At 39.6% G+C, this 72,089-nt stretch overlaps 1 protein-coding gene across 1 annotated transcript; it reads right to left on the bottom strand.

Annotated features, from left to right (window-relative positions):
• Positions 1-9,961: 9,961 nt before the first annotated feature.
• Positions 9,962-36,934, bottom strand: LOC127130933 (uncharacterized). Its single transcript, XM_051059885.1, has 3 exons — positions 35,695-36,934; positions 10,603-10,792; positions 9,962-10,124 (listed from the first exon to the last, which is right to left on the bottom strand). Exons 1-3 carry the CDS (start codon positions 36,932-36,934, stop codon positions 9,962-9,964), a joined length of 1,593 nt encoding a protein of 530 aa, XP_050915842.1.
• Positions 36,935-72,089: the final 35,155 nt, after the last annotated feature.

A 72,089-nucleotide genomic window follows, 5' to 3' on the forward strand; every position in this document is an offset into this window, starting at 1 on the left:
TCCAACAAATCATAATCTTCTTCGCCTTCTCCTTCGGCATGATAGATCGAATTGTCGAAGTCATACAAAGGTGTAACCAAATTGTTATCGATGAGATCAGGAGGGTAATCACTTTTGAGGTTGGAACGAGACAAGTTCAAAAGAAAAACGAAAAACATTGCCATTTTTATTTTTTTTAAACTGTAAAAAATGAAAAACAGGGAACACCGCTTTTAATCACAAAACATCCATTTATTACTGATGCAAAACGTTGCAAAATGAAACACATGAGATGACCCTTACAATGGACCAGTACGTTTCGGGCAAAACGTATGGCTTTCATGCAAACAGAATTAAAACAGAAATACTACGCTTCCGGATGAGCGACAGTGATGCTTTTGGAGGCCTTCCAGTTGCCTGGTACGCACGACTTTATCCACAGCTCGAGCTCGCGGTCGCGGTCGATCTCTTCACTCACTGAACAAGCATGATCAGAATCCAGCATTCCCGTACTGACAAAGATGTACGGTGGACGACGTCCTCTGTTTGGTCTAGACGACTCTTGATCTGGATAACCAATCCCGAACATGTCTGCCTTTACCACTATGTCGATGATCCTGCCCCAACCTCGGGCCTCTTGGTTCTTCACCACCTCTAGAGCTTGTTTATAAGAAGAAATGGACAGCTTCTTCTCTTTCTCGACAACAAGAGCGCTCTCCACCTGGACGGTTTCGATTGCTTGACTGGGTATTTCAAGTTTTCCAATGTCCATTTCTACTTCTTTCATCTTCTGGGTCGTGTCTCCCATCAATACACACCCCTCTGTGGCAACGGCTGCACAACAATTATCAACCACAGGGAAGACTCCATCCTGCACCGGAGGTTTTGGAACCACAGTCAGGGGAACCTTTAGCTGATCTTCCTCAGTCATCTCCATTCCTTTCTTGACCTTTTTCACCGTCTTCACTCTTACAGGACCCTGCCTGGGTACCGGGTTGACATCCCCACTCATTATCTGGGCCAAGCTGATGGTCTTGGAGTCCACCATGTCCTGGACGACATGCTTGAAAGCTTTACAACCCTCAACACTGTGCCCGGGTGCCTCAGAATGGAATTCACAACTGGCATTCTCATCATAGTGTGCAGGCCTCTTCTGTTGTGCGATGGGAATCAAAATCCTTGGCCGGACTAACCCCAAATCCCTCAATCTCCTGAACAGAAGGGTGTAGGTCACAGGTGGTTCCTCAAACTGACGATCCTCCCTCTTCCTCTTCACCTGTCTCTTAGCTCTCGGTGCCTTCTATTGAAGTGGTGGTTGTTGCGGGGGTACGGGTGAGTTACCAACAAGAGTGGTTACAACAACATCATAAGGATGATAACGATCCTTACTGCGTTCTTTCTTTGCTGGCACACCACTTGACTCAACCTCCTTTTTGAGCGGACCACTGTCAGAGAGTTTCTTTGCTACCGAGCCAGAGGGATTTGTTACATCGGATGATGGAGCCTTTCCCTGAACTTTCTCCTTGACCATCCAGCTCTCAATCCTTTCCAATCTCTCAGACATGGCTTTCTGCCCCAAGGCAAGCCCTTGCACAATACTGAACAATCCCCTTATCATCTCTTTCAGTTCAAGGATGTCGGCGTTGGGAAGATCCATCAACTTGGATTTGTTGAGTCTGACTGTATGTCTGAATGGAACAGCAAATGGGTTAGTATGACTCACGCATGCAATGTCTATCCGTACCAGGAATATTCCTTGGATTTTGGTTTCACAGAGACAAATAATTTTTCATCAATAACATTCTGACATCTGGATATCTCTCAACCAGAATCTTAATCAAAAAGTGGACCCTGAGTACGGATAGACACGAGTTAAATGCAGATGAATGCGATGCAAATGCATGAATGTAAGTCACTGCGCCACCAAGTCATCTGAAGACCCATTCTCTGAACTAGTCACAGTCATCGGGACTAAGTCACCATAAATCCGACTTGGGGAATTCCGAAATAAACGGAACTGGAGATTACATCACTATCATCACAGGAACATCCACTGAACGGATGACAGTCAGATCCTCTGAATAGGTACTTTCAAATTCAACCCGGGGATCCGAAATAAACGGAACCCATTGATAAACCACGGACAGAACTCCGGCGTCCCAGAAATAAATGTCCATAAATTTGGCTGAACCAAAGTCACCATCACAGCACTACTGGCAGAAACCGTATCTGTAGAGATCAAACCCTCCCCTCACTGGTAGGTTCTAAGAACAGAAGTTTGTCAGCTTCAGCCCTTCAGTCGAGAATAATACGTTTACCACTGAAGGTTTGGCATTATTACGGGATAAAAGACCTCCGCTGACTCCCCTCAACAGAATATCCTAAAGCAAGTTCCCAGTCTCGGGGTCCTCGGATTGAGCAGCGAGAATGCGCCCACCAGAGCTAACATAATCACGTCTCAGAGGAGAGGCCTCGACTGAGTTCTCGGGAAATGGTCACCAGAGTCGACGATTTCTAGAGGAATATCTGTCGTTATGGAGCACCCATAGGACAGAATATATCCAAAAGAAACCTCGTCTGGAATGTGGGTCTCATGAACGACTTAACGTAGCAACATACCACGCAAGCCTCATGACTATCCACTCTAACACCTATGTGTACACTCAAGCCTGGGTAGTGGGCTTATCTCTCATAAAATATCCCATCCCAACAAATAGACAACCCACGGAACCCACAGATACAACAAACATATGTACATGAATGCAATAAGGTAAAGCAGGTAAATGCTGAAAATAAATAACTGTACAAAAGAATAAACACCCAACAAACAAGAAACCTACAAAAGCTAGGAAGGACTCGCTTAGGGAAACATTATCCCCAGCAGAGTCGCCAGCTGTCGCAACCCGAAAAATACGGTGTGCGAAAAAACAACCGGCGAAAGAAAAAAGACAGAAGAGTCGCCACCGTGCGTTATTTATCCCAAAGAAGGGAAAGGAAACGCTCGAAGTAAACCTGAAGAGAAAGGAAAGGAAAAGACAAGGTCTCGCAACCAAATCTTGGGTTCGGGAGTCGATTATGCGAAGGGAAGGTATTAGCACCCCTACGCATCCGTAGTACTCTACGGGATCCACTCTTGTTTGTTTCTTGTCTAAAGGGTGTGTGTTTATCTAATGTACTATTTACTAAAAGAAAGGGTCACAGAAATGACTCGCACAGATATCGCATCCACTGCATACGTATCTCATTTGGAATGAGAATCAGAGTCTTCGTAGCTCGGCTACCTATGGGTAAAAGAGATGTGTGCTCGCCAAGACATCGCGTCTTATGCCTACATATCTCATCTGCAATGAGAATCAGAGCATAATGTAGTTCGGCTAACTACGGGGGTAAGGGTCTCGATTGCAACTAGGGCAAGAGAAAGGGAAGGTCTCGATCGCAACGAGGGCGAGAGAAAGGATCGCAACGAGGGCGAAAGAAAACAAAGATTAGTTGTTAGTCGTTAGTCAAACTCGGCAAGACATCGCATCTTGTGCCTACGTATCTCATCTGAACATGAGAATCAGAGTTGTCGTAGTTCGGCTGACACGCAAACAAAACAGACACAAGCAAAGGCAAACGTGGAGCCTGAATGCTAATCACTGGGCTTACATCAGCATCCGAACCAAAACACACACAAAGAGGCAAACGTGGAGCCCGACTGCCAATCACTGGACTTACATCAGCATCCGAACCAAAACACACACAAGAAGGCAAACGTGGAGCCCGAATGCCAATCACTGGACTTACATCAGCATCCGAACCAAACAAAACTCACACTGGAACCAGAATGCCACTCGATGGACTTACATCAGCTTCCAAGCACACAACAACACACAAAGGTTGAAACACAAAGGTTAAAAAGAAAAAAGGGTGCCCGGAGAGATCTCGCACGATCTCCTGCCTACGTACCTCATCTGGTATGAGAATCAGGGCGACGTAGTTCCCCTGGTGGGGATTGCCATCTGAACATGGACTGAGAAAGGAGGACACCAGTTGTGTCAAAGGAGAGTGGGCAATGTGTTCACGTCCTAGCAGTAGGCGTCGCAGCTCGCTGAATCGAGTCTTAGGCAGTTACCTCTTTGCAATAAGACGGACTACATGCCACAAGATCGGAGACGCTCGGAAAGGTCTAAAAGAAGGGGAAGCTCTGCCCTAGAGTTGTCATGCAATATGTACTTAAGTGTAAGGATTTACAAATGGGAATATCTACCTAATGTTAGCATGCAAAGAATATGGGAATTCTACCTATGTTATCATACAAAGGGTTTTATCTAATGGGTGCTACCTAATCGGAACAAGAGTTGACGAGTGGAGCAAGAAGGAGTGTTAGGGGTGAGGGTAGATGGCGATGCATGAAGCAATCGACTTACAAGGTTGATGGCGATGCATAAAGCAATCGACTTACAAGGTTGATGGCGATGCATAAAGCAATCGACTTACAAGGTTGATGGCGATGCATAAAGCAATCGACTTACAAAAGGGTGGATGAATACGTGTTGGTTCTGTTAGGTTTTGAAAAATGATTACTCGACGTTGGATCGAGGTTTTGGTCTGGTTTTGAAATGGTTATCGAATGTTCATTTTAATTCTTGTATCAACAGATGAATAAAGAATGAAAGAATATTATACATTTCATGGGAGAGGGATACATTTGTTATGAATGGGGGTTGTTCATGGCAAACAAACAATAATAATACATGCCTCATACACCATACAAGTAGGCCACAGTTAACCAAACAAGTAAGATATAAACAAGTATATAATCGAATCAAATAATCAAAGAATGAAATAATGAAACGATAAACAATGTATGAGTGTAAGTGCAAGGGAACCGGCTCATTGTAAGAAAGCCCAAGAGTAAGCTATGTGAGGTCGATGGCGATGCTTAAAAAGCAATCGACTTACAAGGGTGTAAAAAATGGGCTCGATATTAAATCGAGAAAAGTATGATTTTTATAGTTTGAAAAAATGGTTTTTGAACTAAATTCAAATACAATAACTATGCATTGTTAACAAAATGAACACATGAGTGTAATAAAGGCATAAACATAAAAAGAAATGAAAATGCTAAAAGAAAAATAATATAGCTAAAAGAAATAAAATGCCAAAAAATGCCACACATGAGTATTGAACCCACCCCACTCAAGAATATGCACACTACCCTTCTCCACCAGACCACTCAAGATTATATGCTACTGTAATACTACCTTAAATATATGAACCGGAATAAAAAATAAAAAAAATGATTAAGAACAATAACAGAAAATACTAACATATAAAACCCCCTTTTTTTTTTATGTTTTTGTTTATTATTATTTTTTGTCTCTGTTAAAACAAAAAAAAATTTAACTAAAAAGTTAATTAAAAAAAAGAAAAGAAAAGGGAGCGAAGACACAGAAGCTCATCTTCTCCAATCTTCCAAACGCTCCTCTCTCTATTAGAGACATTCCTCTCCTTCCTCACTCAAAAACAGAAACAAACTCACAGAGAAAACCAACACCATTGCTCCTAACCCAAACTAAAATGGACAACACTCGTTTCATCCTATCATCTCCTTCACAACGAAACCGAAACGCACCGACAACAAAAAAACTAGAAAAACGTTGAACCTTCCCTAAAGCAAAAACCAAAAGATGCAAACAAACAGTCACATGTTGCGAGGATGTCGAAAGAAATGTGATGATTACCTCCTTAAAACAAGACTCGGCGCGGTTATGATAGTGGTGCGAAGAACTGGTGCGCCCTCTTCAGGTAACTTCCTTTGCCGTCGAATCCGATCCTAGGGTTTCTCTTGTTTCTGCCTTTTTGCAACCTTGTATTGAAAAGTTTTTTAGGGTTTTGATTCAATTCCGCCTCCCCGTTTTTTTTCTCTCCCTCTGATTTCTCTCTTTCTCCTTTTATGCCCACAGGTTAGGGTTTCAATTGGTACTCAAAAGTTCAAAGAAGAAAAAAATTCAGAAGTGCTTTTTTGGTGCTCAGAATTGGAGTGCCTATTTTGATGATTGGACTTGAAAAAGGTAATCTGAACCACACTTTTTCTTCTTCATTTTTGTCTCTATGCCAAATTGGGATATTTCTGAAATTTAACTGCCTTGCTGTTTTTTTTCTTTTTTTTTTTACCGCAGTGAAAATTGGTTACAAGGAGGTTGTGGATGGTCCCAATCAAATTTGTTCATTTTCAAGCTTTTGAATAACCAGAGCCTGCCATTGGTTTGTTACTGCTGATTCTTTGAGATGGTCTTGTTTGATTATTCTCATGTGATGCAGGTAAGCATGGCTTGTGGATTTTGTGTATGCCTCTGGTTGTTAATCAATATGCAAAGTGGGCTAAGTTTCAAGACTGAGCTTACATATTTAACTTGGTGTAGTATTATGATGATGCGTTTGTGCAGTATGTTTTATAGTACCACATGATGCAATTGTTCATGGTCTGAGTATATGCTGGATGATGCATGGTTGAGTGTTTCTTGGATGCCATTTGTATGCTAGGTGTTTGCGGCATGATGTGCACTTGACCTGTCCGGGTTTGATGGTTGCAGACATGTTTGCTTATCTTCCTTCCTTTGGTCTTTAGAGCTCAGTAAAAACTTTTGAAGTAGCAAGTTCCTGCAATAAGCCTAGGCCAAATATACTCCAACAACATTCACTGACAAGGAGCTGAGTTGGAATATTTGTAAGCACCCTTCAAGAACCATCAATATTCATAAACCGACATCACACGAAGTAACGACCTGTCCAGATTGATTTGTCCTTGAAATTGCTCAGGCAGTGGAGTAAAGTGTTGATTTCCATTTGATTGGTTGTTATGGCTGATAATGGTGTGCATTTAAAATCTCAGTACTATGATAATCTTGCCAACTATTCTGTTTGACCCCCTGCAGTGCAGATGGAACTTGTTTTCCAGGAAAAGGAAAGCAAACTGCCCCACTCGAAATATTGTTATTTACTAGATGGTAATTTGATTGAGTATAAGCAATAGGACCATCGGGGCCTGAACCTTTGGTTGATGCAGGTTAGGCGTTGCAGATTCACCTTGTAGGTTGTTTTGGTCTTGGCATTTAGTGATGATGGCAAGAGTGCAGGCATAGTGTGGCAAGGCGAACAAGGTTGATGGCATATGTTTATGATGGAGAACGGTGCTTATGATTACAGATTTAATACCAGTTGGATGGGTCAAAACCACAGGCCATGTAGTCATGATCAAGGTAAGCTTTATCCATTAGCTCATGCCTTTGGATGATGGAATATGATGGTGCATCATTTCCTTGTTTCTGTTTGAAGTTTATGGCAATGTATCAACTGGTTTAATGACAGGATGTTATCCATGTGCAGTCACGACCAAACTCAAACATCCTTGACCAATGCAAGTGCAATATCTAGTGTGGTTGTAATGCTTGATTGTCCTTTCAGCAATGGTGAGCATTCAACGTATGCCAGAACGTTATGAACCCGATGAGAGCTAGCTGGTTCTACGTGAAGGTGTTCACAATACGGTGAAGTTTCTAGCATCTAAGCTCACGGGCAATAACAACAACAATTTCCTCATCACTTTTGCACTGCTGAACAAAGGTGTCATAAAGCAACAACCTCTTTTGATTTTTTGGTTTTGGGATACTGACTGTCATGTGATTTGGTTTGATCTTTTCAGGGCTACAGTTGTATTCAAATTTTGGTGTAGAAATGATGAGAATCCTTGGACGAAAACAACTTAATGCCACATCCCCGAAGAGATAAGCTTGACTCTCATCCATATGTTCAATCACCTCTAAACAAGTACCAATATTAAACCCATGCAACCTGGAACCAAAATTTGTAATTGAACCTTCATAAAGAATAACTGATTTTATGGGTTTACTTGTCACACCAGCATCTGGATTGGGAGATTGTTTCCTACTATCTATTGCAACTCCTTCAATGGCCATGTCATCAGTTTTATTTTCTGCTTCAACTCCTTACTATCTGCTATAACTTCACTAACATTCCCAGTTGGCTTGATGATCATGTCATCGGGATTATCTAGTGGTGGAGGTAAATCAGGCATGATAACATCTGCTTGAGAATTTGGGATAGTCGGTAATGTATGTGCTCCATCCAACATAACATTTTCAGATGCTGCAGCTTCATTGTCGGGACAGGCTGTTGCATGCTGCCTTACAGTAACTGGTATTGCAGCAGCTGCTCTAGTTTCATTTGCTTGTTGCCTCATATCCTGTCTAATTTTCACATAACTATTTTGCAGTAACTTTGCTGCAGTGACAAGGGTTGAATGTGCTTGCAGGTCGGATGTTACAACTCTAATGTGCAGGCTGATGCAAGTTAGTGTAGGATGCTTACAAGGCAATGTTAAGTGTTGGTTAACATGATGATGATGATATGGTGGTCTTGATGTAAGCCAAACATTACAGTAAGCATATCAAAGGGAGAACAAGGCGAGGTAGACTTCAATCTCTCCATTGTAGCTTGCGTTTGAATTAAGCATTGGATGATGGATTTATTGATGCTGCAGTGTGCTGTATTAGGACCTGGTTCAGGGAAGACTAAGGCCAAGATTTGATGAGCCAACATGTCAAACAAGGCATGCTATGCATGAGGTAGAAACAAGGCCATTTACTTGGAAATGAAGCAACCAAAAGATAACACAACCAAACGTGGACATTGGATGAAGAATCAAAGAAAAAGGCTAGATTAGGTTTTGGATGACCAAAAAAAAAATGGGGAGGTTGACTTTGGTCAAAGTTGACTAAAAAGTCAACTGTTGGCCAAAGTCAACAATTAGTCAAAATTTATTTTTTTTGTTTCTTTTTTTTTTGTAAACAGACAATGGATTGATGATTAGGGTGAAGTTTAGGGTTTTTGGAGTTTGGATTGACTTTGGTCAAAGTTGACCGAAAAGTCAACTATTGACCAAAATCAACATTTGCTCAAAAATGTCAAGACTTGTATTTTCTTGTGTAGAATCAAATGTAATGGTTTACAATGACATGAAATAAATTGAAATGGATTAACAAATGGTTTGAAGCTGGTTTCCAAATTGTTTTTTTTTTGTTGCCTTATGACTTGAATGACTTGACTGACAATGAACAGAACCATGAAAAGAGACCATAAGGTTAGGGTTTTGGCATAGTATCCATGAACCAAAAACATGACTGGCAAGTGGCTAGAAACACAAGAAACTTGGTTGTTCAAATGACCCAGACCATAGATGTATCCACAATCACAACGCCATGACTTTGAATCAAAACCAAACCTCATATAAAACCAAAGCAAGGTTAGGCCAAGCATGCCAAACAAACATGAAAAATTCAGGAGCAAAATCGGGGTATGACACCCATTCGAGTGGCAAGTGGCAAGCTTTACCATAAACCAACTGATAGGTGGACATACCTATAGGTGTTTTGAATGTCGTTCTGTATGCCCATAATGCATCTTCCAGCTTCATTGCCTAGTCTTTTTGAGATGCGCAGACAGTCTTTTCCAAGATTTGCTTTATCTGCCTGTTAGACACTTCAACATGGCCACTCGTTTGAGGGTGATACGGGGTGGCGATCTTGTGTTTAACATTATATTTCTTCAGCATATTTTCCATAACTTTTTTTAAGAAATGAGTACCTTCATCACTGATAAGTGCTCTCGGCACTCCAAATCTCGAGAAAATATTGTTCTTCAGAAAAGTCACTACAACTCTAGAATCATTAGTGGGCAATGCCACCGCTTCCACCCACTTTGACACATAGTCCATTGCTACCAAGATGTAATTCTTTCCAAATGAAGGTGGAAACGGTCCCATGAAGTCTATTCCCTACATATCAAACAATTCTACTTGCAACATGGCGTTCTGTGGCATTTGATTCCTCTTAGAAATATTTCCTGTTCTTTGACATTTGTCGCACTCCTTGACTATGTCTTGGGCATCTTTGAACAGTGCGGGCCAGTATAGACCTGACTAAAGGACTTTAGCTGCTGCTCTATCACCACTAAAATATCCTCCATAATCTGAGTCATGATAAGCTCTAAGCACATCCCCTTGTTCCTCCTCCGAGACGCATCTTCTGGCTAGCCCATATACTCCTCTCTTGTACAGGAATGGGTCATCCCACAAGTAGAACCTGCAATCATGTCAAAACTTTTTTTTCTTGTTAGAATCAATATCATTAGGGATTATGCCACCTACCAGATAATTCGCATAGTCTGCGAACCAAGGGATACCAATGACAGCTAGGATGTGTTCATCTGCAAACTCATCCTTTATTGGTCTCTTGTCTTCCGTTTCTTCAATTGGCGACATTCGAGACAAATGTTTGGCAATAGTATTTTCACATCCCTTTTGTCCCTAATTTCCACATCAAATTCTTGGATGAGCAAGATCCACCTCAGAAGCCTCGACTTAGAATCCTGTTTAGCAAATAAATATTTCAAAGCAGCATGGTCAATATAAACAACAACCTTCGATCCTAACAGTATTGCTGGAATTTGTCAAATGCATAAACCACCGCTAACAACTCCATCTCAGTAGTTGCATAGTTCATCTGTGCAGGGTTCAACACATGACTAGCATAGTAAATAACATGTAACAACTTCTCTCACCGCTGTCCTAGAACTTCCCCTACAGCAATATCACTAGCATCACACATGATCTCAAACGGGAGAGACCAATATGGGGAAATTACAATTGGTGCTGATACTAATTTGTTTTTTAACGTCTCAAAAGTTGTGGCACATTCTTCATCGAACACAAAAGTCTTATCCTTGACTAATAGAGTGGTCAGCGGTTTGGCTATTTTAGAGAAATCTCTTATGAACCTAAGATAAAAACCCGCAAGTCCTAAGAAACTCCTGATACCTTTTTCGTTAATCGGAGGCGGAAGTTTAGATATCACCTCACTTTTGCTTGGTCGACTTCAATTCCCTTGTGGGAAATTTTGTGACCCAAGACTATTCCTTATCGCACCATGAAATGGCACTTCTCCCAGTTCAGAATCAAATTTGTTTTCTGGAACCTGTCTAAATCAAGAGAAAGGTTAGTTAAACAGTTACAAAACAAAGATCCAAAGACCGAAAAGTCATCCATGAACACTCCCATGTGCTTTTCAAGCATATCAACGAAAATGGAAGTCATGCAACGTTGGAAGGTGGAAGGAGCATTACACAGCCCGAATGGCATTCTTCTGTATGCAAATACACCATAAGGGCATGTGAATGATGTCTTCTCTTGGTCTTTAGGGGCAACAACAATCTGATTATACCCGGAATATCCATCTAGGAAACAATAGTAATCATGACCAGCTAGCATTTCCAACATTTGATCAATGAATGGAAAAGGGAAGTGGTCTTTTCTGGTCACGATGTTTAATCTCCTGTAGTCAATACACACTCGCCAACTTGTAACTGTCCTTGTAGGGATTAGCTCATTCTTCTCATTTCTTATGACGGTGGTGAAGGAGAATTGCGATCCAAAACGCAACGGAAATTAAAGTTTTTCTCCTTTAGAGATCCTTACGAATGGTCATGATCAGTGATAGAATATTTACCTCTTGTGACGATTGAAACCTTTGGTGCAGATCTCTTGTGACGATCAAAACCTTTGATGCAGATCCATGGAGCGATCACGAACGTTGAACGATGACAACGTCTCTACTCAGTCCACACGAACAGATTCCTTCAATCTCAGTGCTAGCTGGTACGAATGAAGGCTTTGAGTGTGAGAGAGAGAGAGAGAGAGAGAGAGAGAGAGAGAGAGAGAGAGAGAGAGAGAGAGAGAGAGAGAGAAAACGAAAATAATGCAACCGCAATTAATGCTTCTGCACAAGGGTTCTATTTATAGAACCACTTGTGTGGGCTTCAAGCTAAAAGGCCCACTTAAGTGTATTTTGGCCCATATCTTATAATATGCCCAAAATCACTTAAGTCCATGGTACCTTACCATATTTCGTATTCTACTCAAGTACACCGTACCTTTACGATGTTCTACAATTCACTTAAGGGCACCGTACCTTACGGTATTCCTTAGTTACTCTATCTCTCATCAATCCGTCCTTTGTGTGTGACCCTGTAGGTTTTCGTGACGTTGGCAATTATATTAAATCACACATTTAATATAATAAACAGTGAGCAGTATCTAGCAACACATCACTGCTACCCAAGACACGAAAATGTCATGTGATCTGACAATTCCTTCTGTGATAATACTTATGTGTATAATTACCCTTTTGCCCTTATGTCTATATTGAACACAAGGCATAGACCGTGTCATCCTTGTCCAGTTCAATATTGGGCCCATAGACATTTATCCTGTTATGCAGGATGGGCAAATTCCATCTAGGTCACTCATGTCCCTCAGCATGCTTCGTGGAGTACCCATCAATTGTCTTTATGGTTATCCAGTTATGGATAACGTTGGATCAACAATAAAGCACTCGACTCTACATCTAGGATCCATAGTGGTTTCAGGTCGAAGAGTGGTGTACACTATTATCACCATGAGAATAACTTATGACACTTTGCATAACTTTCTATATAGTATTCTCATAGCGGGTCAATCCAGTATAAATATTACTCCTAATATTCATACCTATGTTTAAGACTTGATAACTCTTTATCCATGATCCATGAGATGTGATCATCAGTCCACAAACATAATAGTCTTAATGCTTTAATGTTATCCCACTTCACACTAAAGCTTGACTATGGATACTTTAAGAATAGTGTCCTTATGTTTAATGTGTTCTCATGATTAAGTCACACTTAATACATTAAACGGACTAGCTATTCTAGGGACTTTATTAATCAACCATAATAAAGAAAAAGCCTTTTATTATTAATAAATAATTCGATACAAGTACCAAAAGTATTGGCCTCTAGGGCTTACACCAACAATCTCCCACTAGCACTAGAGCCAATCAGGCATACCCCTTATGCCCATTGATCTAGTATGGCCATCATGCTTCTGCTGCGCAAGAGGCTTTGTCAGCGGGTCAGCTATATTGTCAAGTGTAGGTACTCTGCATATTTTCACATCTCCTCTATCTATTATCTCTCGAATGAGATGATAACGTCTAAGTATGTGTTTGGATCGTTGGTGAGATCTAGGCTCCTTGGCTTGTGCGATAGCACCATTGTTATCACAGTAGAGACCAATGGGATCCACAATGCTAGGAACTATGCCAAGTTCACTAATGAACTTTTTGATCCAAACAGTTTCCTTTGCTGCACTTGAGGCAGCAATATACTCGGCCTCAGTTGTAGAATCAATAACTGTATCTTGCTTTGAACTTTTCCAGCTCACAGCGCCACCGTTTAAGCAAAACACATAACAAGATTGCGATCTAAAGTCATCCTTATCTGTCTGGAAGCTAGCATCGGTGTATCCAATTACAGCCAACTCTTCCTGACCTCCATATATCAAGAATGAGTCCTTAGTCCTTCTCAAATACTTAAGGATATTCTTGACAGCCACCCAGTGAGCATCACCAGGATCAGATTGGTACCTACTCGTTGCACTTAAAGCATACGAGACATTTGGTCGAGTACATAACATGGCATACATGATAGATCCTATTGCCGATGCATATGGAATCTTATTCATGCGATCCCTTTCTTCCTCAGTTAAAGGGGATTGTGTTTTTGATAGACACAAGCCATGTTGCATAGGTATGAATCCTTTCTTGGAATCATGCATATTAAAGCGTCTCAACACTTTGTCTATGTATGTACTCTGACTTAGGCCAAGCAGTTTTTGTGATCTATCTCTATAGATTCTGATTCCTAATATATAGGCTGCTTCACCTAGGTCCTTCATAGAAAAGCATTTCCCCAACCAAGACTTTACTTGTTGTAGGGTAGGGATATCGTTTCCAATGAGTAATATGTCATCTACATATAATACCAGGAAAACGATCATGCTACCACTAACCTTCATGTAGACACAAGGCTCATCTTCGTTCTTGATGAATCCATATTGTTTTACTGTTTCATCAAAACAAAGATTCCAGCTTCTGGAAGCTTGCTTCAATCCATAGATTGATCTTTGTAACTTACATATCTTTTGGGCTTCCTCTGGTATGTCAAATCCTTCAGGCTGTGTCATGTACACATCCTCAAGAAGATTTCCATTAAGGAAAGCAGTTTTGACATCCATCTGCCATATTTCATAATCATGATATGCAACGATAGCAAGTAAAATCCGAACAGATTTAAGCATTGTAACTGGTGAAAAGGTTTCATCATAGTCAATCCCATGAATTTGTATATATCCTTTTGCAACCAGTCTTGCCTTATAGGTATGTACCTTACCATCCATGTCAGTCTTCTTTTTGAAGACCCACTTGCATCCTATAGGGTTAACTCCTACAGGAGGCTCTACCAAGGTCCAAACTTGGTTTATGTACATGGAATTCATTTCAGATTTCATGGCTTCTAGCCACTTCTCAGACTCGGGACCAGTTATGGCCTCTTGGTAGGTCACAGGCTCATCTTGATCCATGAGTAATACATCACCTTGATCAGTTATGAGATATCCATATCTCTCAGGTAGTTGACGTATCCTGCTTGACCTACGTTGGTTTTGTTCTACTTGATCAGGTTGCTCTTCCACAACTTCTTGTATTTCCTGCTCTAATTCCTCCATAGGTGTATCTATGCTTTGTGATTCTTGAATTTCTTCAAGCTCTACTTTCCTCCCACTGGTTCCTTTGGAAATAAAATCCCTTTCTAGGAAAACTCCAGTTCGAGCGACAAACACTTTGCCCTCAGAAGGATTGTAGAAGTAATACCCTTTTGTTTCTTTAGGATACCCCACAAATAAGCATTTGTCAGATTTGGACTCAAGCTTAGTTGAAATTTGTCGTTTCACATAAACCTCGCAACCCCAAATCTTTATGTAAGACATATGTGGTTTCTTACCACTCCATATCTCATATGGTGTCTTCTCGACCCTTTTGGATGGAACACGGTTAAATGTGTAAGCTGCTGTCAATAGTGCATGTCCCCAAAAGGAGTTTGGAAGATTGGCGTGACTCATCATGGATCGGACCATGTCTAACAGGGTTCGATTTCTTCTCTCAGATACACCATTCCATTGGGGTGTTCCAGGAGGAGTAAGTTGGGATAGGATCCCACACTCTTTCAGATGGTCATCAAACTCTAGGCTTAAATACTCACCACCTCGATCTGATCGAAGAGTTTTAATATTCTTACCTAGTTGGTTTTGTACTTCATTCTTGAATTCCTTGAACTTTTCAAAGGACTCTGATTTGTGTTTCATTAAATACACATAACCATATCTACTGAAATCATCAGTGAATGTGATGAAGTATTGAAAACCTCCTCTGGCTGGTATGCTCAGTGGTCCACATACATCAGTATGTATTAGGCCCAAAAGATCATTCGCTCTTTCACCTTTTCCTGTGAATGGAGACTTTGTCATCTTTCCAATTAAACAAGATTTGCATGTCTCATATGATTCATAATCAAAAGAGTCCAAGAGTCCATCTTTATGGAGTTTGGAAATGTGTTTCTCATTTATGTGGCCTAATCGACAATGCCAAAGGTAAGTTGGATTTAACTCGTTAGGTTTCATCCTTTTAGTATTAATGTTATATATAGGCATTTCGAGATCAAGGACATACAGTCCATTGCTCATTTGTGCAGTAGCATAGAATATATCATTCAAATAAATTGAGCAACAATTGTTCTTTATTATAAATGAAAAACCAAACTTGTCCAAACAAGAAATGGAAATAATATTCCTGCTAATTGCAGGTACATAATAATAGTTCTCTAACTGAATTATTAAACCACTAGGTAAAGTTAATACATAAGTTCCTACGGCTAAAGCAGCAACCTTTGCTCCATTGCCAACTCGTAGGTCAACTTCACCTTTTGCCAAATCTCTACTTCTTTTTAGCCCCTGCACATTTGTACAAATGTGAGAACCACATCCAGTATCTAATACCCATGATGCAGAAGTAGATAAATTTATTTCAATAACAAAAATACCTGAAGTTGAAGTCTCTACTCCATTCTTCGTATCTTCCAGGTACTTTGGGCAGTTTCTCTTCCAGTGTCCGGTCTTACCGCAATGGAAGCAGGTGCCTGCCTTTGCTATGCCTCCTCTAGGCTTCAAAGCAGCAACAGTGGGTCTGGGTTTGGCAACTTCCTTGCCTTTCCCTTTATCACCCTGCTTGGTGGGCCTTTTGTTCTATCTCTTTCCATTTCCGATCATCATAATGGACTTCCCTTTTATCTTCAGATTCTGCTCAGCTGTTCTCAACATGCCTAGTAGTTCAGAAAGAGATTTATCCATATCATTCATATTGAAATTTAGGACAAATTGACTGAATCTGTCTGGCAACGATTGCAAGATCAAATCAGTCGCAAGTTCCTTTCCGAGGGGAAAACCCAACCTTTCAAGGTTTTCCACATACCCAATCATCTTGAGCACATGGGGACTTACAGGGGCTCCCTCAGCTAACTTGCTTTGAAAAAGGGCTTTTGAAACCTCAAACCTCTCATGCCTTGCTTGCTCTTGATAGAGCAACTTCAGGTGTTCGATCATATCAAATGCTGACATGTTCTCATGTTGCTTTTGCAATTCTGAGTTCATGGTAGCTAGCATGAGACAAGCAGTTTCATTGGCATCATCGACATGCTTCTTATAAGCATCTCTTTCTGCCTTAGGTGCAGAACTAGGAGGCTCCTCTTCAGGAACAGGAGTCTCTAAGACATACAACTTTTTATCATGTTTGAGGACAATCCTCAGTGTCATACGGTGAACTGACTTTGTGTGTTTTTGCTTTGGAAAGCAAATGTCGCGGATAGCAAGAGTCGCCACCGACTTTTCTTTTATCCAATAAGGAAAGGCGGAAAAGAACAGGAAAGACCTTGATTAGATTTTGGGTTCGGGAGGTACATTATACAAAGGGAAGGTGTTAGCACCCTTTGTATCCATGGTTATCCATGGGCTCTTAATTGCTTAATCACTTATGTTTTTCTTGTTTGAAAAAGTGTTTGAGAAATGTTTAGAAAATGTTTTGAAAAGAGAGTTTAACTTTGTAATGATTCTCGTACGAATGTATACAAAGTGTTTATCTCGTTTAACTTTGAAAGTTGTTTAGAAAAATATAACTCGGTAATGATTCTAGTACGAATGTATACCAAGTGGTGATTTTCTAAAAGATGTTTTGAAAGGTGTGAGGTGTGAAAAGTATTTTAAGTTGTGAGTAAGCATTTAAGAGTTATACCTACCCGAGGTCTTTATTAGTATTTCCTATCCTTAGGGGGGGTAAAACTGTCCTTATTATTGAGAAGTAAGTAGTCTTATCCTTTGGATGTAAATGGACGTCGTAGGGTCATTGATTGGTCATTGAAGGCAACATTTGTAAGGATACCTTAGCACTCGGAGGGACAATCATCATTTAACCGTAGGCTACAACGACGGGTCATCGAGGGACAAAATCATATATTCGAAGGCAACATCCGAGGGACTATGATTTATCTTATAGGGACATGATGATTTAATCGAAGGGTCTTTGCTAAGTGTATCCCCATATTCGCGGGACATGACCGTAATACCGTAAGGCAACAAAGAGAGGGCCAATATCACATGTATTTAAAGGCCACATTTTACAAGCAATTAGGTAATTAGGATGAATCACATATTCAAAGGCAATATTTTGCAATCTGTTAGGTGATTAGGATGGATCTCCATAAGGGTATCCCATAAATAAAGTGGAATACCTAGCAAGCTACCTTTTCCGGGATTATGTGAACCCTTACAAAATTCAGCAAACAGGTCAGAATACCAAATCAGGGTGCAATCGAGAATTGCACTAAACAAAAGGAATCACAACAATAATAGTGTTAGGTAAACAGTGCATGGTTACAATAAAACATGTCAGATGAGCAAAGATCAAAACATAAAAAATCAGCGACTGTCATGTTCGCTGCTGCCTCGCCTAGCGAGGGTTTAGCGAACACTCGCTACATGTTCGCTTAGCGATGTGCTAGTGAACGGCTGCGGGTTTTGAATTTAAGAACAGTACGATTTCAGCAAGCTCCAAACCCTATGGCATCCATTATAGAAATTACATGGTTAAACATTCAAGATATCCATGCATACTTAAATCCACATGCAAAAGCAAAGACATCTTTATAAATTCAATCATAACATCACATGTAAATTGAGAGCATAGAGCGGGAATGGTAGTGCAAACCTGTTTGCAATCGAATTGCAACTTTGAATTGGCTGATTACTCTTAGGGTTGGTGCCGGATTGAGTTGGGCGGAGGTAACCTTTTGTGCAGATGAGTTTCCTTCAGGGTTTCCTTTAGGGTTGCTCTGAATTCCCTGGGTTAGCCTCTAGGGTTTGCTGTCTATGCTAGGGTTTCTGTCCGTCTCCCTTTTTTCGTTTCCCTTTTCTGAATGAAGCTCCGCTATTTATAATAATTTTTGTGACCTAATGGGCTCAGAATGAAGCCCAAAATTTCTGGTGTTCGCAAGCTTCGCTAGGCGAGTGGTGTAGCGAAGGGTTCGCTAGGCGAAGGATTTGCTCGCCTAGCGAGCATGCCAGTTTGAGTCATTTTCTGGATTTGGCCACCTGTGAGCTAGGTCTTTGTTCCTTTAAGATCACTGTCTTGAACAATGAGTTAGAATGTCTTGAAAGATTAACGGGCAAATTTTGGGGTATGACAACTGCCCCTGTTCAATATTCTTGAACCGAGAGAGTTAGAATGGTATGTAAGCCATTCGTGGTCTGGAGTTGGAAGATTATTGAACACTAGAATGCCCCAAAAATTTGCACTTGTTAATCAAAGGTTAGTCTTGATGGAGATGGGCTTAAAGATGCCATCCAGGAAGTTTGATGATGAAAGATCAGAATGGATCATACGCTGCTGGGGATAAAGGATCAGAATAGACCATACACTAGATCGTATCTGAATTGCAGAATGAACCGTCTATTAGGCTGCCTCTGGAGAGGTAAAGATCAGAATGGATCGTATGTTAGATCGTATCTGAGTAGCAGAATGAGTTATCCATTAGGCGGGTGACTTCACTGGGGATGAAAGATCAGAATGGATCGTACGCTAGATCGTATCTGAGTTGCAGAATGAGCCGTACGTTAGACTGTATCTAACGAAATAAGAATCAGAATGGATCGTACGCTAGATCGTATCTGAGTTGCAGAATGAGCCGTACGTTAGGCCGTATCTGAAGAAAGTAGTCGTACGCTAGACTACACCTCGGAATGTACCGTACGCTAGGTAGTATATGAGGAATGAAGATCCAAATGGGTCGTACGTTAGACCGTATTGGAGTTGCAGAATGAGCCGTACGTTAGGCTGTATCTGACGAAATAAGGATCAGAATGGATCGTACGTTAGATCGTATCTGAGTTGCAGAGTGAGCCGTACGTTAGGCTGTATCTGAAGAAAGTAGTCGTACGCTAGACTACACCTCGGAATGTACCGTACGCTAGGTAGTATCTGAGGAATGAAGATCCAAATGGGTCGTACGTTAGACCGTATTGGAGTTGCAGAATGAGTCGTACGTTAGGCTGTATCTGACGAAATAAGGATCAGAATGGATCGTACGTTAGATCGTATCTGAGTTGCAGAATGAGCCGTATGTTAGGCTGTATCTGAAGAAAGTAGTCGTACGCTAGACTACACCTCTGAATGTACCGTACGCTAGGTAGTATCTGAGGAATGAAGATCCAAATGGGTCGTACGTTAGACCGTATTGGAGTTGTTGAAGAAATCATATGTTGGGTTGAATCAGAATGAACCGTATGTTAGGTTGTATCTGATAATCTTTGTGCACGTTGTATTTGCAATAAATGTCCGGGATGGGCTTAAAGATGCCATCATTAGGAGGATATCAGAATGCTTGTCAGAATGAAAGTTCATATGGAGTATATCTGAAAGATGTATCTGAATCTTGAATGTGATTGATAAAGGTGTCCGCCTGAATGAACCTTTTATTTTGACTATATCAGGAGGATAATTAACTTGAAAAGAAAAGTTAGCTTCATGCCATGTCATGATGCATGAGATGTTTTATGCTTTCGAAAGTAAATGTGAATATTGTATGCATGCGTATGCTGTGAAATGATGTAATGAATGAATTATGCGTCTGAGAAGTTCTGCCAGGGGAAAATAAATCCCGAGATTCCGGTCGGAGACATTTGTGTTGATGACCTTTGCTCAACTAGGGGTATTTGATTTTTGTCTGATGGTAGAAATATTTAACAGAAGCCTGGCTGGGGATGGAAGAGGTGACCAGTCTGTCTAGTAATTCCAATTTCTTCTGGGGAATAACTGGCTTTGCTGGGGAATAGAATTGGCAACGGATTCATTGGAAAGCATGGTTAGACCTTTCCTCGATCCTGAAGTCTTGTAGTAATCGCTATTTCTATTTTATGCATGCATTTTTGGTAAACATCGGTCATATTCAAATGCATATATTAATTCGAATTAAATCAATGGACGTTTACGCAAACAAAACAGAAAAAGTAAAACAAAAGCATCTTTTTGGAAATAAAGTTGTATTGATTTTGAAAGAGGGCCTATAAACAGGCAATTTGAGCACAGGGAGACAGAAATCCTAGTAAGAGGAAATTGTTGAGAAAACAAAGAAAAGCTATGAAGAAAAAGTCCTATTGATTTTAGTTCTGCCACTGTCATTATGTCTTCAAGCATCTCATCTCCTGCTGTCGGATAGAAGTGATTGGCTTGTTCAGTCCCTTTGACTTGGGTGAAGCTGACTGAGAACGGGACATAGTCATACACTTTTAATCCCTAATTTTTGCCTGGACCGCCTTTTCAGGTTTTCAGTCCACCAGGATACCCTTTTTTGCCCAAGTCGCCTTTTCAGGTTTTCGACTTGCCGGGTGTACATTTTTATATGTTTATCCCTAATTTTTGCCCGAACCCTTTTGGTTCGCCGGGATGCCCTTACTTTTGCCTAGATACGTCGATCTAGCGGGTCTCTCTTATGCGTAGTATTTTTTAACTATGTCCGCGTTCACGGGATGTGGGAAGTCTTCGCCATCCATTGTAGCAAGTATCATGGCTCCACCAGAGAATACCTTCTTAACTACAAATGGTCCTTCGTATGTGGGAGTCCATTTGCCTCTGGGATCACCTTGTGGTAGGATGATACGCTTCATTACCAAGTCGCCAATTTGATACACCTGTCTCTTGACCTTTTTGTTAAATGCCTGGGTCATGTGCTTCTGATATATCTGCCCATGACAAACAGCCGCGAGTCTCTTCTTATCAATCAAATTTATCTGATCGAGTCGAGTCTGAATCCATTCATCCTCATCTAAGTCTGCCTCTTTCATGATTCTTCGAGAGGGAATCTGAACTTCCACTGGTAAAACGGCTTCCATTCCGTAGACTAAAGAGAAGGGAGTTGCCCCTGTCGAAGTGCGTACTGAAGTGCGATAACCATGAAGAGCAAACGGTAACATCTCATGCCAGTCTTTGTATGTTACTGTCATCTTTTGTATAATCTTCTTAATATTCTTATTAGCAGCTTCTACGGCGCCATTCATCTTTGGCCGGTACGAAGAAGAGTTATGGTGTTTTATCTTGAACTGCTTGCAGAGTTCAGTAATCATCTTGTTGTTCAAATTAGTGCCATTGTCAGTGATAACTCTTTCAGGGATGCCGTATCGACAGATGAGATTATTCTTGATGAATCGTGCCACCACATTCTTGGTGACAGAAGCAAATGAGGCTGCCTCTACCCACTTTGTAAAGTAATCAATAGCAACAAGGATGAAACGATGTCCATTATAAGCAGTAGGTTTAATCTCTCCAATCATATCAATGCCCCACATTGCAAAGGGCCAAGGTGCTGTCAACACGTTCAATGGGGCAGGAGGTACATGTACTTTGTCCGCATAGATCTGGCACTTGTGACAAATTTTGGAGTGATGGCGGCAATCAGCTTCCATGGTAGACCAATAATACCCTGATCTCAGAATCTTCTTGGCCATCGTATGTCCACTAGAATGAGTCCCAAAAACACCGTCATGTATGTCTTCCATAATCTTTTCTGCTTCCCTTTTATCCACACAGCGCAGCAAAGTCGAATCATGATTACGTTTGTATAATACTCCATTACTCAAAAAGAATTTAGCGGAGAACCTCCTCAGAAACTTTCTGTCATTGATGGATGCCCCTTCAGGGTATTCCTGAGTCTCTAAATATCTTTTTACTTCGTGGAACCAAGGTTTCTCTTCTACTTCATCCGCGTTAAGTTCATAACAGTATGCTGGTTCATCTAATCGTTCAATGGTAATCATGGGAGCTTCATTGTCCCATCTGATTCTGAACATAGATGACATGGTAGCTAATGCATCTGCCAACTGATTCTCTTCTCGTGGAATATGTTCGAATGTAATCTCTTCAAAGTATGGGATTAATGTCAACACCCGCTCTCGATAAGGGATGAGATTCGGATGTTTAGTGTCCCATTCTCCTTTGATTTGACTGATTACCAAGGCTGAGTCTCCATACACACTCAAAAACTTGATTCTCAGGCCTATAGCAGCTTTGAGTCCCAAAATACATGCCTCATACTCGGCCATATTGTTGGTACAATCAAAACATAGTCTAGAAGTGAAAGGCGTGTGGCAACCCTTGGGGGAAATGATTACAACACCAACACCATTGCCCAATGCATTAGAAGATCCATCAAAAACCATAGTCCATCGGGATCCCAGTTCGGGTCCTTCATCCGGTCCAGGTTCTTCATAATCAATAACAAGCATGACATCCTCATCTGGGAACTCAAAATTCATAGATTGGTAATCATCAACTACTTGATGAGCCAAATGATCGGCTAACACGCTTCCTTTGATTGCTTTCTGAGTAGTGTATTGGATATCATACTCTGTTAAAATCATCTGCCACCTTGCTATTCTTCCGGAGAGGGCAGGTTTCTCAAATATATATTTGATAGGATCCATCTTAGAAATCAATAAAGTGGTATGATTCAACATATACTGTCTTAGTCGGCGAGCAGCCCAAGCCAAAGCACAACAAGTTTTCTCGAGCAATGAGTATCTTGTTTCACAGTCGGTAAACTTTTTGCTAAGGTAGTATATGGCATGCTCTTTTCGACCAGACTCGTCATGTTGCCCCAACACACACCCCATCGAATTTTCTAACACGGTCAAATACATGATTAGAGGTCTTCCTTCAACTGGGGGCATCAAAATCGGAGGTTCTTGGAGATACTTCTTGATTTTGTCAAAAGCTTCTTGACATTTATCATTCCATATCATCTCTTGATTCTTTCTCAGTAATTTGAAGATGGGTTTGCAGGTAGCAGTCAAATGGGAGATAAATCGGGCAATGTAATTCAAACGTCCCAAGAAACCTCTGACTTCTTTATCTGTACGAGGAACTGGAATTTCTTGAATAGCTCTCACCTTAGCCGGGTCAACCTCAATTCCTTTACTACTGACAACAAAGCCCAAGAGTTTACCGGATCTTACTCCAAAGGTGCATTTGTTCGGGTTCAATCTCAACTTGTATTTCTTCAACCTCTCAAACAGTTTGTATAAATGATCGAGATGTTCTTCTTCAGTATGAGATCTGGCTATCATGTCATCCACATATACTTCTATTTCATGATGGATCATGTCATGGAACAAAACCACCATAGCACGCTGGTATGTTGCCCCTGCATTCTTTAAACCGAATGGCATTACTTTGTAACAGAAAGTGCCCCATTGCGTCACAAACGTAGTTTTCTCCATGTCTTCAGGCACCATCTTGATCTGGTTATAACCCGAGAATCCATCCATGAAGGAGAATACCTTATGTTGAGCGGTGTTATCTACCAGAACATCAATGTGCGGAAGTGGAAAGTCGTCTTTGGGACTCGCTTTATTCAAATCTCTGTAATCTACACACATTCGCACCTTACCATCCTTCTTCGGCACCGACACCACATTAGCAACCCATTAAGGATAAGAAGTAACAGCTAGAAAACTGGCATTGAACTGTTTCATAACTTCGGCTTTGATTTTCTCGGAAATTTCAGGACGCATGCGACGAACCTTTTGCTTAACAGGGTGATAATCTTCCTTCATCAGCAAACGATGTACTACTATGTCAGTATCCAGTCCTGGCATGTCTTCATAAGACCAAGCAAAAATCTCAATATAATCATGTAACATCTGAATCAATCTTTCCTTGATACTGTCTCCCAGGCCTGCTCCTATTTTGACTTCTTTCTTGTCTACTTCAGTACCCAGATTTACAATTTCGATTGATTCCTCATGCGGCTGTATAGTCTTTTCTTCTTGCAGTATCAGTCTGGCAAGCTCTTCAGGTACTTCACAATCTTCCTCACTTCCATCCTCGGCTTGGTAGATCGGATTTTCAAAGTCATAATTAACAGTAGCAGAACTATTATCAACAGGATCCAGAGTGGATATGGATCTGCAATTCGTTACGTGAGTGTGTGTAAGAAAACATAGCTCGTTTGAAAGATGACAGGAAAGATAAAGAGTGCAATATTTGAATGCAAAACGTCCATTGATTTATTGAATGTGAATATGCTTATGAAGATGACAAAACCCTTAACAAATTAGCTATTGTGCCCCGAGCATAGACACAATGCTTTTAAAAAGTTCAATTGTAAAATTAAAAATTTGCAACACTAAAATAGACAATAACAATTACTCCTGACTAAAGGAAATCGAGATAGTGTCTTCAGCCTTACAATTATTGAGTCCGTCACCAATTGTTGGGAAAATCCAGATATCCAGGTCGCAATTGCTATCAGCATATTCTACAGCATTAATATGATCTTTGACTATGTCTTCAGAGCTAAACCCCAGGCCAAATCTATCAGACTTGTACGGTACCTTGATCATTTGACCCCAGCCAGTACGACCACCATCTTCAACCACGGCTTGAGCATCTTTCAGAGAAATCATAGCAGGAGGAGCACGAATAACCTTGGGCACAAGGGGAGTTGGCTTAAGGACAGGATTGGGCGGAGGAACCACTTCAAATGACTGAGAAGGAGTCTCGAAGAATTCTCCATCCATCTCGACGTATCTGAAGGCCTGCACACTACTGACAATATACTCTTCTTCTCCATGCACAGTGACAATCTTGCCTTCTATTGGATACCTCAACTTTTGATGGAGAGACGAAGCTACCGCACCGACCTCATGGATCCAAGGGCATCCCAGCAAGCAGGAGTAGGCAGGACGAATGTTCATTACGTGAAAGGTAGTGTTGAAGACTTGAGGTCCTATCTTGATAGGGAGAACTACTTCACCATGGACAACACTTTTCGCACCATCGTAAGCACGTACCACAACGTTACTAGGTTTCAGCTCAATGCTTTTACAGTCCAGTTTATCGAACACAGCTGTCGGTAGCACATTCAAAGAAGAGCCATTGTCGATCAATACGTGAGACAAGGTGATCCCCTTACACTCAATGGAGATATGCAGAGCTTTATTGTGATTCTTTCCTGCCGGTGTCAGGTCAGCATCGGAAAAGCCTAGGCCATTGTCCACAGCCAAGTGAGCAACATAATTTTCGAACTGATCGACTGATGTCTCCTGAGGTACATGAGCGGTCTTCAAGAATTTTATCAATGCATTGGCATGAGATTCAGAAGATAACAACAAGGATAACATCGAAATTTTAGACGGAGTATGCCCCAGCTGTTCTACCACATCAAAATCACTCTTGTAGATGATTTTCAGCATTTCTTCCATTTCCTGTTTGGCAACATCTTCGGTAATAACTTCGACCGGTGTCCTTGACTGAGAAGGATTGATTACTGGTTCCTTTCCTCGAGTTTCAGGGGCGGGAGGTGAGATTTCTGGAGAGAAGATCCTTCCACTTCGGGTAATTTTACTAGTCCCAACAATGTCATTAGGATTAGCAGGATTATCAACTTGCTTTATGCCATGGATGTAAACATCACCTCCATAATTCCACGGAATGGCTTTACTTGAGGAATACGGTATTGGGCCAGGTGCAGTAATAATTAGGGGGGCTACCTTGGGCTCAGCAGTAATCTTCACTGGCACTCTAGTAGCGGTAATCTTCACTGGAACTTTGGACCTAGCAATCACAGATATTTCTTCAACAGGGTTTTCCACCTTAGGAATCTTTTCAAAGAGAATTGTACGATCGTCCATCATCCGTTGAATACCATTCCTCAATTTCAGGCAATCATTGGGTCGGAGTATACAGAGATCGCAATTTTCAGCACAACCTCGAAATAAACCAGCTTGCAATAAATTCTTCTTGATGATCAGGAGAGGAGATGTTAAGTCCGCTACAGTAGTAATGTGAGAATTGTCATCCACAACATTAACAGTCTTGTCATGATTAGGCATAGGTGCAATGATGACATTGGGAGTTTCTGGAGGATCAAATTCGATTTCTCCCGCGTCGATCATATCCTGAATCTTATTCTTCAACAACCAGCAATCGTTTGTATCATGCCCGGGGCTATCAGAGTGATATGCACACCTGGCATTGGGATTATAACGAGGAGAAGTAGTGTTGAGATTTGCAGGAGGGCCTCTGAGGGTAATTAAATTTGCCTTTAGCATACCCTGCAGTGCTTGTGCTAAAGTCATATTGATCTTGGTAAACTGCCTTCTTGGCCTGTCTTGTCTGTGCTGGAAGTTTTGAGATGGCGGTGCTGCAATCGTAACTGCTCCAACGGTATGGTCACGGTTTTTCTTGTTATGACCCCTTTCACCGTACACAGCATTTGATTCATTCTTTCCCTGATAGGACTTTTTGGTGCTTGCAGAGGTAGCTGCCTGTATCTTTCCACTTCGAATGCCGCTTTCAACACGTTCACCTGTCAATATGAGTTCAGTGAAACCCGATGAGGAGCTTCCCAATAGGTGGCTGTAGAATGGGCCAGTCAGTGTACTCATGAACATGTCCACTAATTCTCAATCAGTCATAGGGGGTTTGACTCTGCCAACCAAATCTCTCCATTTTTGAGCATATTCTTTGAAGCCTTCTTTAGATCCCATAGTCATATTCTGCAACTGTAGCTGAGTAGGTGCCAATTCAAAATTATACTGGTAGTGCTTGTAGAAAGCTGTCGCTAAATCAGTCCAGGTGCGGATGTTAGAGCTCTCGAGCTGATAATACCACTCCAACTGTGTGCCAGACAGACTCTCTTGGAAGAAATGGATCCATAGTTTCCTATCAGTGGTATACGGCTGAATCTTTCTCACATAAGCTCTCAGATGCATCTGAGGACAAGACGCACCATCGTACTTAGTGAAGGTGGGGATCTTGAATTTGCAAGGAATGACAACATCAGAGACCAGACCCAAGCTTTTGAAATCCAGACCGGGTGCCTTCTGACCCTCCATAGCTAGCATACGTTCTTCCAGCAACTTGTACTTATCATCCTTCGGAGAGTACTGTTCATCTTCATAACCTTCATCGCCGTCCTCGTGGTTGAAAGGATCAGCATCCTCATCTTCCGAATCATTTTCTGTCTCCTCTTCTTGATCCTTCGGAAGTCTAATCTTGACTCCTGCAGCCTGTCCTTTAAGCCTTCTTCCCGGGTTAATGTAACTCACAGGTTTCTTGTCTTTCTTCTTCTCGAGCAAGAGAGCCTTCAGTTCCTCCTGCCCCTTGGATAAGTCAGGATCAACTCCTGGAATTGAGCATTTTGAGTCTGGAGATCTTTGACAGTTTGTTCAAGAGCCATTTTTCTGTTTGCAATAAGAAGACCGTGAGAACATTGATCCTTTAGAATACCTGTTATGCAATGTTATGTTATGCTATGCAATGTATGAAATGTTTCCAAGGACTTTTGGAATTTAACTTTGCGTAAACCACCAAGAAAGAAACTTTTATTAATAACTTTTAATCAATGTTCATTACAACCAAAATAATAAAAATACAATGAAAGCTCAAGTCTCCTAGGGACGGCTTCTTTTTGGGCGAAGATATGCATTGAGTCTTCGTTCCTCATTAAGTTGGCTGGTGAGCTCTAACACTTTCTTCCTTTCAGCACAGAACTGAGCTTCAAAAGTATCCCTCTCCTCTCTCAACTAGATCCAGGATATTTTCAATTCTTCAACATCGGTAGGCATATCTGGATAAGGAATGATCTGAGGAGTACCTCCTTCAACTTCTGGTTCAACAATCAGCGGTCCGACTGCAAGATATGGCATGACAAGTTCACGAGCTCTGGCGCGTACCCATCTGAGATAAGGTTCCATAGGAATAGAGTTTTTCTGTCCTAAAGTGCTTCTTTTCACCATGCCCCAAGCTCGTACAAATCTTTGACGGAGACCTTGGGAATCGTTGTCATAGTCAAACACAGTGCCTTGGACGATTATTTCATGTGGACCATCTCTTCGAGCACAACCGAACTGACGTAGGACTAAAGCAGGATTATAAGTAATACCTCCTCTTATCCCCATGAGTGGTACATTAGAGAATTCTCCACAACGGTCGATGAGGATAACATTTTCTTCGAGATGAGGACACCAACGGATGTCTGAATGAGAAAGCGACATTATCCTTTGAGACCATTTCAAATTCTGCTCATTCTTCAAGACTGATCGAGGGAGGTGCGAAATAAACCACCTAGATAATAAAGGTATGCAGCACATGAGAGTCCCTTGCCTTTTCATAGTACGAGTGTGAAGGGAATGCAAAATGTCTCCAAGCAAGGTAGGCACAGGGTTATGAGTGAGAAATATCTTAATAGCATTCATATCTATGAATTGGTCTGGATTGGGAAACAACACCAAACCGTAGATTAGCAATGCTAGAACATCTTCGAAAGCATGGACTTTCATAGCTTTTAAGAATTCTCGGGCCTTATTTATTAGAAATTTGGCAAGTAAACCCTTAATTCCACTTCTTGTTACCCAATTGGTTTCAATGTCGGACTTTGTCATGTGTAAAGCCGCGACAACTTCTTCAGACTTCAGGACTTTTTCTAAACCACTGAAAGGTATTTGATCACAGATAGGTATCTCAAGCATCCTGGAAAATTCTTCTAATGTGGGTACCAACTGATAATCTGGGAACGTGAAGCAATGATGTTTAGGGTCGAAGAACTGGAATAGGACTCTCATCATATCTTCTTTGAACCCAGTGGTAACCAAATTGAGGAGAGAACCATGTTTCTTGATGAACTGAGTCTGATCGGGAAGTTCTGACTCTAAATCCTTGAGTTGAGGAGAGATGGCTACAAGATTGATTCGGATGGTCTTCCTGGGAGCCATAGCCTTACAAAACAGAGCAAAGTTAAATCCCATAGTCCTTGAAATGGTTAGTACAATGCCATGATGTTATGATGTTATGATGTTATGATGTTAAATAAGTAACAAGCACAAACAAGTCACACCACAATCATTCTTAGGTTTTAAGGCCTGCATGAGTTCCATAGGTAAATACCCTCCCCACTGAAGTTTGGTTGGTTCAACCTGTCCTAGAATAGTAACCGGGTTCTAGAAGGATCTCAAATCATTGACCTTTCCTTAAGTCCACTTCAGTGCAACACCAAGTGGTTGACCAAAGCTTCCCTAAAGTCCAATCTCAAAGAGTGTAGTATCGAGTCTCAACCAACCCCAGTCGGAACCGAAGTCAGTTATCTCACTACTTTCTAATGGCTAGGATGAGTCAATTAGGGTTCTAAAGGTCTGGTTAACGCTTTGATGACACCACGCGGACGCCAAATTTTTCCTCAAGTAAACATGAGGAACATCAGGATATCCAAAGTGTCACGTTAACCGTAGCCATCATTTTAACCATTCCAGTATACGCCGGATAGTCGCGATGATCTCTTGCTACTTATCTAAGGTACACTAGATCCGGGTGTAGGATCTTTCACTCAAGCATAAAATACCCAAGCAATCCCTTAAAAGTAAATCAGACAATTCAAATACATAAGTGATCTTGTTTTTTAAGGTAACCTCTCTTTTTAATAGTCCCCAGCAGAGTCGCCAGTTCTGTCATACGGTGAACTGACTTTATGTGTTTTTGCTTCGGAAAGCAAATGTCGCGGATAGCAAGAGTCGCCACCGACTTTTCTTTTATCCAATAAGGAAAGGCGGAAAAGAACAGAAAAGACCTTGATTAGATTTTGGGTTCGGGAGGTACATTATACAAAGGGAAGGTGTTAGCACCCTTAGTATCCATGGTTATCCATGGGCTCTTAATTGCTTAATCACTTATGTTTTTCTTGTTTGAAAAAGTGTTTGAGAAATGTTTAGAAAATGTTTTGAAAAGAGAGTTTAACTTTGTAATGATTCTCGTACGAATGTATACAAAGTGTTTATCTCGTTTAACTTTGAAAGTTGTTTAGAAAAATATAACTCGGTAATGATTCTAGTACGAATGTATACCAAGTGGTGATTTTCTAAAAGATGTTTTGAAAGGTGTGAGGTGTGAAAAGTATTTTAAGTTGTGAGTAAGCATTTAAGAGTTATACCTACCCGAGGTCTTTATTGGTATTTCCTATCCTTAGGGGGGGTAAAACTGTCCTTACTATTGAGAAGTAAGTAGTCTTATCCTTTGGATGTAAAGGGACGTCGTAGGGTCACTGATTGGTCATTGAAGGCAACATTTGTAAGGATACCTTAGCACTCTGAGGGACAATCATCATTTAACCGTAGGCTACAACGACGGGTCATCGAGGGACAAAATCATATATTCGAAGGCAACATCCGAGGGACTATGATTTATCTTATAGGGACATGATGATTTAATCGAAGGGTCTTTGCTAAGTGTATCCCCACATTCGCGGGACATGACCGTAATACCGTAAGGCAACAAAGAGAGGGCCAATATCACATGTATTTAAAGGCCACATTTTACAAGCAGTTAGGTAATTAGGATGAATCACATATTCAAAGGCAATATTTTGCAATCAGTTAGGTGATTAGGATGGATCTCCACAAGGGTATCCCACAAATAAAGTGGAATACCTAGCAAGCTACCTTTTCCGGGATTATGTGAACCCTTACAAAATTCAGCAAACAGGTCAGAATACCAAATCAGGGTGCAATCGAGAATTGCACCAAACAAAAGGAATCACAACAGTAATAGTGTTAGGTAAACAGTGCATGGTTACAATAAAACATGTCAGATGCGCAAAGATCAAAAAAGAAAAAATCAGCGACTGTCATGTTCGCTGCTGCCTCGCCTAGCGAGGGCTTAGCGAACACTCGCTACATGTTCGCTTAGCGATGTGCTAGCGAACGACTGCGGGTTTTAAATTTAAGAACAGTACGATTTCAGCAAGCTCCAAACCCTATGGCATCCATTATAGAAATTACATGGTTAAACATTCAAGATATCCATGCATACTTAAATCCACATGCAAAAGCAAAGACATCTTTATAAATTCAATCATAACATCACATGTAAATTGAGAGCATAGAGCGGGAATGGTAGTGCAAACCTGTTTGCAATCGAATTGCAACTTTGAATTGGCTGATTACTCTTGGGGTTGGTGCCGGATTGAGTTGGAAGGAGGTAACCTTTTGTGCAGATGAGTTTCCTTCAGGGTTGCTCTGAATTCCCTGGGTTAGCCTCTAGGGTTTGCTGTCTATGCTAGGGTTTCTGTCCGTCTCCCTTTTTTTGTTTCCCTTTTCTGAATGAAGCTCCGCTATTTATAATAATTTTTGTGACCTAATGGGCTCAGAATGAAGCCCAAAATTTCTGGTGTTCGCAAGCTTCGCTAGGCGAGTGGTGTAGCGAAGGGTTCGCTAGGCGAAGGATTTGCTCGCCTAGCGAGCATGCCAGTTTGAGTCATTTTCTGGATTTGGCCACCTGTGAGCTGGGTCTTTGTTCCTTTAAGATCACTGTCTTGAACAATGAGTTAGAATGCCTTGAAAGATGTCTTGAAAGATTAACGGGCAAATTTTGGGGTATGACACTCAGGTTTCGGTGCCAATCTAGGAAATTTGTCCCAAACAATTTTTCCTTGTCAAGGATTGCTCGCAAGATGTTGTTAGAGGTGTTTGCTGTCATGGTAATCTACACAAGGATTAATGAAAATATAAGTATCATTGACATATTTAATTAGGCCTTTAATTAAATATGCTCCCACTATTTTACTCAAAACAAATGACCCTCATCATTTTATTCGGAAAATCCCGTTGGAAGATTTTCTAGTGGGTCGAGATCCATATTTCACTTCGTTCTAAGTCCGCGTAGGCGGATTACACAAAACTAGGTTATTTAGGTAGGAACTCCTTCCAATTGTATCTCATACAACTCTCGAAAATTTCAGTTGGGTGAATAACTCTTTATTCCAATCCATCATATGGATCATTTCCAACTCTTGCTTCTAAACATATATAATCTTATTATAATTTATTTAGTTAAGTTTGACCCATTGTTTTAGCAATTGGATATTACAATTATCCCATCGCACCTTACTAATATAGAACATGCACCTCGCGTAGGCGAAACCTACATTATCCGATACTAGTCTTGATGAGTGCTAAAACTTGGAAAGCATAAACTTAATATTTAATTTGAGGGAATTGTAATTGTCATGATCTCACCGGCTTATTTATCATACAAATCGTCTCTCACATGCATCAACATACATTCACATGCATCAACATACATACACATGCATCAACATACATACACAATGAAACAGTTATGGCCCCTAGCGCAATTGTTCTCCCAAGCCAATGAGAGAACCTAAGCTAACCTAATAACGATCTAAGCTTCTCCAAGCAAGATCTTCAAGGTTGTCCTCCTTTAATATTGAATTCTTCTCTAAGCTTCTCCAAGCAAGATCTTCAAGGTTGTCCTCCTTTGATATTGAAATCTTCTCTTTCTTCATAACATTGAAATCTTCTCTTTCTTCATAACATTACATTCCAGAAGAAACTCGTTTTACATACGAGGGTTTGAGATGAGAAAAGAAGTTACATTAAGAGATCAAAAGGAGAGGCACGACACGCAGGTCGTATTTAAAAACCCAAAACAAAATGAAGGAAGACTAAGGCCATAACTGATCACAACAGGGCAATAATAACAAACACATTATTATTATTATTATTAATTTTTAATTCCTTTAATTAATTAAAACAAAATTAAATTTCGGCGACCGATCATACTACGCAGAGTTAGTCGGGGTTTTCGCTGCCCGGTCAGCGGACGGTGGTTCCCGAGAATTCTGACCTTGTGAGTGTGACGACCGTCACAGGCATGTTACGACCGTCACAGGCCATGTGAGTGTGACGATCGTCACAAAGCACGTTACGACCGTCACAGGCCATGTGAGTGTGACGGCCGTCGCAGAGCACGTTACGACCGTCACAACCAGTTTGTTACGCTCGTCACAAGCTCGTGACGAATGTCACGCGGCCAAAATAACGGAACTTTGAAACAGTCTACAGACCTCTTCCAAAATCCCTAAATTCACAACTCCTTGACGGCACAACCCTTGCGCCGTCACCAACCCTAATGCGCCAATTTCAGACCGTCAAACACACCTCGATTGTTGATTCAGTATGATTGATCAATAGGTCATTGCTTCACCATACTAATGTCGGATTCCGAAGCAAATGACCATTGATCGCTCAAAGGAAAACAACCATTTAGTGTTTGAATGAACGAAACAGAAATAGTATATCACATATACCGTACTTTGCATTAAGATTACTTATATCATATATAAGTTGATCGGTCTCAATTGCGTAACATATGGACGATCGATGTATCGCTGCTTCACCATACTAATGTCGGTACCGAAGCATAGTCAACATCAATCATCCAACTCGTACACTCATGATGCCAAATTTAATTACCCGTTTAATTAATTGATTCATTCTGTCTTTTAATCATATTAATACATAAATTAAACACCTATCCGATTCATGGTTTCGTAAGTGGCTCTGATACCACTGAAGGAGAATTGCGATCCAAAACGCAGCGGAAATTAAAATTTTCTCCTTTAGAGATCCTTACGAATGGTCATGATCAGTGATAGAATATTTACCTCTTGTGACGATTGAAACCTTTGGTGCAAATCTCTTGTGACGATCAAAACCTTTGATGCAGATCCACGAAGCGATCACGAACGTTGAACGATGACAACGTCTCTACTCAGTCCACATGAACGGATTCCTTCAATCTCAGTGCTAGCTGGTACGAATGAAGGCTTTGAGTGAGAGAGAGCGAGCGAGCGAGAGAGAGAGAGAGAGAGAGAGAGAGAGAGAGAGAGAGAGAGAGAGAGAAAACGAAAATAATGCAACCGCAATTAATGCTTCTGCACAAGGGTTCTATTTATAGAACCACTTGTGTGGGCTTCAAGCTAAAAGGCCCACTTAAGTGTATTTTGGCCCATATCTTATAATATGCCCAAAATCACTTAAGTCCATGGTACCTTACCATATTTCGTATTCTACTCAAGTACACCGTACCTTTACGATGTTCTACAATTCACTTAAGGGCACCGTACCTTACGGTATTCCTTAGTTACTCTATCTCTCATCAATCCGTCCTTTGTGTGTGACCCTGTAGGTTTTCGTGACGTTGGCAATTATATTAAATCACGCATTTAACATAATAAACCGTGAGTGGTATCTAGCAACACATCACTGCTACCCAAGACACGAAAATGTCATGTGATCTGACAATTCCTTCTGTGATAATACTTATGTGTATAATTACCCTTTTGCCTTTATGTCTATATTGAACACAAGGCATAGACCGTGTCATCCTTGTCCAGTTCAATATTGGGCCCATAGACATTTATCCTGTTATACAGGATGGGCAAATTCCATCTAGGTCACTCATGTCCCTCAGTATGCTTCGTGAAGTACCCATCAACTGTCTTTATGGTTATCCAGTTACGGACAACGTTGGATCAGCAATAAAGCACTCAACTCTACATCTAGGATCCATAGTGGTTTCAGGTCGAAGAGTGGTGTACACTATTATCACCATGAGAATAACTTATGACACTTTGCATAACTTTCTATATAGTATTCTCATAGCGGGTCAATCCGGTATAAATATTACTCCTAATATTCATACCTATGTTTAAGACTTGATAACTCTTTATCCATGATCCATGAGATGTGATCATCAGTCCATAAACATAATAGTCTTAATGCTTTAATGTTATCCCACTTCACACTAAAGCTCGACTATGGATACTTTAAGAATAGTGTCCTTATGTTTAATGTGTTCTCATGATTAAGTCACACTTAATACATTAAACGGACTAGCTATTCTAGGGACTTTATTAATCAACCATAATAAAGAAAAAGCCTTTTATTATTAATAAATAATTCGATACAAGTACCAAAAGTATTGGCCTCTAGGGCTTACACCAACAGGTGGTCCCCCTTTTTTGGGGACCACATGTATCAGATTCACCCATGGACTGTCAGATATAGGGTAAATAAGACCTGCGTCTAACAATTTCACTACTTCTTTCTGAACCGCTTCTTTCATTGTTGGGTTAAGTCTTCTTTGGGGTTGGACCACCGGTTTGTGATTGTTTTCCATGAGAATTTTATGCATGCACATTTTGGGGCTAATACCTTTCAAGTCCTCAATTGCCTATCCGATGGCATTCTTGTATTTTTTAGGACTTGAATAAGTTTATCTTCTTAGATACTCTTGAGGCTCGAATTTATTATAGCTGAGCATTTACCTTCATAATTGAGGAAGACATATTTGAGATTCTCGAGAAGTTGTTTTAACTCCGTCCCCTTATTGGACTCTTTATTCTCCTCACATGATTGAGATAGTCGTAAATCTTCCCATCGGTATGGTCGAAATCCTTTCCAAGGGGGTTGTACGTTCATCATGGCCAACACTTCTGATTCTCCGTTGTCCACTTCCTTATCACCGTAAAAAATGGACAAACTCAACACTCTTTCCAAAGGTAACTGCGGTGCATTCAAAGGACTATCATAAGTAATCACTTGATCTAGAACCTTTATTGTATGACTAGTGTCAATATCATCTTTGTATTTCATGGTGTTTCGAACATCAATTTTTAATTCCTCATCATAAACCTTCAAAGTCATAGTACCTTCCTCTATGTTGATCAAGCATCTTCCAGTCTCTAAAAAGGGTCTCCCAAGAATGAGAGGAATTTCTTCATCCTTAGGCATTTCTAGAATCACGAAATCCACCGGGAATACAAACTTTTCAATCTTCACTAGAACATCTTCAACTATCCCATAAGGTTTCTTGACTTGACGATCGGCGAATTGAAGTGTCATCATGGTATCTTGCACCGCCCTTATACCCAGTTTCTTGTAAATGGATAGTGGCATGAGACTCACATTGGCTCCTAAATCAGTAAGAGCTTTTTTGAATGACCTATCTCCGATGATGCAAGGGATAATGACAGCTCCTCGATCCTTCTTCTTCGTTGGAATTTTCATACCCTGCAAAATAGCACTACAAGTTTCGGTTAGAATAATCGGGTTGGTATCAATGGTATGCCTCTTAGAAATGATGTCCTTCATGAACTTGGCATAGGTAGGCATTTGTTCAAGTGCTTCCAAAAGCGGAATGTTGATTTCTAGCTTCTTGAAAAACTCTAGGAACTTCTCAAAGTTTTTCTCATGTTTCCCCTTTTTCTTGTTTCTGGCGGGAAAGGGAAGCTTAATGACTGGTTTTGGTTCAATGACTTTTTCTTTCACCACTTGTTTAGGTGCAACCAATTCTTCCCCCACAACTTCATTTTCCTTGATTTCAAGATCTACTTCAAGCAATTGATCTTCATCTTCAGCTTTCTCCTCAAGGACTTCATGAGATTTACCGCTTCTCGTTGTCATAACACTAACATTATTATGCTCTCTAGGATTTGTCACACTTTCACTTGGTAGAGCACCTTGTGCTTGAGAACTCGAGGCTAATTGTTGTGCTATTTGACCCATCTAAACTTCAAGATTTTTTATGGAAGCGGTAGTGTTTTTCTGATTGTTTCTAATTTCTTCTTGGAATTGAACATTATGAGCTTCCATTCTTTTAATGGAAATCTCCCAATTTGCTTTCTTAGGGGCTTGTTGTTGCTGTTGTTGTTGATATTGAGTTTCATATTAACCTTGACCTTGTTGAGGAGCGTTCCCTTTCTGATCTTTCCATGAGACATTAGGATGATTCTTCCAATTAGGATTATGCGTGTTGGAATAGGGATTGATCTGCTTCAAAAAAATTATTTCCTCAACTTGTTGAGGAGTTACAAAACAATACACTATTTGGTGTGGTCCATTACAAATCTCACAACAGACGAGAGGAGCAGGTTGGACTTGAGCTACCTGTTGGGTACCTATATTCATCGCTTTCAGCTTCTTTTCGACTTCGACAGTGACAGTATCTTCTATACGGATTCTATTAGTTTCTAGCTTCAAATCTATAACTCCGTCCGATTTACTTACACATCTGTCGTACAACTCCAAGTGCTCATTATCCGCAATTGCTTCAGTGATCTTTTTGATACCGGTGGTTGTTGAGAAATTAGTTGAGCCACCGGCTACGGTATCAATAAACTATTTGGTCTTTATTTTGAGACCATTTACAAACATCTGCATCTGTTCTGTTGGATGCATATTATGAGTTGGGCAGGCTATCATGACCCTTTTGAATCTCTTGTAGGCATCTCCCAAAGATTCCCCATCATTCTGCTTAAAATTCAGGATTTCATACCTTTTTCTCAAAAACACCGACGCTGGAAAATACTCATTCAGGAAAGCCTTTTCTATCTCTTCCCATGATGTAATGCTACCGGATGAGAGAGAATAGAACCATTCTTCAGCTTCTTCCACTAAGGTGAACGGGAACATTCTTAACTTCTTAGCTACCTCTATGTAACCATTGATTTTGAGAGTGTTGCTCATGGTCAGAAATCTCTGCAAATGCTTGTTTGCATCTTCATTTACCTTTCCAGTGAAATGCTTTCTTTCAAGTTGATTAATAGTACTTGGATGTAGCTGGAAATTATCCACATTCACCGGTTGGTTGACAATTGTTAATCTTCTGGTTGGTGCATTTGCGCCTCTGTAGTCATTCAACAGTCTTTATGGTGGCAGTGGGTTCTCCCCCATTATTTCGATCTCTCTCTCTGAACCTGAATATGAACCTGAATGAATGGAAAGTTGTTCTTCTTCCGATTCCAGTCTTGCTAATCTAGCTTGTCTGAGTCTTGCACGCAAAGTTCTTTCGATTTCTGCGTCAAAAGGAAAATCAGCTGAGGCCTTACCTCGCATACAAATATCAAACATAAATGAGTTGATAATGATCGAAATAAATAACTAAAGGAACATAGAATAAATTTTAGTTGCAGAGCAATAAAATTTCAATTAAACTAAACTTAAACTTTATATTTGGCAATCTCCGGCAACAGTGCCAAAAACTTGATTAGGAAAATAACAAGTGTACTATTTTGCCAATGTAGTAATAATAGGGACGTTTCCTAAAGATCGATCTCGAGGACTGCGCAGTAATATTAGTTTGAATTATGATTCAATTAAACAAAACAGTAGTTTGAAGGTTTGGAATAAATCCGCACTATGATTTAATTAGACAGAATGCAAAATACAACTTTTACATAAATTATAAATTTTTCCAAGGACGGTGTGTGATTATCTCCTGCAATGACCTTGAATGTATATCTCCTCAACTAGTTCAAATATTCAATTACCAGATCTTAAACTTGTTTCCTCCTAAAACCTTAGAGGGAAACCTTTTGTCATTCATTCTAATCTCTAAGTCCTTAGGGAATTATGATGAAACAAAGCTTTTTGAAATAACAAGATATAACTAGTAACCATAGGGTATCCCTAGTCCTAGGTGATATCTACTACAGTTTAATTGTGCAAAAACCTTAACAATTTCAATCCCATAAATTGTTAACCATATAACAATCCTTATTTTTCTGATAACGAAAGCATTAAAAACATTGCACAATTTCTATTGAACAACAAACGTAACATTGAGGGAATTAAGAATTCAAAGTCATTACACGATCAAATCAGGGACACCCCCTGGCATTGGGGGGTTTAGCCGCTCATATTATTCAAAGAAAATACAACATTTAAATTAGACATTACAAGAAAATGGGGATTTCGTTGATCTTTAATCACATTCGCTCTTGAAGGACCTTCGTTCTCCGAAACTCTTGATCGCCCCAATCTTAATCATACCAATCTTTCTCGTGCAAAAAGGGTCCCCCTTCTCATTCTCCAAAAAGTACCCTAGATAGTCACTGATCAATTAATCGATGTAGAAAATACCCAAAATGCCCTTCGGGATCAGCAATTCCAAATATTCGATAAAATTAGAAGATGAGGCGTCCAAGCCAACACTGGCCGTGTCAGGCAACACGGTCGTCCGTGTTGGCTTACTGCTGCTGATTTCCCAACACGCACATGCAAGGCTTGCTGACATGGGTACCTGTGTCAGCCCCCTTTTTTCTTCCACAACCTCCTCTTTTATCCTTCCCCTGACACGGGTCGTGTCAGGTGACACGGGCGGCCGTGTCAGGGCCACTGTATCTTCAAAACTTCTTCCCCGTGAGCCCGGAATGCTCGATTCCCTTGACGAGTCTTTGGGCATTCTTGCTTGCACCTGAAAACCAACAGAACTACCAAAAGAAGGCATAAAAAGTAATACATTAACAAAAAACAAAGATAATAACCAAACGCGAACATAAATGTGAACATTCAATTTACTTGACAAAATAATAAAAAGTAAAATAAAGTGTTACCGACTTCGTGAATTAATGCCGGATGAGTGTTAGAAAACTAGTAGAATTGATGACCGACCAATAGGATAAACTCTACCTTCTCATCACCTGCTTCGAAAGTCATCTTTCCTCTTTTTACATCTATTATGTCTCCAGCAGTTGATAAGAATGGTCTGCCTAGAAGGATAAGGATTTCTTCATCCTCTTTAATATCCATTATGACAAAGTTAGTAGGGATATAGAGTTGTCCGATTCTAACTGGGATATCTTCTAATATACTTATCGGGGACTTAACCGATCGATCAACCATTTGAAGGGACGTCCTAGTTGGTTGCATGTCTCCTAGGTCTAGTCTTTCACAAACTGCTAAAGGCATCAAACTTACGCTTTCTCCTAAATCCAATAATGCTTTGTCTATGACATGTCTTCCTAGAACACTGTAACACCTCAAAATTTGCCCTCCTCTTCTTGAGACTAGTATGTGGCATTGCATTTCATGTTTTAGGGCATTAGGCATTGCATTTTGCATCTCATATGAAAATGAGAAGGTCATCCTCCAAAGTCTTTTCAAAAGATGGGGAATTTAGGTGATTCAAGCCTAAGGTTCTCTATGAATTGATCATCAACCATCTGAGGGTATGGGCTCCAATTAGGGTTTCTTGATTATTCAAAGGTTTTGAGCATCATCTTATCTGCAAGGATATATCACCATCATCATGGTTCTATCATCATCAAGGGTGTCAGAGTTCATCCTCAAGTTCATCTGGATTAGGGTTGTGACCTCTCGTCAACCCTAATCAATGCAATTCTTCCAACTGGGGTTTCTCAAAGAGATGAGGTATTTTCTTGGGATGAGGATCACATGATTATTATAAGGAGATTACATGAGCTAGGGTTTCATTTTGAAGCAATTTCACCAAGTGGTAGAGGTTCAAAATCATCAAGACATTTCAAGGTCATCTGAGGACCAAAAGTCAACTGTGCAGTCAAGTGAGGGCTATGAGGTGGGGAAATGAGTTGAGACACCTCAATCATGTTCAAAAGGGGGTCTATGCTTCATTCTAAACATCCATCTTGAAGATTCAAAGGTCATGGCGAAAGTTACTAAAAATGGAAAGTGACCTATAATTCAAAGTTTCCAAATTTGGCAAGTTTTTGGTCCACTTTCAACTTGAATTTTCAATATCAAAGATGTTTCAAATGGATTTTTTGTGAACATGAAAGTTGTAGATCTTTGTCTCCCCTTTCCAAAAAGTCCTAATTCATGTCCATATGATGGATGGTTGAGGAGTTATGGTCATTTGATCACAAGGTGTGCATGGAAATTCAAAATGGCATAACTTTTGATATAATGCTTCAATTTGGTTCATTCTTTTTGCAAAATGCTTCTAATGTTCAAGGCATCTCAAAATGACATCATTTGACTTAATTGTGCAAAGGAATCATGGTCAAAATTCACATTATTTCACACATGTTCAAATTGGAGCAAATCCTCACCATTCATTCTTGGCTTAAGATGCAAGCAAAATAATATTCAAATCATGACCCTTGGTTGTTCTTGAGTGGATTAAAGTCCTAGCATGGGGATGAACACGTGTATTATGGCCATGTGAGCTCATTTTGCATTTTTGTAATTTGTTTCATAACTCACTAATCATGATTAGTGGATGGAAAAGATGATTAGCATTGTCATTAGCATGAAGTATAAATAGTGAAACCCTAATCATAACTGCCATAACAACCATTTCAGATCAGAATTGAAGAAACTCTCTCAAATTTCTCTCTCTTCGATTCTTCATTTTCTTCACACAAACCTCAAAGATCATTGCATATTCTTGATCCTCATGCTTCACTGAGCAAGAATCATCCATTGTTTGGTGCAAGTCATCAAGATTTCGAGCAGTTCATGTGCATTATCATGATGATGGAATTTGGAAATTGAGGTGCATTCAAGAGGTTTCATCCATTCATTTTTGCACAAAGCTTCAAAGGAAGTTCATAGAAGTTGATCTGGAGCAGCTGAGCTCGTGAGGACGCGTTTTCAGAGATCTCCAATTCAAGGTGACTCAAATTTCACTCTCTCCTTTTGCTGCTTTTAGGTCATAGAACTGTAGATCTTGATGCGTAGGTCACGAATATATGATTAGATTTGAGTTTGAGTGAGAATTGAGGACGTGGTGTTGACTGAAAGTTTGGATCTCAAAACTTTCTCTCTTCAATTTGCAAAACCTAGGGAGAATTAGGATAATCCAAGGTGATATTTGGAACCAGCGTTGGAAAACGAGTGGAATGATGTAAGCCTGGGGAATTTCTGGAAAATTTTGTGTTGGTGCCTCCGTGGGAGCCACCGGGAGTACGTCGGAGAAGACGACCGGAGCTGAGCTCCGGCGTCTGTATTAATGGCTAGGGTTTGGTGATTGGGCGCCATGTGGCCTCATGCGTGGAAGGTTGATTGGTGGAGAATGCTTTGACTGAAGCCACACACGCGTTGAATGGTGACTGTACGTGTTACTGGATAAATGAAACGCTGAGTTTCATCAGTTTGAATGTGAGCCGTGGATCTTAGATGCGCGCCAGATCGTGTGGTTCATGATTTTTCTGAGATTAATTCAAACATTTTATTTCCCTCCATTTCCATTTCATAATCCAATTATTTTGATCAGTTTGTTTAATTCATAAAAAATACAAAAATTGTCCAAATGAGTCCCATTTTTTTTCATAGTTTTATATTGATGTCTACTTTTTTATGGTGTTGATTTCAAGAATTTTTGATGTCTGGATTTTTATGTGTGAATTTTTGAATCAATGTTGTGCCAAATTGACCTATTGCATTCAATGCATTGTGAAATCCTCATTTTTGAACTTTTTGATCCACTCTTTTGCATACATGATATTCATACATGGCATGAATTATTGGTCACTGGTTTGGATTTTTTCTCACATGTTATCATCATTTTTGACACATAGAGAAAAATGTGACAATTTGTGTCACATTTTTGACATTGAATTGGTGCATTTTTGTTCACATAGAATTTGCATCATTCTGGACTTGATATTTTTCATATTGAACATTCATGGCATAAGGAACTCATACAAAAAATCCCAAAGTCATTGCATGCATTTCTGATTTGATATGAATTTTCTAAGTTGGAAGTTCATTTTGTGCATGTTTTTGGTTATTCCATTACATATACCATTTGAGGCACTTGATTATTGATTTGATGCTGGTCCTTTTGAGGACATTGGAGGGAGTGTTTGAATGTGTGATGTGCAAAAGGATGGGTCCTGGATTGGTCATTTGGTTAGGTTTTGAGTCTTGTACATAAACTAACTTTGTTTTGTTGTTTCAGGTGGGTACTCATCATTGATGATTGGGTTTGTTCTCACCTTGTGAGATACAAATGCATTGAGTTATGACTTATTTTTGTTTTGTAGGGTTTTGATTGATGTGGTGAGCTCATGAGCTTGTTTGAGTGCTAGGGCACTTATGCATTGGATTGTGTAACTGTTAGAGGGTTTCATTGCTTGTCTTCTGGTTGTATGACTTAAGTACTGACTGTTTAGTCTTTGTACAGGTACCTTAGTTGCTTGCTTGCTTTAGCTCTTGCTTGAGCATTGGATTGTGGTTGACGCACCACTCAGGTAGTTAGCTTCTTAATCCATGTAGTCTGAAGTCCTGTCACCTTTTTGGCAGGCATTTTGTTGGCAAGTCCTCCTTCAGAGGCTCTGTTTGTGTTTGTTTAAAATTGTGCCCAAAGACCTCCAAGAAGAGGCATGTGTTATTTGATAAGACCTCCAAGAGAAGAGGCAATTGACGGATAAAAGGGATTAGTAGCCAATCCCCCGTTATTCAAGTTGTCGTTCATTATGCTCGCACTACGTGCTGATGCTTCTGAACATGTGCCCCAGATCTTTTGTCCAGAGTCTGTCAAGTGGAAAAGGATCCCACTTTTTGGATCCCCACGCTTTCTGTGTCATGAGCTCACCCTGGCCGGGGTTAAGAGCATGAGGTCTCATCCTCATTACCATTTTGATCTGCTCACCCTGACGTTCAATGTTAGTGGTTAAGAGCTACAGATTACCCCTTACAGTTTGGCTTGTTTGTCGAGGTTGATATGACCCCTCTTGACTAAAGCCCACCCATTGTTTGAGCCTCTTGTATGGATATAGTGTGTGATGCTTGTTCACTTGTGTTGCTGTGGTTATTTGCTTTCCTCTTCTCATCTCCTTTTCTGTAGGAGTCGTATGATTAACTTCTGAGGAAGTTGAACGTATGTAGAGTTTAGACTTGAGTTGACTCGCGTTCAGGATGAGTCAAATTCTTGTTAGAGACCTCGACTTAGGGATATTGATTGCATGACAACTATTAGGCTCGAGTTTCAGTCTCCCTATTAGTTTGTTGTTTCCCTGGTCTCTGGTTAGGAGAGTGTTTTACCCCTGGTAAGGGGAACTACGTCGCCCTGATTCTCATACCAGATGAGATACGTAGGCAAGAGGTTGTGAGCAATCTCTCCGGGCACCTTTTTTTTTTGTTGTTGTTTTGGTTTTGTGTGTGTTCGCCTTTTTTTTCTTTGAGTCTCTGTTTGTTCACCCTTTGTTGGTTTTCTCTGGTGTGAGTACCCGTTGGTTCAGCGCGTGTGTGTTGCATGTTCATACTTTGGGGGATTTCTTCTGTTATTACTTGGGGTTCATTTGGGGTTCATCTTTGGGGCTCATTTGTGACGGTTGTTATTACTTGGGGTTCATATTGGGGTTCATCTTCGGGGTTCATTTGTGACGATTGTTATTCGTATTGGGGTTCATCTTTGGGGTTCATCTTCGGGGTTCATTTGTGATGGTTGTTATTACTCGGGGTTCATATTAGGGTTCATATTTGGGGTTCATTTGTGGTGATTGGTTGTACATATCGGGAGCTTATTCCCTAGATATCTGGTTACTTTGTTGGGGTTCATTTTGATAACCTTTTTCTTTGGTGTTCGCTGGTTAGCGTTTGTTATTGTTGGGAGTCGGATGTAAGTCCATGTATTGGCATTCTGTTTCCTTTTGTTTGCTATTGTTGGGAGTCGGATGTAAGTCCATGTATTGGCGTTCTGTTTCCTTTTGTTTGTTGTTGTTAGGAGTCGGATGTAAGTCCATGTATTGGCATTCTGTTTCCTTTTGTTTGTTGTTGTTAGGAGTCGGAAGTAAGTCCATGTATTGGCATTCTGTTTCCTTTTGAGTGTATTTTGACGTCTCAGCGTCCCTTTTTGGTGTCTTGTTTCAGCGTGCGTTAGCCGAGCTACGAGTGCTCTGATTCTCCTCTAGATAGAGAAGATACGTAGGCATAAGATGCGATGTCTTAGCGAGCATGTCTCCCTTTCCCGAACTACGTTGACTCTGATGTTTGTTTCTGACAAACTACGTAGGCCCAGGATGCGACATCCTGCTGAGTCCACTTCCTCCGTTTTCTTTCTCTTCCCCACCTGTTTATCGTTCCAGTTTGTGCAGTTTCTTTGAGCAGTTTATTAGCAGCAACCTTTTCCTTTCCTTTGAGCTATCTTTTGAGCGTGGATCCCATTGAGTACGGAGGACGTGAGGGGTGCTAACACCTTCCCCTTGCGTAACCGACTCCCGTACCTTGTAATCTTTGGTCGTAAGACCGTTCCTTTCCCTTTCTTAGGTTAGTCATGCGCTCCCTTTCCGTCATAGGATGAATAGCGTCGGTGGCGGCTCTGTATTTTCCCCGCCGGTTGTTTTTCGCGTTGCGACAGCTGGCGACTCTGCTGGGGACTGAAGTTGACCTCTTGCTGGTCCATCTTCCCTAAGCGAGCCAATCCTAGCGCTCTTTAGCGTAGTTTTTAGGGTAGTTTGGGTTGCTTTTACTGCTTTATTTATCGCATTTGTGATTATTATACTGTGATTGTATGTATATTTTCATATATGTTTGCATGCATCGTGTTATCACTGTGCTAGATTCTAGACAGGTGTGCTTTCTCTGATTTGGGGGTGGGTGTTCTGAGTGGGGCTAAAACCCAAAGCTCGAGTATACACCTAGGATTAGCGTGGTCTCATGTTGCCTCACATGTTGGATCAACATGTTGTTGCGACGTGACATACCACAGTCGGACGAGGTTCTTTTGAGAGAGCTCTTCCTTGTGGAGTTTCCACTCTGGTTGGGTTATCTCTTTTGAGCTGTTGACTTCGGTGACCGTTCTTTCCCGGATCTTTGGTTTAGATGATCTTATGAGAGCTGCACGACACACCCGAAAGGGCAAACCCGTTGAGTATCTCGTCTGATTATCGAGACCGATTATCCGCCTTAGGATGACCTTATTAGAATTCACCCGTGAGGGGAGGGGTTTGGTTCCTACAGGTACAGGTCCTGTTGGTGACTCTTTGATGGTGACTTTGGTTCGGTTCGTGATCTGAGTTTCTATTTATAAGTTGGATTTATGGATATTTATTTCTAACACGCCGGAGTTCTGTCCGTGGTTTTTATTAGCGGGTTCCGTTTATTTCGGATCCCCCGGGTCAGATTTGGGGTTACTTGGTCAGATGATCTTGTTGCTATCCGTTCAGTGACTTTCCTGTGATGATGGTGATGTATCCTCCGGTTCCGTTTATTTAGGACCCCCCGAGTTGGATTTGTGGTTACTTAGTCCCTTGGATGGTTGTGATCAGTTCTGAGACCGGATTCCAGTACAGTTGGTGTTCAGATGTCTTGGAGGATGGCACTATGCATTGCATTCATGCATCCGCATCATTCCCATTTTGCATTCAGCCGCATCTAACTCATGTTTATCCATATGCAAGGTACATTCTTGATTGAGATTCTGGTTGAGAGACATCCTCACAACTTTCTGTTCTGTATGGTAAAGCCGGATGATTGATGTCAGAATGTTGTTGTCGAATTATTATCCGTCTCAATGAAGCCAAGATCGAAGGACAGAATGTTCCTCATATGGATAGACATTGCGTTCATGCATGAATCATAATAACTTGTCCTCTATTTTGCAGGTGTCGGTTTCTAACGTGTTCAATTATCCCAGGAATCATTGCTCGCGCACGCAGAGTCATCCCTCTGCACGTAACTCGTCCGCCCAGATACTTTACCAGACGCAACAAGCCCAAACTGATGGATCCATCCAACGCTGACTTTCTCGAGCTGAAAGAGAAGATGAGTGAGTTGATCAACGACATGCAAGAGTTCGCCCTGGGGTAGAAAGCACTCACCGAGAAGGTGGAGAAGCTTGAGCTGGCTTCGTTTGCCAATAATGGTAATAGTCAAGAGGGTAATTCCAACCATGGTCCTGGTGGTTCTAGGGGAGGTGGAGATCCCAGAAGGAAGGCAACTAATGGTTGTGTATTCATCAACAATGGTGGTGGTCTTGGTTTTGCTGCAGGCAGTGGTCCAGGCCATATCTGTGTCGTGGGTGAAGAGACTGATAGTGACTGCGAGCTCGACTCGTGGATAAAACCGTGCGTACCAGGAATGGAGATCCAGAACTGGAAAGCCGAAAAGATCATCACTGTCACTCTGCGTGAAGAGTAATATTTCTATTTGTTAATTCTGTTTGCATGAAAGCCATACGTTTTGCCCAAAATGTAATGGTCCATTGTAAGGGCCACCTCATGTGTTTCATTTTGCATTATTTGCATCATTGATAAACGGATGTTTTCGCATTAATAAACGGATGTTTGCCCAAAACGTAATGGTCCATTGTAATGTTTTTGCATTATTTTGCATTATTATTCACTTCCTCCTTATCGTTAATATCATTCTTTCTTTATTTTTCAGGTTTTGCGGATTCCTCTTTTCGTTCGTTCGAGGTAGTCACAACATTTTCTTTTGGTGGTTCTGAAAATTTAGGCCCATCGTATTGAGTTCCACTTTGCAATGAAATGGCGTTAGCATGGCCTTTAGGATTAGGTTGAGATTGTCTAGGGAATAATCCTCCTGGTGTAGCCTGAGCAGCTTGTTGTTGTGCTACTTGAGAGATTTTGGTTTCCAGCATCTTGTTGTGGGTTACCACAGAATCAACCTTGTTTCCTAATTGCGAAATCAGTTCATTAATATGGACGTTTTGGTTCATGAATTCTTTATTCTGTCGAGTTTGAGTCGTGATAAAATCTTCCATGATCTTCTGAAGGTTTGACTTCTGAGGTGTAGTTTGTATCGATTGTGAGGGTCTCTGGGCTTGGAAACCTGCTGGTCTTTGAGGAGAAGATTTTTGGGAAAAAGTAGAGTTGTTGTTCTTATAAGAGAAGTTTGTGTGATTCCTCCATCCAGGGTTATAAGTATTCGAATAGGGGTTTCCTTGGGCATAGTTGGCCTGCTCTAGGTTTGTTTCGACTAATAGACTGCACTCGGTAGTCACATGTCCTGGTGTTCCATAGATTTTGCATTTGGGTTGCACTACAGCTACGGTAGCTGTAGGGTTTATGACTAAGCTTTCGACTTTCTAGGTTAGGGCGTCATTTTGGTGTTCATATGATCAAAGTTTCTAACCTCGTATATACCTCCTTTAGTCTATTTCTTCTCTACTTGTACACGCTTTGTACCCCATTGGTAATGGTTTTGAGCTATGTCCTCAATGAGTGTGCATGCCTCGGGGTACAATTTATTCATTAGTGCATGCCAGAGAGACCTAACTGTCAATCTATCTATTCTAGTTGCTACGGTGTTTATCTAAGGCGAATGAATTAAGCAAAGGAGAGGTGAAAATAAATAACTTTAATAAATTCAGGCAAATAATACCGGGATATCTCTCTCATCAAATAATAATACTCTTGATTGATTCTAAATAGGATCGCTATACGGAGAAATATTTTCTACTTTGAAAATAATGTAATTGAACAGGAATTGTCGCTTTCGCATATTCTGAACTGGATTTGACTCTCTAATTTATACCTTCCACTATCACGTATGACTGGCGCTTAATGCGTTAAAGTAGTAAATCCTATTTAAAGAAATCAGATTCTTTACTTAGCTGAAAAGTAATTTTGATTGGAAAATTTAACTGAAAAGGGTTCCAGGCTTTCGCTCTGGTAACCAGATCCTAAACCTACAAATGCGTCTGCAAATAGTTTTAGAACCTCCTTCTAGAAATATTAGACTTTCCTATTTAATTAACAAAGTGCTTTCGCGGTATTCATTAATAAAAAACAAACCAATCTTATTCTTTAATATCAGACGACTTTCGATCTTACCCTATGTTTTCACGACTCTACTTTCATAGTGACCGATTTAATTGAGTTCAGAAAGATTATATTAAAACCAAAACAATCCACAATCGAAATCCTAAAGAAACAACAGTTAGAGTATCGTCAAGTGACGGTCCTCACATCCCAACATCAATAAATTAGCTGGACATGCTTATGACAAACATGAAAACATAAGTTTGCGGAAAAGTAGTTTAAACCAATATGGTGCGATAAATAAGATTTGGAAATAAAAGAAGTAGTGTGGAGCAAGGTAAATAGAGTGCGAATAAACAAATAAAGCGGTAATAAAATGTGAAATATGATAAAAACCTGCTCCAAACGGAGGCTTGAATCTGGTACATAATAAATTGCTGAAGACTTGTAAAGGAATATAAATGGTGGAAAGATTAAAATATGGGAAAATAAAGTGCTCCAAACTTGGTACAAACTCGATGCTCTCTGGTGTTATAACCCCTTGGTGTGACGAGTTATAACTTTTGATCGGTAATTCTAGTGCTTAAGATTGTGATAAGTTTGGATGCCTTGGAAAATGAAGCTTAAAGCCTATTTATAATGTTCCAAAGTCCAAAATGTCAAGTGGGGTGGTTCTTCAGTCGTGGGAGAAAATGTCGGAGTACATGGGGTGAGTGGGAGACCAAGAAAATCCATTTTTTAACCGCATTGCCTTCCCAAAGGATGGAAAACATCATGTCAATATGGCGAACACCATCTTACCAACATGTGGAATAGTGGGTCAATCCGCTCGTTGGTGTTTGGGACACATCATTTCTAATATGGCCTTCTCCATGGTAATTACCATGTAGGTCACCTTGTGTGTAATTTCCCATTTTCTTCGTTTTGCATCTGAACTGCTTTGTTTCTTCGCACATGGCTCCTATATGGTCAAATACCCCAAATGCAGACAAAATACCCACATAACACTGGGAATTGAGGTAAAACGATAATAAAACAAGTATGAAATGAGTCAAAATAATAGTGTAATTTGGTGTTATCAATAGTATGATGTTAGAGTTGATAATGGCAGCAGAAAGATTAAGTATCAGAAATAATAAGTAAAGCAACACACAAAGATTTATCCTAGTTCCTCTCCTTAATTGAGAGTAGTCTAGTCCCCTTTCCTCAACAAGATATTTTTACTATAATAAATTTTGATTACAACTTTGCTCAATCAAACCAGAAAGAAACTTCACTACTCAATCAATCCAGAAAGATACTTCTGCTCAAGCAACCTAGCAAGAGACTTCCGCTCAATAACACTAAAAAGAGACTTCACTAATCAAGCACACAAGCAAGAGACTTCCTTTGCTCAAGCAAACTAGCAAGAGACTTACTCTACTTTAAACAAACAATTTAATAAAAAAGATAACAACTATACTTTGATACACAATCATAAGTATTGTAGTTATACAACAACAACAACAAAGGTTCTTAACACTTAAGATTTCTAAGATATACAAAGATAAGAAATCTTAAGATCTTATGCAATAACAATTATAAATAAAATCTCAAAGTTATGCTCAATATGTTCTGATATTGTGTTGTTCTAACCTTCCTTCAAATCTCCAACTTCCTTTTATAGAGGCATAGAAAGAGTTTTCGTAGGGTAGAGCATTAGAGCTAACTTCCTGAATAAGCATGCCAAGAGGGATGTTGGAGGATGTATCTAGTTAAAAACATTGTCCATTGAATAAAGGCATTGTTCACAACACCTTTCTAAGTACTAGGTATCTACCAAAAGGTAGAGCATACTTAAGAGGTTACATCACCATTCATTGAGCCTTGTAAAACAAAACCCTAGTTGACTCTCTCCAGAAATATGGTGCTTTGATAAGACTGGTATGCTTTTGGTACAAAGTACGAATCATAGACACCTTTAACCTTCATAGTCTAAGTTGTCACCAGAGGCTGGAACATTATGATCAAAGTCTGAACCTTCAGAGGCAGAAACACCTCATTCAGAATCTGATCCTTTAGAGTCATCAGATTTTGATCTTCCAGAATATGTGATACTTTTCTTCTTCACATGTGCTTTTAATAGGGTCTATTTAGAGTTGAATACTGAGCTTGTGATCCTACACGCTTGAATATATGTTAGTATACTCATTTGTTCTTTAAGTAATTTGTTATCATCAAAACCCAATGGATATGAACAAATCTTGTTCCAACAATCCTTTGGGAAAGGATGATGGTCCTCAGTATACTTGATGGTGTCAAACAAAATTTACCTTTAGAGGGATTAGAAAGGGCGATGACCATTCCTAATATTCTTAATTTTCCCCCTGTCATCCTAGGGAGCTGGTAATTGCTCTCCTCTTGAGTTTTGGGAAGAGCATTCCCATCAGTTAAGAGACTTTGATCAATTTTCCTCTGGGACCGGGCAATCCATAACACATTTCAAAGTCCCATTTGGAACTTGGTCAACCGAGATGAAATAACTGGTTGGTTTTTAACCAATATCCTCGCCAACCACTCATTCCTCCCGGCTAGAGGGAGCACTGCAATTTCACCTAAGTAAAAGACAATAGAATAATTTGGTTAGGAAAATATTTAGGGGTAGGTCGACAATTGACTCATCTAGATAGCTGTTTATCCCACAATTGTCTCCTTTTAGGTCAAACAAGATCAAGGTATGGGAGTACATGTACTGAAAGCCTGCAGCTCCTGAACCACCTCCCGCTCGAAGGGGTTAAGGTCATCAGGGAAGAATCTTGAGGAAACCTTCAATTCACTCGCCCATGAAAAGGGGGAGCGAGGAGCATCTATCGCCCCAAGTGTAACCATCAAAGCGCTATCTCTCCCTCTGACTCTGACAAACTTATCTTTTCAATCAAGATAGGGGTTAGCGTAGGGCCTCAATATTTTCTCCCCCAAAAGGATAAAAAGAGTTGCCCAACCATTGGTAAGCATCATCCTGACATTAAATAAAGAAAAAAATATCTCCACAGAAGGAGTAACTTCGAGCCAGCGACATGAAATTTCAAAGGCCCTAATAATACTCCATACGTTAGGTGTAATATCAGACATGGCGACGTTGGTGGTTCATATTACTTCAGCATCAAACTCTGTAAAAGGGATTAAAACCACCAAATAAAAAATAACGCAAAGATGAAAATAGAAAGACATAATGAGTGAACCACCCACGAGAGACATGTTAACTCTCTCCTCTTCGGAACAAGGTTCCAGAATTACATCTTGCTTGTGTCAATTAATCGAAAGACCAATTTTTCATTGAAAGTTCGCAACTCTTTCCTCATTAGAATATAAGGACACAAAGTCTTACACTTTAACATGTTTGTCGCGGCTGGAAACATGACAAAGTCGTTGTCATCCTTTATTCGTTCCTAAGGAACAAGGAAATAATGATAAAACCTATTAACTAAAGGTGAGATACGGGGTTCAGGAGTCGGTTAAGTAAGGGGAAGGTGTTAGGCACCATTTACCTCCATTGTACTCAATGAGATCCTCCTCTAATTTTAAGGTTAGTGTGTCCTTGATATGTTTGCTTTATTATTTATTATTTGTTAATTATTTATCTATTTATTGAAAAATATTTTATTATTTAAAATAAAATTGATTAATTGAGAAAGAAAAACTTAAAAATGTTTTTTGATTATTGTACTCGTTAGAGTCTTACAACTTTATGCCTACGTACCTCAAATTTATTGAAGGATCAGAGCCACGTAGTTCGTCTTAAAATATGTTGGTTGGTTGATTGTTTGAGAAAACAAATTAAAAGGTAATTATATAAACCCAAGTATTATATCCCTTATCCCTAATTATTTATCCCTTAAACCCTAAAATTTCCTTAGAGATTTATCCCATGATTATCTCCATTATTGATTAAAAAAAATATAATACTCTATTTATTTATGAAAATAAATATTATATATTTATATGACATTATATCCCTTTTGATTGATTGAAAAAAATCTAACTATTTTGATACTATATATATAGTTATTTTAACAAACATATTAAAAGTTTAATTATATAATCTCAAAGATCATATTCCTTATCCCTGATCTTTGTCCCTTGATTCGTCCCTTGTTTTTTTATCTCTAAAAATTGTTATAGAGTTTTATCCCATTTAATTATTTGTAATAATATAATTACTAATTTATTTAAGAAAATAAATTAAAAGGGTAATTATATAAACTCAGGTTTTATATCCATTATCCCTAAAACCTTAAAAATTTATCCCTATCTATTGTCCCAAAAATTATCCCAAAGTTATCCCTAAATCATCCCGTAGTTATCACATAAATTTTTATCCCTTAAAATCCTAAGGTTTTATCCCATAAAATTATCCCATATTATCTCTAATATTATCCAAATTAATTATTTGTAAAAATATAATTGTTAACTTATTTAAGAAAATAAATTAAAAGGATAATTATATAAACTCAAGTGTTATATCCCTTATCCCTAATATTTTATCCCTAAAATCCTAAAAATTTATCCCTATTTATTGTCCCAAAAATAATCCTAAAGTTATCCCTGAATCACCCCATAGTTATCCAATAAATTTTTATCCCTTAAAACCCTGAGGTTTTATCTGATAACTTTATCCCATATTATCTCTAAAATTATCTCAATTAATTATTTTTTAAAAATATAAAAAATATTATTTTTGTGATTTTTTATGATTTAAAAATAAAATAGAAAAATTAGAAGTAAAGAGAAAACAAATAAAAAGGAAAAGGCACTAAGTGACACATGTGAGACTCAAACTCATGACTCTCCCCTAGTAACTCTTTGTACTCCTTTTGAAACCAACTAGACTATTCTATTTATTCAAAATAAAACAGCATTACCCCTGATGAAACTCTTAATAAAATCCCTTGCAAAACTCTTGATGAAACCCCTGATACAACTTCTGATGGAACCCCTGATGATAAGACCTTGATGAAACCCTTTTGACAAATCCCTGATGGAACCCCTCGACTAATTCCCTGATGATCAATTTCAACCTCTCCGGGTGACACTTGCCTATGATTCATATGATCATTCGATCATGTCACTAGAGTCGGGTAAGACTTTAGTGATATCATAATCACTCTGTCTGAGATCCCTCTGGTGATACTCTGGTGAAACCCCTTGATAATGTTCTAGCAAACCCCCTTGATGGAACCCTTTGATGAAATTTCGGATAGAATCCCTAGATGAAAACCTTGATAAAACCCTTTTGATGAAATCCCTTGATAGAAATCTGGTGAAACCCCTTGATGGAACCCCTTGATAGAATCCTTTGATGAAACCCCTAATAAAATCCTTGGTGAAACCCTGGTTGAACCCTTTGATAAAACCCTAATGAAACCCCTCTGATAAAAATCGAATGAAATCCCTAATGAAACATTTGATAGAACCTCTTGATGAAACCCTTTTTGATCAATTTTAACCCTTATGGGTGAAACTTGCATACGATTCCCATGATCATCTGATCATTTTACGGGAGTCGGGTAGTACTCTACTAATACCCTGATCACTCTGGATAAAACCCCTTGGTAAAATTCTGGCAGAACCCCTTGATGGAATCTTTCGATGACATTCCTGATAAGCCCTTTTGATAAAATCCCTTGATAAAACCCTTTTGATAAAATCCCTTGATAAAATTATGGCAGAACCCTTTGATAGAAATCTCTGGTGAAGCCTTTTGATAAGTCCATGATGAAACCCCTTAATAATAACACTTTGTTGAAACTTCTTGGTAAAACCCTGGTGAACCCTTGGTGGATAATGCTCTAATGAAAACCCCTTGATTAAACCCCTCTAATAAAATTCCTTTGATAAAACTACTTGGTAAAATCCATTGATAAACCTGGTATATGGAACGTGTCCCGTGTGTGGGATAGGTTAATAAGCTAGAGATATGAGAGGTGAAGACTCACTCAATAGTTAATAACGATCATTTAGGATGGCCGACTACTGGATAGATTCCTTTGACGACTCACGATGAGTGAGTTTATTGGGTAAGTCCTTTATTGAAAAGGCTTTGTGGAGATGTTACTTATCAGGGAAGACCAATAAGCGTTCTTGCTTGGGGAATTGTACCTATATAGTTGGGGATTGAGAATTCAATCTTCATCGGTATAGGAACCGATAACTCATTATAACAAAATTGATGTAAGACCTGAAAGAACTAAAAGAAATAATAGTGGTATAAGAACCGTAAAATAAGATGACAAATGGTGTAAGAACCTAAGTGAAAAAACAAATGGTGTAAGAACCGAAGTGAAGGTTTGACGATGGTGTAAGAATCAAAGTGACTGGATGACAATGATGTAAGAACCGAAGTGACTGAATGATAACGGTGTAAGAACCGAAGTGGCTAAATGACAATGGTGTAAGAATCAAAGTGAACAATGGTGTAAGAACCATAAATAGGATATTATCATGGATAATACTAGAGCAAGAACTTATGCTAAGGAGTTCTTTGAGAACAACTGAGTAAAAAGAAGATTGATAGAAGAACTCAATGTCTCTACTTGAGAAGACTGGTGTCACGTAAGATGATTGTCTACTGGGGAATAGGCTTCCAGGTGAGGTTCCCTAAGGATATTAAGTTTCGAGGAAAGTCCTAAAATATCCTTGCAAGGATATGGTGAAGGAATTATATACCATTAGGGCATACCGAGGACAATGTTACTAAGTATTTTCTGCTTGGATAATAAGTTCCAAAGATACTTACTGGGGAGTTGTTCTTAAGATTGACTTACTGGGATGTACAGTGAGAAAAGAGTTGGGAGAAGCTTAGACGGAGATCTATCACCGATTTAGCTAGGGATTGATGTAGACTCTCATGTTAAGTCCTGAGTCTTAGCCTATGCTATGTATCTATGTTATGTGTTTATGCCATGCTATGTTATGTATGCATTTTTATAGTTTGTATGGTGTAATGCTCCACATTCATGGATATGTTACACATGATATGATACATGAATGCGATTTCGTGGATGATTCATCGATGGATGATATATTCTTTCGAAAAATATGGCTTAGTTTCTTTAAGCGGGACGTTCAGAAAGTGTCTTTTGAAGGCAATGTTTTGTAATTGTTAACGAAGATGGGCTTTGGGCCTTTTGAGAATGTTGGGTGCCAAACAAGATTGGGCTTTTTGGGTAAATGCCAAGGGATGTTGGACTTTTTATAAGGTATCGACCTTTTATGGTGTGCCAAGTAAAATTGGGCTTTGTGAGGTGCCAAGTAGAATTGGGCTTTATGAGTGTATTGAATGCCAATGAAGGTTGGGCTTTTGTGAGGTTCCAAGTAGGATTGGGCTTTTCTGAGGAGGCCAAATTCATGTTTCGGGAATATGCTAGATGAATGAGATGATATGCATGATTAGATGCTAGAGTTGAGTGACATGATTAATGCATGATGATGATTCATGTGATGATTTGAATGCTTTTAACTAGTGCCCTTATAGTGGGGTATGGGCGGTTAAGGTTTAGAGAGGTTGCTTATGTAACAAGGTTGTTTGTTACACTATGGTAGGGTATTACGTCAACATGACTTTCCGATACTCGTTTCGAACTTGACAATTGTTGATGTATGACAAAGCTTGTATGCTTCTTGAAAGTATTAAGAGGGCATGTCCATGCAGTACCCTATAGTTGCCCTAGTCTGTTGGGGTATTTGAAGAGATTCTCCTCAATATAGGTTTTGAAAAAGCTTGTCTTTACTATGTGCTTAAGACGGCTTGCCGTTGTATTAGCCTTGGAGAGATTCATCTTTAAATAATCGACCCTTGGAATGATATGCCCCCGATGAACCATTTTTTGGAGTGGTTTCTTTTGATCAAGCCTTGTTGCGGTCTGCCCCATATTGATTGAGCTTTGGAGGGTATTTCCTGAAAAGGAACTTGGATCCCATCATGTTGTAGTATGACTTTAATATGGATTGCCCTAGTATATAAATCTTAAAAAGTATGTCCATGATTAGTAGGATCCAGAGAAGTGTCCTTGGATCCCACAATGTTGAAGATATGACCTTTATATGAATTTCCCAAGTATTTGAATCTTTGAAAAGTACGTCCCATATTAGATGACTTTTTGGAGTGATTGTCCTCACTATGCCCTTGAGTTGGTATGCCCCGGTATAAGAGTCTTGAAAGGTATGCCTCTGATCATGAGGGTCATAGATGTTATTTGACATAGGTGTGTCAAATATTGAAATATTTCTCCTCTAATCAGTAGGATCTTCAAATGATGTGCCCCTAGAATCATAAGGATTTCCCCCTAATTGGAAGAATCCTTAGGTGACTTTCCCCTAGTCAGGAATGTATCGAAGTGGTGTGCCCTTGATAAGACCATTGTTGATATTTCCTTGGTGCTAAGTATTGATTTGTGAGAAAAATGTTCTTTTTGAAAAGTAATTCTAACATCATGCTCATGCAAGTTTTTAAAATCGAAAATTGTTATGGAAAACAGATATGGTGTATACAGATAATATCTGGCCATGAGGTTGTCACAAATGAAGATGTTAAAATGTGGTTAGTGATGATTTAAAAAAAATTGGACTCAATTTAACATAAATTTTGCTGAGTATGCTTTCATAGTGAACCTAGCTTCAGTTAGAACGTTTAAATGTTATAACGTGGTCTGGTTCACGGTTTATGAAACAAAAGATATAAGCCTCAACTTTTAATTTTATCCCTCCCATTCTCCCTGATGATCTTCATTCCTAAATAGAATTAGTTCAAAAAATGCATTTACTCTACAAGAGAATTTTGATAGATAATGATGGAGGTAAATGTAATGGTTCAAACACTAATACGATTCTTGAGGTGGCAGTCACCTACTTTCACTTACAAGCTTGTTTTTGTTTTTTGTTTTTTTTTTACTTTTTAATCCCTATTTTTGCATGGACCAATTCTTTTGAATTTATGGTCCATTGGGATGCCCTAACTTTTGCCTAAGTCAACTCCTTTTTAGTTTTTGACTTAGCCGGATTTTTTTTTGAAAAATAATGCCCTAACTTTTTCCTAAAAAATTTCTGGTTGTTTCCTTTTTTTGAATTAGCGAGCTCTTTTTGAAACAAATCATGTGTGATTATGCTTTTAATTCAAAAGTTATGACTGCCATGTTAGTTATTGCTAGCTTTATCTTCATTGCTTCCTCGATGTTGAATGGTGTGAGGAAGAAGATGTTGCTTGAACCTCTCACTGATGTGATTATGGAATGGTTCTCTTGAGACTAGAATTCATCATTGACTTAATTGAAATTACCCTTCCCCTGGTTAATTTTAAGGGTTTTTATAAATTGAAAAAGAAACACCAACTTCTGGCTCGAGGGGGCTGACTACGGATTAACTCCTTATTTCTCCAGTGTTTGGGAAAATGAAATAATGCCTTACACCGTCAGCCCAGTCTTACTATTAAAGCATACATCAATAAATTCGGTTGTTTATTACGTCATTCTCCTCTTAAATTTTTTAAGAGGTAAAAAGTGAAATGGAAAAGCTTTGTTTTTTATATATATGGTAAGTGATCGCATATAAGAGAGTGCAAACAAATGGATTGACCTCAAAAACATGCATGCTCATTTTATTTGAATTACTAATCAACGAGTATAAATTCTAAATACAAACAACCCTTAGAAAAAAAGAAATTACAATTGGCAATGATAATGTCTATTGGTTCTAGGGACAAGCTTCCTTATCGATCCATCGATTTTATGAGACACTTCTTGAAGTTCTTGCACTTGTAAAGATAAGGGGTGACTTTTCACCAATGAGACTCCTTTTTAGAAAGTCAATTGCTTATTGTCGATCAAGTCTTGGACTTTGTGCTCACATCGGGAATTCTTGTCATAACTTGTAGGATATGGACGAGGAGGAAGATCGTTCGGTTATAGTTCCACTAGGGCACCTTTGAGCAAAGACTTCAGCAATTTACCATAAGAATTTGGTATAGGATCCAAGTTCTTTCCAAGCTTCTTTTATTGTGATTGATGGAGCGCATGAGGTTGTTGCTGAAGTAGATAATGTTGCAGACTTTGTTGAGGCAACTGTTGGTGTAAGCCCTAAAGGCCAATACTTTTGGTACTTGTATCAAATTATTTATTAATAATAAAAGGCTTTTTCTTTATTATGTTTGTCTAATAAAATTCCTAGAATAGATAGTCTGTTTAATGTATCAAGTGTGACTTAATCATGAGATAACATTAAACATAAGGACAATATTCTTAAAGTATCCATAGTCGAGCTTTATTGTGAAGTGGGATAACATTAGAGCATTAAGACTATTATGTATATAGACTGATGATCACATCTCATGGATCATGGATAAGGAGTTATCAAGTCTTAAACATAAGTATGAATATTAAGAGTAATATTTATACTGGATTGACCCGCTATGAGAATACTATATAGAATGTTATGCAAAGTGTCATAAGTTATTCTCATGGTGATAATGGTGTATACCACCCTTCGACCTGAAACCACTATGGACCCTAGATGTAGAGTCGAGTGCCTTATTGTTGATTAAACATTGTCCGTAACTAGATGACCTTAAAGACAGTTGATGCGTACTCCACGAAGCATGCTAAGGGACATGAGTGACCTAGATGGAATTTGCCCATTCTGCTTAACAGGATAAACGTCTATGGGCCCAATATTGAACTAGACAAGTATGACATGGTCTATGCCTTGTGTTCAATATAGACATAAGGGCAAAAGGGTAATTATACACATAAGTATTATCACAAAAGGGTTTGTCAGATCACATGACATTTTCGTGTCTTAGGTAGCAGTGATGTGTTGCTAGATACCACTCACTGTTTATTATGTTAAATGAGTAATTTAATATAATTGCCAATGCCGCAAAAACCTACAGGGTCACACACAAAAGGACGGATTGATGAGAGATAGAGTAACTAAAGAATACCATAATGTACGGTGCACTTAAGTGAATTGTAGAACATCGTAAGGTACGGTGTACTTAAGTAGAATACGAAATATGGTAAGGTACCATGCACTTAAGTGATTTTGGCATATTATAAGATATGGGCCACATACACTTGAGTGGGCTTTTTAGCTTGCAGCCCACACAAGTGGTTCTATAAATAGAACCCTTGTGTAGAAGCATTTGTACAGTTGCAATTTCGTTTCTCTCTCTCTCTCTCACTCAAAGCCTTCATTCGTAGTAGCTAGCACTGAGATTGAAGGAATCCGTTCGTGTGGACTGAGTAGAGGCGTTGTCATTGTTCAACGTTCGTGATCGCTCCGTAGATCTGTATCAAAGGTTACAATTGCCACAAAAGGTAACGATTCTATCACTGATCATGCCCATTCATAAGGATCACTAAAGGAGAATTTTTAAATTCCGCTGCATTTTGGATCGCTCTTCTCCTTCAGCAACATCATCCAAGGTTGTATTTGAGGTATTGGGTATGCTAGTGGATTGCAAGGCGAATGGTCACCTTCTCTCTCAAATGGTACTTGTCCCTCTTGAGTCCCTTCATAGCTTCTTAAGACATGTTGAAAGTTCATTTGCAAGCATCGAGAGACTTTCTAGCTGGATGACGGTTGGATAGAGGCGAAAGCGGAAAGGATATGCAAATGTATGTGTATGTATACAAATGCATGAAAATGCATGGGTATGCAAAAATACATATTTTTTTAAATGTATGTTTAAAGTTTTTTTAGATGTAATGTGAGTGTCACATTATGATAGTAACAAATAAAAGGAAACCCTTACGAGTTTAAGATAATGACATACATAGGGAAACCATATCTGGGAAGGTTCCCTACAGATAGGGATAATGACAGGTAATGAAATACATATATAGGTTTAAGGATAAGTAAGGTAAGACGCAAGCATGACCTAGCTAAGGTGGTCTTCTTATGATAGGTCAGTTATAAGTTTAGACTACTCAATCCCCTTACTTGTAGGATATAAAGTTTTTGGTAAGATGATAGCCCTAAAGTTATGAACTATACCCTTGTTTTACCATGAGAATGGGCAAGCCTTCCTATGGTAATCCATCAGGATAAGTCTCATCTAGGCGGGACCTTAGTAACGACCTTTTCAGGTTGATAGAATAAGGTCACCCTAAGTTAAGAGTGTTCTAGAAGAGGTCCTCATAATCATTGACCGAACTCCAAATTCTATCATGAAGAAGTGTTGGCCTTCTCATGACAAACCTTTTGAATTGATCTACTCTGGGCAGAATCGTCATCAAAGACCCCACGGGATGAGAAACTTGGTGGCTAAGACAGGAAGACCCCACAGGACGAACCCCGGATGAGAACCCCTGTTCCGCTGACCGGGCAGCGGACCCCCGGCTAACTCTGCGTAGTGTGATCGGTCGCCGAAATTTAATTTGGTTTTAATTAATTAAAAGAATTAAAATTAATAATAATAATAATGTGTTTATTATTATTATTGTCTTGTGGTGATCGGTTATGGCCTTAGTTTTCCTTTATTTTGTTTTAGGTTTTTAAAATACGACCTGCGTGTCGTGCCTCTCTTTTAATCTCATAATATAACTTCTTTTCTCATCTCACTCCCTCGTATGTAAAACGAGTTTCTTTTATGTAATGTAATGTTATGAAGAAAGAGAAGAATTCAATATCAAAGGAGGACAACCTTGAAGATCTTGCTTGGAGAAGCTTAGATCGTTATTAGGTTAGCTTAGGTTCTCTCATTGGCTTGGGAGAACAATTGCGCTAGGGGCCATAACTATTTCATTATGTATGTTGATGCATGTGAATGTATGTTGATTCATGTGAGAGAAGATTTATATGATAAATAAGCCGATGAGATCAGAATAATTGCAAATTCCCTCTAATTAAATATTAAGTTTATGCTTTCCAAGTTTTAGCACTCATCAAGACTAGTATCGGATAATGTAGGTTTCGCCTATGCGAGGTGCGTGTTCTATATTAGTAAGGTGCGATGGGATAATTGTAATATCCAATTGCTAAAACAATGGGTCAAACTTAACTAAACAAATTATAATAAGATTATATATGTTTAGAAGCAAGAGTTGGAAATGATCCATGTGATGGATTGGAATAAGGAGTTATTCACCCAACTAAAATATTCGAGAGTTGTATTAGATACAATTGAAAGGAGTTCCTACCTAAATAACATAGTTTTGTGTAATCCGCCTACTCGGACTTAAAACAAAGTGAAATGTGGATCTCGACCCACTAGAAAATCTTCCAACGGGATTTTTCGAATCAAATAGTGAGGGTCATTTGTTTTGAGTAAAATAGTGGGAGCATATTTAATTAAAGGCCTAATTAAATATGTTATTGATACTTATATTTTCATTATTTTCATGTAGATTACCATGACAACAAACACCTCTAACAACATTTTACGATCAATCCTTGACAAGGAAAAATTGTCTGGGACAAATTTTCTGGATTGGCACCAAAATCTGAGGATTGTCCTCAAACATGATAGAAAGCTGTATGTCTTGGAGAAACCTATTCCTGAAGAGGAACCTCCTAGTTCTGCACCTAAGGCAGAAAGAGATGCTTATAAGAAGCATGTCGATGATGCCAATGAAATTGCTGGTCTCATGCTAGCTACCATGAACTCAGAGTTGCAAAAGCAACATGAGAACATGGCAGCGTTCGATATGATCGAACACCTGAAGATGCTCTATCAAGAGCAAGCAAGGCATGAAAGGTTTGAAGTTTCAAAAGCCCTTTTTCAAGGCAAGTTATCTGAGGGAGCCCCTGTAGGTCCCCATGTGCTCAAGATGATTGGGTATGTGGAAAACCTTGAGAGGTTGGGTTTTCCCCTCGGAAAGGAACTTGCGACTGATTTGATCTTGCAATCGTTGCCAGATAGATTCAGTCAATTTGTCCTAAATTTCAATATGAATGATATGGGCAAATCTCTTCCTGAACTGCTAGCCATGTTAAGAACTGTTGAGCAAAATCTGAAGTCAAAAGGGAAGTCCATTCTGATGATCGGAAATGGAAAGAGACAGAACAAAAGACCCACCAAGCAGGGTATAAAGGGAAAGGCAAGGAAGTTGCCAAACCCAAACCCAATGTTGTTGCTTTGAAGCCTAGTGGAGGCGTATCAAAGGAAGGCACCTACTTCCATTGCGGTAAGACCGGACACTGGAAGAGAAACTGCCCAAAGTACCTGGAAGATAAGAAGAATGGAGTAGAGACTTCAACTTCAGGTATTTTTGTTATTGAAATTAATTTATCTACTTCTGCATCATGCGTATTAGATACTGGATGCGGTTCTCACAATTGTACCAATGTGTAGGGGCTAAAAATGAGTAGAGATTTGGTAAAAGGTAAAGTTGACCTACGAGTTGGCAATGGAGCAAAGGTTGCTGCTTTAGCCGTAGGAACTTATGTATTGACTTTACCTAGTGGTTTAATAATTCAGTTAGAGAACTGTTATTATGTACCTGCAATTAGCAGGAATATTATTTTTGTTTCTTGTTTGGATAAGTTTTTCATTTATAATAAAGAACAATTGTTGCTCAATTTATTTGAATGATATATTCTATGCTATTGCACAAATGAACAATGGACTATATGTCCTTGATCTTGAAATGCCTATTTATAACATTAATACTAAAAGGATGAAACGTAATGAGTTAAATCCAACTTACCTTTGGCATTGTCGATTAGGCCACATAAATGAGAAACGCATTTCCAAACTCCATAAAGATGGACTCTTGGACTCTTTTGATTATGAATCATATGAGACATGCATATCTTGTTTAATTGGAAAGATGACAAAATCTCCATTCACAGGAAAAAGTGAATGAGCTAATGCTCTTTTGGCCCTCATACATACTGATGTATGTGAACCACTGAACATACCAGCCAGAGGAGGTTTTCAGTACTTCATCACATTTACTGATGATTTCAGTAGATATGGTTATGTGTATTTAATGAAACACAAATCAGAGTCCTTTGAAAAGTTCAAGGAATTCAAGAATGAAGTACAAAACCAACTAGGTAAGAATATTAAAACTCTTCGATCAGATCGAGGTGGTGAGTATTTAAGCCTAGAGTTTGATGACCATCTGAAAGAGTGTGGGATCATATCCCAACTTACTCCTTCTGGAACACCCCAATGGAATGGTGTATCTGAGAGAAGAAATCGAACCCTGTTAGACATGTTCCGATCCATGATGAGTCACACCGATCTTCCAAACTCCTTTTGGGGACATACACTATTGACAGCAGCTTACACACTTAACTGCGTTCCATCCAAAAAGGTTGAGAAGACACCATATGAGATATGGAGTGGTAAGAAACCACATATGTCTTACATGAAGATTTGGGGTTGCGAAGTTTATGTGAAACGACAAATTTCAACTAAGCTTGAGCCCAAATCTGACAAATGCTTATTTGTGGGGTTCCTAAAGAAACAAGAGGGTATTACTTCTACAATCCTTCTGAGGGCAAAGTGTTTGTCGCTCGAACTGGAGTTTTCCTAGAAAAGGATTTTATTTACAAAGGAATTAGTGGGAGGAAAGTAGAGCTTGAAGAAATTAAAGAATCACAAAGCATTGATACACCTATGGAGGAATTAGAGAAGGAAACACAAGTAGTTGTGGAAGAGAAACCTACTCAAGTAGAACAAGACCAGCGTAGGTCAAGCAGGATATGTCACCTACCTGAGAGATATGGATATCTTATAACTGATCAAGGTGATGTGTTACTCATGGATCAAGATGAGTCTGTGACCTACCAAGAGGCCATAACTGGTCCCGAGTCTGAGAAGTGGCTAGAAGCCATGATATCTGAAATGGATTCCATATACACAAACCAAGTTTGGACCTTGGTAGAGCCTCTTGTAGGAGTTAACCTTATAGGATGCAAGTGGGTCTTTAAAAAGAAGACTGACATGGATGGTAAGGTACATACCTATAAGGCAAGACTAGTTGCAAAAGGATATAAACAAATTCATGGGGTTGACTATGATGAAACCTTTTCACCAGTTGCAATGCTTAAATCTGTTCGGATTTTACTTGCTATCGCTGCATATCATGATTATGAAATATGGCAGATGGATGTCAAAATTGCTTCCTTAATGGGAATCTTCTTGAGGATGTGTACATGACACAACCTGAAGGATTTGACACACCAGAAGAAGCCTAAAAGATATGTAAGTTACAAAGATCAATCTATGGATTGAAGCAAGCTTCCAGAAGCTGGAATCTTCATTTTGATGAAACAGTAAAACAATATGGATTCATCAAGAACGAAGATGAGCCTTGTGTCTACAAGAAGGTTAGTGGGAGCATGATCATTTTCCTGGTACTATATGTAGATGACATATTACTCATTGGAAACGATGTCCCTACCCTGCAACAAGTAAAGTCTTGGTTGGGGATATGCTTTTCTATGAAGGACCTAGGTGAAGCAGCCTATATATTAAGAATCAGAATCTATAGAGATAGATCAAAAAAACTGCTTGACCTAAGTCAGAGCATGTACATAGACAAAGTGCTGAGACGCTTTAATATGCATGATTCTAAGAAAGGATTCATACCTATGCAACATGGCATGTGTCTATCAAAAACACAATCCCCTTCAACTAAGGAAGAAAGGGATCGCATGAATAAGATTCCATATGCATCTACAATAGGATCTATCATGTATGCCATGTTATGTACTCGACCAGATGTCTCGTATGCTTTAAGTGTAACGAGTAGGTACCAATTTGATCCTGGTGATGCTCATCGGGTAGCTGTCAAGAATATCCTTAAGTATTTGAGAAGGACTAAGGACTCATTCTTGATATATGGAGGTCAGGAAGAGCTGGTTGTAATTGGATACACCGATGCTAGCTTCCAAACAGATAAGGATGACTTTAGATCGCAATTTGGTTATGTGTTTTGCTTAAACGGTGGCGCTATGAGTTGGAAAAGTTCAAAGCAAGATACAGTTGTTGATTCTACAACCGAGGCCGAGTATATTGCTGCCTCAGGTGCAGCAAAGGAAGCTGTTTGGATCAAAAAGTTCATTAGTGAACTTGGCATAGTTCCTAGCATTGTGGATCCCATTGGTCTCTATTGTGATAACAATGGTGCTATCGCACAAGCTAAGGAACCTAGATCTCACCAACGATCCAAACACATACTTAGGCGTTATCACCTCATTCGAGAGATAATAGATAGATGAGACGTGAAAATATGCAGAGTACCTACACTTGACAATATTGCTGACCCACTGACAAAGCCTCTTGCGCAACAGAAGCATGATGGCCATACTAGATCTATGGGCATTAGGGGTATGCCTGATTGGCTCTAGTGCTAGTGGGAGATTGTTGGTTTAAGCCCTAGATGCCAATACTTTTGGTACTTGTATCAAATTATTTATTAATAATAAAATGCTTTTTCTTTATTATGTTTCTCTCTCTCTCTCTCTCACTCAAAGCCTTCATTCGTAGCAGCTAACATCGAGATTGAAGGAATCCGTTCGTGTGGACTGAGTAGAGGCATTGTCATTGTTTAACGTTCGTGATCGCTCCGTAGATCTGCATCAAAAGTTACAATCGCCACAAAAGGTAACGATTCTATCACTGATCATGCCCATTCGTAAGGATCACTAAAGGAGAATTTTTAAATTCCGTTGCGTATTGGATCGCTCTTCTCCTTCATCAACATCATCCAAGGTTGTATTTGAGGTATTGGGTATGCTAGTGGCTTGCAAGGCAAATGGTCACCTTCTCTCTAAAATGGTACTTGTCCCTCTTGAGTCCCTTCATAGTTTCTTAAGACATGTTGAAAGTTCATTTGCAAGCATCGAGAGACTTTCTAGCTGGATGACGGTTGGATAGAGGCGAAAGCGGAAAGGATATGCAAATGTATGTGTATGTATACGAATGCATGAAAATGCATGGGTATGCAAAAATACATATTTTTTTGAATGTATGTTTAAAGTTTTTTTAGATGTAATGCGAGTGTCACATTATGATAGTAACAAATAAAAGGAAACACTTACGAGTTTAAGATAATGACATACTGTCATACCCCAAAATTTGCCCGTTAACATTTCAAAGGATTTCTAAAGGCTCTAACTTATTTGGCAAGGCACTGATCTTAAAGGAACAAAAGCCCAGCTACAACAGGCCCAATCCAGAAATGGCCCAAACTAGCCCGCTCGCTAGGCGAGCAACTCCTTCGCCTAGCGAAGCCTCCGAATGTCAAAATTGGTGGGCTTCATGCTGAGCCCATTAGGTCATGAATTGCATGCTCGCTAGGCGAGCAAATCCTTCGCCTAGCGAATCTTCGCTGCATGTTCGCCTAGCGAAGTTGGCGAACTTATAATTTTCGGGCTTCAGTCTGAGCCCACTAGGTCACCACCCTCACTATAAATACCAGGCACCTCAGCCACGGACTCGGACAGACCCGAACAGACCAAGACGGACGGAAACGGACGGAAACCCTGGCACAGAAACCCTGAAGGCCGCTCCTCCGCTCCGAATACAGTCAAAATAAAGGTTCATTCAGACAGACACCTTTATCAATTATGTACAAAGTTCGGATACGTATTTCAGATACAATTCATGGGAACATTCATTCTGACAACACTCCGATATCCTCCTAACGATGGCATCTGTAAGCCCATCCCAGACATTTATTGCAAGTACAACATATACAGACATCATCAGATACAGCTGTCGCATCCGCGAAAAAACAACCGGCGAGACTCAAATAAAAACAACAAACAGAGCCGCCACTGCGCATTATTTATCCCAAGATAGGGAAAGGAAACGCTCAGAGAAACCTGGAAAGACATGGTCTCGCGACCAAAGAGAAAGGGTAAGGGAGTCGGTTACGTGAGGGGAAGGTATTAGCACCCCTCACGTCCGTCGTACTCGACGGGATCCACGTTTTAGAAAGAATAGGTTGCTAAATAAACAGACAAACATCACATCATACACACACGCTAAGATGACAACACAGGTGGGGTTAGGAGGAAGGGGCTCGATAAGGCATCGCACCTTATGCCTACGTATCTCGTCTGGAACGAGAATCAGAGCCGCCGTAGTTCGGCCTACGCACGCCAAACAAGCAAACAAACACACAGGTAAACATGGAGCCCGACAGCCAATTACTGGGCTTACGTCGGCATCCGAACCAACTGACACAAAATGGCAAACTTGGAGCCCGACAGCCAATCACTGGGCTTACGTCGGCATCCGAACCAAAACACCAAATCAGAACAAACAACGCACGCAAAAAAGGAAAAAAGGTTGCCCGGAGAGGTCTCGCACGACCTCCTGCCTACATACCTCGTCTGGAACGAGGATCAGGGCGATGTAGTTCCCCTTAAAGGGAAAAAGATTTCAGCCAGAAACCGGGGGAAAGACGCACTACCAGGGAGCTGTACTCGAGCCTAGTGTTGTCATGCATCAGTGACCCTACGTTCAGGTTTCTACCTATCTCACACAGGAAGTGAGTTATTCCTATCCAGGAAGAAAGCACGCATACAAACATACAAGCATCAACAGATCAAAACAAGCATTTCAAGCAAATATTCATATAGCACCCACTATAACCAAATCAAGCGGCTCAAACAATGGGTTTGACTGCCGGAGCAAGTCGTCTGTACAAGGGTTATTTGGCGCTCTTAACCTTGCCATTACGAGGCTAAGGTGAAGCAGATGATAGGTGAAGTGAGGATGAGACCTCACAGCTCTTATCCCTGACCAGGGAGAGCATCAGACAAAAGAGCGTGGGTCCAGAATGGAGGGACCCTTCTACGCTTCGAAGACTCTGACTCGATGGTGCAACATCACGAGATCTTGGGTTTGTGTCTCAATGCTACAACCATGTAATGGGAGCAAGGAGAAGACTCACGGAATAGTGGGGGACAGATTGCATATCCCTAACTTCCACCAATTGCCTCATAGAGGGCTTTCACCTGCTTGGCACAAATGTAAACAATCACAAACATTGCCCCGAAAGGGGGACTTCAGACAATTGCCCGGCCAAGTAACAGGCCGGGTCTCCCAGACTACATGAAGTCAAGAGGACCTACCTCAAATGGTCTACACAACCAAGCAGCAGCTAGCAAGCAAGTTCTTAAAAGAACTAGAAGCGACTAAATGTACCTGAAAACAATCAAGTATCATCAGTGCTCAGACAGACAATCATAAACAACAAATGTAAATCAGTCAGCCTATACAGATAACACACAACAAGGCAAGCTATAAGCTCAAGCTTAAGCTTCACAACCTACAAAACAAATTCATGTTAGTTCTCAACATCAAGCAATGTCAATTTAATCCACTTGAGGCATTCTCCTTAAGCATTATGCATTTCATCCTGAAAAATCAAGCAAAAGTGAGAAACCGGACCACTAGGCCAAGCCTAGGGTCCAAATGGGGGAAAAAGTTCTAAACAGCAAGCAATGTTCAACCAAAATCAAATTAACACAAATAGAAAGCCAAGGCAATTGACCCCATGTTCATATCATTTACCAATATCAATCCATGACCAAAACAACTCAAATTAAGTCAAATACAACATCAAAAGTCCAAACAGAATTATTTCATTCAAAAAAATATCAAAACAGGTCAATAAATTCCACAAAAATTATATCCTAAACAGAACATATCCAACTAGTGGCACACCAATTTTCATGCAATTTGGACTAGTGGAACCATGGGAATTAAATCAAGAAAAACAGACACAAGTATATGAGCCAAACCATAACATCAACACATGCATTCACTTCAAAAATTCATAAGTCAATGAAAACATTTAAGAAATGAATGGGACCAAAACAGGGAGGTCCTACAATGTGTCTACAACCATCATACCAAATTTCATGCTTATCCAAAACCATATGAGCATTTTACATTCAATTTACAAACATGTGTCACATGAACTTGCATATTTGACCAACAGAGATGAAAAATACCAATCAAATTGAAAATGCCACATAAAAATCCAGAAAATTCACATAGCATCTCAACATGTCCATAAACATCCATGAAAAATTTCAATCCATTCTAACAAGTATAGGCTAGGCAAATAATTTCATGAAGTTGCCCTAATTAGGTGTGACACAAATTGTCACACCTAAGTTCCAAAAATCATATCTCACTCCACAGGTATCCAAAATTCCCAAACTTTACATGTAAATCACCAGCAACATGTCTACAATAAGCTCAAAAAATTTCAAACATTTCTCTTAAGGCATGAGAATTTCACAATGGAAATGGTAGAACATGTCAAAAATGCATACAAGTCAAACAACCCTAGGTCAAACCAAATTTCCATCATGCACAACTTGCAAAATCATACTCATAAAAAACTAGAGACAAAATGGAAGCTGTAGAAAAAATCCTCATATTTTTGTGACCTTCCAATAATTATTTATGAATTTTTTAAGGTTTATGTGATTTTTTAATAATTATTTGAATTATTATTAATTAATTAAATAGATTAATGGCAGTTTGGTAATTTTCCAGGTCCGGTCCCTAAACTCTGTCGTTTCATTAATTTGGTGTAGGCACGTGATTAGTCAAAATCTGGCGCTAAACAAGATTCAAACGCGGCCATGCATTGAGACGGATCAAACACAAACATTTTCCAGAAATCTATCATCTTCATCAACGGATTTTCCAGAAATAGGGAAGAACACATGAACACTTAAACTCAACCAAAATCTACAAACGGATATGCGTTGGAACGGTCTAAGTGTCAGGAATCCAAATATGATCACGATTTTGTCTAAATGTTCCTAAATCTCCTGAATCGAGCAACTTAGGGTTTCACATCCTAACTTCTAATCAACATAACTTATCCTATGATCATCCATTTTACAAACCAAAGGTAGCATTGAATTCTACATGAAACATACTACGATACGCATACAACAATTAATCAATTCATGAGATTCAATTTACAAGCACCTGGAAATGGCAGTGAGGAATCGTGATGTTTCAAGGCATGTAGATCCAAAACAGATGAAGAACAAAGCTCAAGAAGTTGACTAGAATGCTTGGCTCGATTCAATGTAGCTTCTAGAAGAAGAAATTCCAATTCACCATAATCGAGCTTCACTTGGACAGTTGCGAATGGTGAGGCTCTCGATGTTGATTTCCAAAAACAGTAGAAGAAGATGATGATTGGAGCTTGGATCAAGAAGAAAATCTCGAATTGATGGAGAATTGGAAGAGATTTTTGGATTTTTTGCTTTTGTGTTCTTGAGAGAATGTGATGAATTTGGAGGGAAAAATGGATTGTGATTTGTGAAATGTTGATTCTGTTAGAAGTTAGTTATGATTAAGCTTAAGTACCTCCAATTAATCCACACTTAATCATGAATTAGCACAATTCCATGTAATTAGCAAAATTGCATTTTCCTTAAGCAAGGGCAAAATAGTACTTTCATATGCCAGCCAATGACAGCTCATTGACAGCTCACACACTCTCAAAATGACATGTGTGAGCTGTTGCAACTTGTCCCATATTGATTGGATGTGTATTTTGGAAATTCACTATGTGATGGCTAATTGTTCATTTTTTCAAGTTCATTTCAAAAGTCAATTCTCAAACCACAAGGCCTTGGCATATTATGAGCATTCCAACAATTTCCAAATAGCATTTGTGAGGTGTTGCAAAAATCCCCATTCAAAAATTCACATTATTTCACAAGTTGGACAATTTTGCCCCTGGACTTTTAACTGTACAGTTGAAATTTGACTTTTTGCATTGACCACTTTTGAAGAATTCCAATTATGCACCATGAAAGTACATGTCAAATGGAGTTTGTGCATAACAAGATCATCCCATTTGGACACTCCATGTGGAAGTTATGCCCTTCTGATTATGGGTCATTTTGAAATTGACTGGACCATAACTTGCCAACCATACATGGGATTTTCAAGTTCTTGGACTTTTTGGAAAGGTGAGACCAAGATCTACAACTTTCATGTTGAACAAATTTCCATTTGAAGCTTTTTTGGACACGTGGCCTTGAGGTCAAAAACTTTCCATTTTTGGAAACTTCTATTACAAGTCACTTTCTATTTTTGGCAACTTTTGTCCTGACTTGATTTTCTTCCTTCTTGAGCTTTGCCATGTCAAATAACACTTGTTCCAACATGAATGAAGTGCATCCAACTCTCTCCCACCTCCAAATCCATTAAATCAAGCACAGTTGACCACAGTTGACTTTTTAGCTGA

Source organism: Lathyrus oleraceus, chromosome 3, assembly GCF_024323335.1.
Source record: "Lathyrus oleraceus cultivar Zhongwan6 chromosome 3, CAAS_Psat_ZW6_1.0, whole genome shotgun sequence".
NCBI classification, from domain to species: Eukaryota; Viridiplantae; Streptophyta; class Magnoliopsida; order Fabales; family Fabaceae; genus Lathyrus; species Lathyrus oleraceus.

What these genes read in the sequence shown, in the direction of transcription:
- LOC127130933 (XM_051059885.1), bottom strand. Translation starts at nt 36,934, where the DNA reads ATGGGTCAAATAGCACAACAATTAGCCTCGAGTTCTCAAGCACAAGGT. An exon ending in TGTCTTCCTCAATTATGAAG is followed by an intron (nt 10,793 to 35,694) that starts GTAAATGCTCAG and finishes TCTCTAAAATAG; the next exon opens with CCAAACCGCTGACCACTCTA. An exon ending in GGGGAAGTTCTAGGACAGCG is followed by an intron (nt 10,125 to 10,602) that starts GTGAGAGAAGTT and finishes ACATGATTGCAG; the next exon opens with GTTCTACTTGTGGGATGACC.